The following is a 72,089-nucleotide window of genomic DNA, read 5'->3' on the forward strand; positions in this document are numbered from 1 at the left end:
CCTAAGTTCTCTTTCTAGTCGCACCCTCACGTTACAACAAAAAGATATATATTTTTTTGTTATTATAGGCGCAAGGGTACACAATGGCTTGTGTGTTATATGTTCACAACAGGAATGAAACCCGGTTTCAGGCGTTATAAGTCCGCAGAAATGCCGCTGTGCCTCTTGGGGGTCTAAAAGGTGTAAGATATAGCATTATTCAATTTTTTCGAAATTATAGACCAATATAAAATGTATGTAACTGATAGAGGGAGTTACTATCAGTGTTGACAGTAACATCACAGTGCCAACTTTATAAACACGTGTTTTTTTTTTTAATAACCGAAACAAGTTAAGGTACGATAGTTTGAAGACTTAATGGTAGAAACAGACACACTTTAACCGTTGTGTGTTTAGTCTTTCGAGGTTTTTCTAAGCATGTATACAAAAAATGGCATCCTTCTGACGTGACTACATCACGCATTATTTTGACTGATTTTGTTTGGATTCGTGACAGCTCGAATCAACACTCACCTCTGTGTAAATATGTACCCGTTGATGGCTTAACATAAACTAATTTAACCTCCCTCCCCCCATAAAAAAGCAAGAATGTTATATATACATAGCGACTTAAAAAAACAACAACAACACTCAACACTTTAACGGCCATGATTCATAAAATTCTCGGAAGATATAACTTTTTCCGCCTTTATCTTCTGTAGGTAAGCTTTCTTATCCAAGATGAGATGCCAATTCCATATGAAGTGTTAAGAGTGTGCGTGTTATCTTGTAGCAAAACCAAATCGGGCTATCTGCTGAGTCCACCGAGGAGAATCGAACTCCTGATCTTAGTTTAGTAAGTTCGTGGACCTACCGCTGTGATAACAAAGGACGTAGTGCTAAGAAAGAAATCTTTCTAGGCTACATATATTGATAAATACGGACTCTTACTTTCAATATATTGTTCCAGTGTCTCGCGCTTGTTAACACCAATCATGAAGGACTCAAATTAGGGCAGGGCGTGGCTAATTAATTAGCATGCCTAATATGTGTCAATAGTAATAGTGCATTTTTTTTTACTTTCTCACGATATATCTGGATAAAATGTCATGTGTGTTAATAGCAGTAGTGTGTGTCTTTACTAATTTAAGGTACATATGTGTACCGTTGTTACGTGTTAATAGTACTACTATGTGTTTTCACTTTCTTTAGGTACATCTGAGAACAGTTGTCACGTATGTTAATAGTAGTTGGGTCTGTTTTTACTTTCTTTAGAAAAATGTGTTACGTGTGTGAATAATAGTAACGTTTTTTACCCTCATCAGGTAGATCTGGGTACAAATGTCATCTGTGTCATTGGAGGGCGTATTTATTTTAAATTACACCTTTTCACTAAGATTCGTGCAATTATTCAGACATTTGTTTTATATTTTGTTTTAAAAGTTTTGAGTTTTATCTATGATAGTTTTATTTTTAGAAAGGCTGGTGTCATTTTTTTATATTTTGCAAGTTTTAAATAAGTCAAACTTGAAATCACTTTATTGTGTTTACGTTTGTTTTTTCTAATTAAATACATTTCTTTTTTTTATCTCTCAATATTATAGGTGGATTTTTCCGGTGAGGCTTAGGCTTATTTAATTGTAACATTAGGCTTAACTGTCATTTGTAAGATACGTGATACGGAATTTAGACGGTAACTTTGATTAGAAACAACAACAACAAGAAGAAGATATAATTTCTGTATTTCTTACAGGCTACAGGTGGCTTCCTGTAACTGTGGCGTTTTATCTGAGGTTTTTTGTTCTTGGTATTAAGGAATCAGGTTAGGTCTGTATATGTAATGCCATAAGCCTAAGATGACAGGAAAGTTGGACGTTAGGCACTAAGAACTTAAAGGTATCCGAAGAAAGCTCGATTACTGCTGTAGTTTGAAGTTTTTAGTTTTTAGTTTATTTAATGATTAAGTATATTTTATTAAAAAGAGTAGCCCAAGAGTTGGCGGTAGGTGGTGATGACTAGCTGCCTTCCCTCCAGTCTTACACTGCTAAATTAGGGACAGCTAGCGCAGATAGGCCTTGAGAAGCTTTGCGCGAAATTCAAAACAAACAAACAAACAATACGAGCATAAAATGAGACATTACTGATGGTTACCGAACCAAAATAATAATAAAAAATAAACTTAAATTTTTTTTCATACAGATTAAGTAAATCTAGAGTAATCACTCCCCAGCAATTGTTTTAATATGCTTGACACGGAAACTGTTTTAGACTGAAACATTCACTGCTTCACTGGGTTTTGCTTAAGCTGTAAACCGATAGTGAGGAATACGAGTGTCCGAAGAGGCTACTTTAAGAACATTAATCTAAGCACAGTACTTAACGCTAAGAAGTGTGACGTATGAGACAAGATGAAGCCTCTGAGATCGATGGTGTTCGGCAATTTTCCAGGTGCCAATAAGGGCGTATATGGAAATCGAACAAACTACTCAGTACTGTTACTTAAGTAGTTTTTTTATTAATTGCAACACTTTGTTTTCCAAGAGTGAGCTTAACGGAGAATGAGCATGCGCAGTTTACTAAAGATTGGTCTGTCGGGTTAATGAAGTTCATAGTAGTATTTTGTAACATCTCAACATATAGACTTCCTGAAGGAACACCCAAGAGGTTACTTGTCATCAAAATAAGGACCTGAAAGATATTTACTAAATTTAAATATTATTTTGTTCAACCTTCTTATTATTTGAAGTTTTTTTAGAATTTGTTTTTGTTTGTTTGTTTGTTTGTTTTTGAACTTCGTGCAAAGCTACTCGAGGGATATTTGCGCTAGCCGTCCCTAATTTAGCAGCGTACGCCTAGAGGGAAGGCAACTAGTCATCATCATCCACCACCAACTCTTGGGCTACTCTTTAACCAACGAATAGTGGGATTGACCGTCACATTATAACGCCCCCACACTTGGGAGGGCGAGCATGTTTGGTGTGACCGCGATTCGAACCCGCGACTCTCGGATTACGAGCCGAACGCCTTAACACACTTGGCCATGCCGGGCCGTTTTGTAAGAGCTGGTAAAATTTCAATTTTCGCATGGTGGTGGAAAGAATTTTGACATTATGGTGGATAAGGGATATAAATTAAATAACACATTTAAGCTCATTAGCCGCCATAAACTTTTATTCTTGTATCGTGGTGTTAAACGGACGCGGTTGGATATAGTTGGGGTTTTTACACAAAAGAAAAAGTTTATGAGCAAAACCGTAGGGTTAAGTGAATAAATTAACTTCTTAATACCAGATTTGAAAGCACGTTTAGTATTGGCTGGACGCTGACAAGTAGTTATTGTGCTCGGACTGTGAATCCAAAGGTTCATTGTTCGCAAATCGTTGCTACAAAAAGAAAAAGACCCACGCATTTTGGGTTATGGTTGCTGAGTTAAGAACAGTGACGAAATTCCACGATATAGTCACACACTGGTAACCCCATCATTGTTTATTGGTCATGTTCAGTAGCTGTCTACCCTCAAATACTTACGTTCAAAATTGAGGACCAGTTTAGCAGACATCTTTTCGTGCAGTTTTACAGGAATATTATAAAATCAATCAATGTACTATTCCATGTACGTTCACCTGACATAGAGGTCAGGCCAAGCATAGCCAGGTGGTTAAGGCGCTCGAATCGCAATCTGAGGCTCGCGGGGTCGAATCCCCGTCGCACCAAAGTTCTACAAACTCATTTGAAACGTACTATTTGCAATGAAATTCATTGTGGTTTTTCAAACAAGTTTTACTAAGTTGTTTGTATATCAGTTTATTTGTGGTTGGTTGGCTACAGATACACCTGGTAAATGGCAACTTGCGAAAAAGTAACTGTTTACAAACAGAAAATTCTATACAGTTGCACGCGGTGTAGAGACAGTAATTGGTTTTAAACAACAATACCTTACCAGTATGTGATTTAGTAATAGACAGTTGTAGTTACCTACAGTGTAGAGACAGTAATTGGTTTTAAACAACAATACCTTACCAGTATGTGATTTAGTAATAGACAGTTGTAGTTACCTACAGTGTAGAGACAGCGGTTCCTTTCTTTTTTTTATCTGTGGTATAGAAACTGAAGTTGTTTGTTAATAGAAGCATGGTAATAATATCTGTGGTATAGAAACTGAAGTTGTTTGTTAATAGAAGCATGGTAATAATATCTGTGGTATAGAAACTGAAGTTGTTTGTTAATAGAAGCATGGTAATAATATCTGTGGTATAGAAACTGAAGTTGTTTGTTAATAGAACATGGTAATAATATCTGTGGTATAGAAACTGAAGTTGTTTGTTAATAGAACATGGTAATAATATCTGTGGTATAGAAACTGAAGTTGTTTGTTAATAGAAGCATGGTAATAATATCTGTGACATAGAAACTGAAGCTATTTATGTACAGAAAAATTGTAACAAGGTTTGACTTCTAGTAACAGCAAATGGTAATAATATTTGTCGTTTAGACACAGCTACTGTTTACAAACAAAATTTTAGCAGTATTTGTATTTATGTATTTCAAGACTGCTGGTGTGAACATTAACACGTTTATTAAAATAAAGGACAGAACATCGTTTCGACCTTCTGAGGTCATCTTCAGGCTAACAGAGAGACTACTTTTATAATAGTACCCCGATAGTACAACAGTAAGTCTACAGATTCACAACGCTGAAATTAAGGGTTTGATTTCACTCAGTAGACTCAGTAGTTAGTCCGATGTGGCTTTGCTATAAGAAAACATACGCTTTTAGTTGTTTCTTCTGTAAATTATGGATAATGTTTGTTCACTGATTAAAATTCTTGACTAGTTTCATCTTCACATATTAGGGGTTAGTTTTTCCATTTGGTACTGTTGGATGAAATAAATGTTATTTCTTCTATTGACAAATTTTTTATTTAAGTTTCTTAGTTTCATTAGGATCACACGAGCGTGTACGGTTAACAATGGTGTATTGTAGGTAATTTCAGATATAATGGAGTTTAAACAGATAACACAGTACACAAAGAAACACTATAGACTTACACTTCTCGTCTCACCGCCGTGCTGAAGTAATTCGTGATGATGAGAAATCCACTTGAAGCAAAAATGTATCTCAAGACAGCTGGTATGGGTATTAACACTTTTATTAAAATAAAGTTAGAACATCGTTTCAACCTTCTTAGGTCATCTTCAGGTTAACAAAGTAGAATTTGTATTTACTAATATGATAATGTCTGTGGCATAGAAACAGAAATTGTTTAGTAATGGCAAATTGTAAGATTCATCGTATAAGGAAAGGTAAAAAGAAGACAAAGATAAAAATAGTAAGTATTTTCTAATGTAGAAACAATGGCAGGATTAAAATTGAGGTAAAATGACTTTCTGTTAAAAATAATAATAGCTTTTTAATAGAAAGATACAATATCTGTTGTAAGAGTGAACACTTTACAATAAAAAACAATGTGTGTTGTTTTAGTAAAAAAATGTTGTAATGAGTAAATAAAACACCCGTTGTAAAAACGGTATTCACTTTATAATAGAGGGCTGTAACCGTGAGTTGTAAAGATGATAAAAATGTAAATAGGGAAATATATCATCTGTTGTAGAAAAACTAATAACTTTGCTATAGTACAGTGTTACAGCAATAACTTTGTTATAGACTGTAACGGATTTACCGTGACACGTTTACTTTGGTTTGATGCAGTGATGTATATTCTTGACTATATATTATGCAAGTCCCGCCTGTTGTCTAAATTTGTTGAAGATTCTTGAGAGTAAAAATCGACAATATTTATTTTACGAAAACGCTAGTGTGTTTTAGAACATTGTTGAACATTCGAGAATCTTGTTTTAAACTATACAAACCAACGCGCAAACAGGTAATTATTATTATTTGTCAGCAACAAATATGGAGGTGAGACTACATATAGTAGTCTTTCACTACTTCATTTATTAATTTAATGTTATGGTGAACAAAAGCATGTGCACTCTGAATGAAACATTTATATGTTTCATAAACATATACTTTATTACATGTATACAATATTGTAGAAATAGTAACAATAATACCTTTATTATAGATATACAGTTTTGTAGAAATAGTAATACCTTTATTATATATGTACAATATTGTAGAATCAATAATAACTTTAAAACAGAGAATAGTAAGTAGAGGCGTCGATAAGTTCTTCAAAAATTCTGGGCTCTAGTCTGTTTTCTGCCTTTCAGTATGATATCGATCAGGTTTTCTATTCTGATTTCTCAAGACACCAACTGGGGATTCGGGGTACTGTGAACTGGAATCAGACACAGACACTCTGTGCTACTAGTAAAACAGACTATAAATTTCAACATTATATGGGCAGTCGTGCCTTGTAGAAAGAGAGTATACTAGAGAATAATCGAAAGTAAACATTTTCATTGTGGATAGTGGGTGGTGATTATTAACAGAAACGGAAGGAGAAATTATTAATTTTACTTGTCTACAAAATACACTTGTTATGTTGCTTTGTAGTCAACCTCCTAATTCTTATATACGTTTATCCCTTAATTCTAAGCCTAACATCTAAAACTGTAAGTTTTTGTCTTGTGTTTTGCCTGTGGTATTTGTATATGAATCCTGTGTTATAATGTTTACTATTTCAAAGCAGTGAGATTTTAAACTCGGGTGAAATACATTTAAACGAAAGATAGATATAAGCCATGCACTTCGAAGTTTAATATCATTATGAAGAAACCAAAATCTACATTGTACTATTTCTCTCAAACGGCGACGTTTTGAACAGTTAATGAAGTTTACTTTCACTGCTGACTGAAGTATGGAAAACAGTTTCAACGTTAGACGACAAACAGCTTCAGAAAAATATTTGTTCACTTTACCCGACGTTTCGGTTTACTCCTTTTCCAAGGGTATATGAACAGGTTATTGAATTGATATTAAATGATACTAAGAGAAAAGAACATAAAGCTACAACAAAATAATAAACATGAAAACTGTCAGTAATTATGGGAAACCATTGTTGAACGATTAATGAAAATTATGGACTTCAACAAAAACAAACGTGTCTGTATCTATAACAAAATACACCTAATCTTCATCTGTTTCATCAGTCTCAAAGTAATTATTTAATCATCACATTTTTAGTAAAATCTACGCAGAAAAATTTAATGTTATGGTGAACAAAAGCATGTGCACTCTGAATGATACTTAAATAGCACTCTTGATTGTTTTCACTTTATTATAGGCCAGAGAGTAGATAACGTAGTACGAGATGTCTCGACACGAATTTTTAACTCCTTCGACTGTACATAGGATAATAAAAATTTGGTGGAAATACACATTTATTTTTATTTATGTATTAAGGTCACATACGTAAGGTATGTGTACGTCTATCATTTTTTATTTGTGTTTCTAAAATATATATATAAAATGAGAGGAAAGAGATACCGCTTGTTTTTGAACAGTCTGCTCATACATCCAACTGTTTACAACTGATTATGATACTTATTACATACTTCAAACCTCTGTCTTGGGTTTACATTGAAACAGTTATAGCACTATGACTAGTGCTTTTAACTGAGAAACAAGTTGCCTCAGATTTTCGATTTTGCTGTCTGTACTGTTTTACTGTCATTCTAATTACCTATTAACATTGAAGTAAGCGGTAAATTTACAGATTTACACCATTAAAATGAAGGGTTCGATTTCATGTGGTGGACAGTGAACATATAGCCTATTGTTGTATAGCTCTGCATTAACCAAAGGAAAGTAAATAATCAGAAGTAATGATAATGTTACCACCTCGAATTCGTTAGCTTAAAATAAGATATAATACAAATATTGAGAGTAAAAATCGACAATATTTATTTTACGAAAACGCTAGTGTGTTTTAGAACATTGTTGAATATTCGAGAATCTTGTTTTAAACTATACAAACAAGTTTGTATTATAATCTACGCTGTTTATACGCTATGATTGTTATCAAAGATACTCTTCTTTTGTCTTCCTCTTAACTTCAGAGTAACATATGCATGGTATATCACTAATAATTAACAAGTTATAATAGAGACTCACTGCGCATGACAGTTAATTACTATGTTCTTGTTCCTCTGGTGGTTAAAATAAAAAGTATAAATTCATAAGGCACCTGAAACACTTTCTTGTTGTGTTTACTGAAATATACTGTTTTCTGTATTTTATATTTTCCACTGTTTCCTTACATCTGTGAATATCTGAAGAGAAATAAACAAACAGACAACAATTATTCTTCATGATGTGATTCTCGAGATAAGCGGTAATGTGTATTATGCTGTGTATTTCAGTATTATATTTTATACTTTCATCAGCTTGTGATGCTGATTATGAGTTAACCGAAGTAAACACGTGAACTCTGTTAAATACGTTTACTAAGTTGATAACAAACGATTGATGTACTTTTCTGGTGTTGTTAACGTAATACTCCATTTGTTTTTTCCTTTCGGATTAATTAAATCTCAACGGTTTAAAATATTAAGATTATTTTTGAATTACCATGTTAGCATATTATGTAGTTTTAGAACTATCCTACAACTGTTTGAACTTCGTACTTAGTTTTTGGGGTAACGAAAGAAACTATTAAAAACACTTTTCCAAAATTATTTAAGTTCTGATCTTTATATATAGTTGACTTACGTCCGATCACGAATACTCAATTATTCGTATTTTCAGATTTAATCTGAAATCTTTGCCCATATAATTAAATATGCCAGGCAAGGTATCCCAGACGATGTATATGCCCTATGTCCGTAGAAACCCCGCCAATCAGACTGGGTGCTATGATTCGCGCTCTGAAAATTGCAGCCTAGTTTCACTTAACTGTCGAATGTGTACAGCGCCACGTTGTTTGAAAATAGGAATACAGTTCCAGAATTGCAGTACGGAGGAGGTTGGACGATTGTTATTGTGTTTAGCGGCAGTAAGTTTTGACCTAGAAGTTGTCTGTTTCGTTATCGCGTTCATCAAAGCGTGTGCCCATTATGGAGACTGGAACATCAGCTTCTATAAATAGGTTTTTATCTACCATATCTAGGACCCTGACTTAGCTGTTGTGTTTTCGTTATTCTTTTCGTTTCTTTCATTAGGAACAACTATCAAACATATTTATCATAAGGATAAGCACCATTTTAATAAATAATATATTTTGTTTGTTAGTAATTATGCACAAAACTACGCAATGGGCTATCTGTGATCTGCCCACTACGGGCATCGAAACCCGGTTTTTAGCGTTGTAATTCCGCAGGCACATTGCTGTGTCGCTAGGGGCAAATGTTACACATTGAAGAATCAAATTCACTTACCACATTCTCTTAAAACAGACATAATGTGGCCCGGCATGGCCAGGTGACTAGGTTGCTTGACTCATATTCTGAGGGTTATAGGCTCGAATCCACGTCGCACCAAACATGCTCACCTTTCAGCTGTGAGGACGATATAATGTGCGATCAATTCTACTATTCGTTGGTAAAAGAGTAGTCCAAGTGGGTGGTAATGACTAGCTGCCTTCTCGCTCGTGTTGCGAATTAGAGAGGGCTAGCGCAGATAGCCTTCGTGTAGTTTTGCGCGAAATTAAAAAAACAAATAAACAAACAGACATAATAAGGCACTGACTCACCTAGAAGCGTATAAAAATGGGTACCAACCGTTAAAACTTCATAGATGTTGCTGTTTTGAATTAAACACAAAGCTACACAATGGGCTATCTGTGGTTTGCTCACCACGGTTATCGAAACCCAGATTTTAGCGTTGTAAGTCCACAGACATACCGCTGAGCCACCGGGGGGCTTAAAACATCATAGAATCAAGTTGGGCAAATAAATATTTTCCCCTGCATACTGTACGTTATAAACACCATTGATATTACACTGTTAACAACTAAAGTTACAGAACACTGTTGCTATGGTTTGGATATCAGTCTTCATAATTACTTATCTGTCTGTCTGTACAGTAATTTAATCGTATATTTACCTTCTTGTGTAGGAACATCTTACTTTTCTTCTATAATCCAGTAATTTCCCATGTTCGTAGGTGTCTGTGTATCTTGGTTTTACTGTATGATTGTCTAAAGATTTATAACGTCAAATCTAACGCCTTGTTGATCTGCATCTGGCGTGGTTTGGCATCTCAGCAAAATTGATAATGTTTTTAATCGCGTCATTCGTTACTGGTTCTTCAAGGATTTACAACAAGAAAAGCATATTAATAGTGTTTAGGGTGTTTGCTTTCAATTTAGACATTTGTATAGGCTTTGTGGCTGGGGGAGTTTTGACGTCACATGATAAGCGCACGACGTAACCTCTGGAGTTTTGTAGAACTTTTATGAAATGACATGAACAGTATGAAAGGCGAGTTGGAATATTACAGATTAGTGTGTTTGTTGGTGTGGAAGATTGAGTATTTAATTAGGGTGTTTGTTGGTGTGGAAGATTAAGTATTTAATTAGGGTGTTTGTTGGTGTGGAAGATTAAGTATTTAATTAGGGTGTTTGCTGGTGTGGAAGATTAAGTATTTAATTAGGGTGTTTGTTGGTGTGGAAGATTAAGTATTTAATTAGGGTGTTTGTTGGTGTGGAAGATTAAGTATTTAATTAGGGTGTTTGTTGGTGTGGAAGATTAAGTATTTAATTAGTGTGTTTGTTGGTGTGGAAGATTAAGTATTTAATTAGGGTGTTTGTTGGTGTGGAAGATTAAGTATTTAATTAGTGTGTTTGTTGGTGTGGAAGATTAAGTATTTAATTAGGGTGTTTGTTGGTGTGGAAGATTAAGTATTTAATTAGGGTGTTTGTTGGTGTGGAAGATTAAGTATTTAATTAGTGTGTTTGTTGGTGTGGAAGATTAAGTATTTAATTAGGGTGTTTGTTGGTGTGGAAGATTAAGTATTTAATTAGGGTGTTTGTTGGTGTGGAAGATTAAGTATTTAATTAGGGTGTTTGTTGGTGTGGAAGATTAAGTATTTAATTTGTGTGTTTGTTGATGTGGAAGATTAAGTATTTAATTAGGGTGTTTGTTGATGTGGAAGATTAAGTATTTAATTAGTGTGTTTGTTGGTGTGGAAGATTAAGTATTTAATTAGGGTGTTTGTTGGTGTGGAAGATTAAGTATTTAATTAGTGTGTTTGTTGGTGTGGAAGATTAAGTATTTAATTAGGGTGTTTGTTGGTGTGGAAGATTAAGTATTTAATTAGGGTGTTTGTTGGTGTGGAAGATTAAGTATTTAATTAGTGTGTTTGTTGGTGTGGAAGATTAAGTATTTAATTAGGGTGTTTGTTGGTGTGGAAGATTAAGTATTTAATTAGTGTGTTTGTTGGTGTGGAAGATTAAGTATTTAATTAGGGTGTTTGTTGGTGTGGAAGATTAAGTATTTAATTAGTGTGTTTGTTGGTGTGGAAGATTAAGTATTTAATTAGGGTGTTTGTTGGTGTGGAAGATTAAGTATTTAATTAGTGTGTTTGTTGGTGTGGAAGATTAAGTGTTTAATTAGGGTGTTTGTTGGTGTGGAAGATTAAGTATTTAATTAGGGTGTTTGTTGGTGTGGAAGATTAAGTATTTAATTAGGGTGTTTGTTGGTGTGGAAGATTAAGTATTTAATTTGTGTGTTTGTTGATGTGGAAGATTAAGTATTTAATTAGGGTGTTTGTTGATGTGGAAGATTAAGTATTTAATTAGTGTGTTTGTTGGTGTGGAAGATTAAGTATTTAATTAGGGTGTTTGTTGGTGTGGAAGATTAAGTATTTAATTAGTGTGTTTGTTGGTGTGGAAGATTAAGTATTTAATTAGGGTGTTTGTTGGTGTGGAAGATTAAGTATTTAATTAGGGTGTTTGTTGGTGTGGAAGATTAAGTATTTAATTAGTGTGTTTGTTGGTGTGGAAGATTAAGTATTTAATTAGGGTGTTTGTTGGTGTGGAAGATTAAGTATTTAATTAGGGTGTTTGTTGATGTGGAAGATTAAGTATTTAATTAGGGTGTTTGCTTGCTGTTGTTAGTCAGTCAGTTGAGTTTTGTAAATACAGAGTTTGTGCTTTGTTCCACTGCTGAAGATATGAGATAGCGTTCTTAATAAAGCAGTGACAGCGTAGGGTCTTGTACGGTTGGATAAATCAACTCTTCTCTTCTGACAAGTTACTTAAAACTATATGTAGTCAGTGTTTTGTGCTAACTTTGGTACATGGCTATGTTTTACTTGAATTGACTTAAAACTATAATTAGCTGTTTCTGAACTCTGAATTCATGAACAATTTCTTTTTTAGAAGTGACCTAAAAGTATGTTCAATGTTTTGTTTAAACCTGGGTGTATGAACACATTTCTTTCTAAAAATGACCTAAAAGTATGTTCAGTGTTTTGTTTAAACCTAGGTGTATGAACACATTTCTTTCTAAAAGTGGCCTAAAAGTATGTTCAGTGTTTTGTTTAAACCTGGGTGTATGAACACATTTCTTTCTAAAAGTGGCCTAAAAGTATGTTCAGTGTTTTGTTTAAACCTGGGTGTATGAACACATTTCTTTCTAAAAGTGGCCTAAAAGTATGTTCAGTGTTTTGTTTAAACCTGGGTGTATGAACACATTTCTTTCTAAAAGTGGCCTAAAAGTATGTTTAGTGTTTTGTTTAAACCTGGGTGTATGAACACATTTCTTTCTAAAAGTGGCCTAAAAGTATGTTCAATGTTTTGTTTAAACCTGGGTGTATGAACACTTTTCTCTCTAGAAGTGACCTAAAATTATAATCAGTATTTATTTTGTACATCAGTGTGCTTGAACACTTTTCGTTAAGTGTTCTGTGGTTGAACTTTTTTTTTTAGTAAAAATCGCTGTTATTTTTTAGTTTCTCGATAAGCAAGTGTGTTACTTTAATAATTGTGTTGGTTATAGCGAGTGTGTTACTTTATTAATTGTGTTGGTTGTGAAGGAAGTAGCAGGTTAAAAATTTGCTTTTTGAAAGAACACGACATCTGGTGGCATGTAATTCTAATTCTACTAAAAGCAAATGTGACGATTAGAGACATTCTTCAAATTCACTAACGCAATGTGCTCAACACTAACAATATAATGCAATGTGTTTAACACTAACAATACAATGTAATGAGGTTAACACTAATAGTACAATGTAATGTGTTTAGCACTGACAATTCACTGTAATGAGGTTAACACTAATAGTACAATGTAATGTGTTTAGCACTAACAATACAATGTAACGAGGTTAACACTAATAGTACAATGTAATGTGTTTAACACTAACAATACAATGTAATGAGGCTAACACTAATAGTACAATGTAATGTGTTTAATACTAATAGTACAATGTAATGAGGTTAACACTAATAGTACAATGTAATGTGTTTAGCACTAACAATACAATGTAATGAGGTTAACACTAATAGTACAATGTAATGTGTTTAGCACTGACAATTCACTGTAATGAGGTTAACACTAATAGTACAATGTAATGTGTTTAGCACTGATAATTCACTGTAATGAGGTTAACACTAATAGTACAATGTAATGTGTTTAGCACTAACAATACAATGTAACGAGGTTAACACTAATAGTACAATGTAATGTGTTTAGCACTAACAATACAATGTAACGAGGTTAACACTAATAGTACAATGTAATGTGTTTAGCACTAACAATACAATGCAACGAGGTTAACACTAATAGTACAATGTAATGTGTTTAACACTAACAATACAATGTAATGAGGTTAACACTAGTAGTACAATGTAATGTGTTTAGCACTAACAATACAATGTAATGAGGTTAACACTAATAGTACAATGTAATGTGTTTAGCACTGATAATTCACTGTAATGAGGTTAACACTAATAGTACAATGTAATGTGTTTAGCACTGACAATTCACTGTAATGAGGCTAACACTAATAGTACAATGTAATGTGTTTAGCACTGACAATTCACTGTAATGAGGTTAACACTAATAGTACAGTGTAATGTGTTTAGCACTGACAATTCACTGTAATGAGGTTAACACTAACGATACGAAGCTGAAGGTGCAATAAGTATCATATATTTAACAGTGCTCTAAAGGTAGCTGTACTTAACCAAATAACACAGTTCTGTCAGAAGAACTAGGCTGACAGATGACCAGTTGACATCTATGTACATATTCTCAATCAACCATTATCTACTTTGATTAAGGATAATATTGTTTTCCATCTCCTTCGGTTGTTATGTTTAAATGAATTTTTGTATTTGATAAATCACTTATCAGTTGATTATTTGTTTCGAATTTATTGAATACCAAAGTACTTCGATATATGAAACCAATTTCAAAAGCACGTTTCTCGTCTCTTACAGAGGAGTTGCTGTGATAAGCATCGACTTAAAATACGTTGACATTAATCAATGTGCTGAGGACGAGAGTATGTTTGCTGGGACTCACAAGTGTAACACAGAATCTACAGAGGTAAGATGAAAGAGAATAAGAACGTTTTAGTGTTAGTATCATTGAGATTTCCTCCATTTTGTAAACTATAAAATAACAGTTTTATATTATGGTATGGGGAACAACAGTAGGAAGCGATAGGTGTTTGAGTGAACAGTATGCATTCTCACCGTTAAGTCAAATCATTCAACTCCAAGGATGTAGGATGGAGTCACACTCAACATGTTTTTCTACCTTATAAACAGAAAGTAAAAATTTATTAAAACTTCAGAAGATTATAAAACAATGAATAATATTGGTAAACCTACTGGGAAACAAAACCTAATTAGAATGTATGTACCTTGATTTAAACAACAATTTACTTATTTTTACCAATTGTCGTGTTAACCGGTGCACAGAGCTCCTGAGAGCCTCCAAAACCCCTTAGTTCCAATATGGGAGCGACATTTTCAAAATGTGAAAGAAAGTCGATTCTTGTTTAAAACAAGCTTTTTCATGTCCAGTATTGAGACATAAATGAAATGTACTGATCAACCATTTGGATGCTTCAACACACACAAAATAGAGAATATAGACTTGTCTTTATATTTAGACTAAAACTGTTCATTTTTATATGAACCATTATATCCAGTCTTAAAAGCTTTTCAAACCCAAACCAAACACATGTTTAACGTTCGGGTTCTTGTTTACTCATCACAAGGAACCTATATGTTTAGTAGTTTTTATAAACATGTGGCATTAATGTTACTAATCATTCTTCTGACACATCCAGCAGACACGTTAAGTAATCGTTCTTCTGACACATCCAGCAGACACGTTAAGTAATCATTCTTCTGACACATCCAGCAGACACGTTAAGTAATCATTCTTCTTACACATCCAGCAGACACGTTAAGTAATCATTCTTCTGACACATCCAGCAGACACGTTAAGTAATCGTTCTTCTGACACATCCAGCAGACACGTTAAGTAATCATTCTTCTGACACCTCCAGCAGACACGTTAAGTAATCATTCTTCTGACACATCCAGCAGACACGTTAAGTAATCATTCTTCTGACACATCCAGCAGACACGTTAAGTAATCGTTCTTCTGACACATCCAGCAGACACGTTAAGTAATCATTCTTCTGACACCTCCAGCAGACACGTTAAGTAATCATTCTTCTGACACATCCAGCAGACACGTTAAGTAATCATTCTTCTGACACATCCAGCAGACACGTTAAGTAATCGTTCTTCTGACACATCCAGCAGACACGTTAAGTAATCATTCTTCTGACACATCCAGCAGACACGTTAAGTAATCATTCTTCTGACACATCCAGCAGACACGTTAAGTAATCATTCTTCTGACACCTCCAGCAGACACGTTAAGATACTAGGAAGAAGCATGAATCAATTCGATTCACAAATTTTAACTGAATTAGAATAGTCTTACGGAGTTAAAATCCTTATAAGTGACAATGATAAATTGGAAAAGAATACTGAGATTCTGATACTAATGCAAATAGAAACCTCAACATGGTAGACGTAATTTATATATCACCATCACAAAAGAACTAAGTCTTTGTTTATTTTTCTGTTTATCCAGAGATAACTGTTCAAGGGTGGAGTTTCTCCAAACGGTATAATTCAATGACAAGTAACAGACTGGATTTCACGTTTCTCTCTAGTAACAAATAACACAGAAATCAAGAACACGTTACTTCAAGGTATCTTATCTGGATTGAGGAAGGAGTTTTATTCACCTGTGGTACTTTGAATATTACTGTTCGAACTGATAGCTCGTTCTTCCTCCTGCTAGTAACAAACCTGTCCTTATACGTTACTGCTGAAACATTCAGCATGTTCTAGAAGCTGGTTTAATAATTATACATTCTTTTTTTTGATAGTGCATCCACATTTCTGGAAAGGGGTTCAGGAGAGGCGCCTACAAATGTCAGTGCAGGAGAGGATATTATTTTCCCAAATCGTATTTCGTGGGACGTTTCAACGGGGACGAACAAAACTCATTTTTGGGCTCAGAAGTGGAAAATGCTTTTGTGGCAAGTCGGGTTAGGAGTTCGTCGGTAGAGTAGCCTTATTTATCCTGACCACTTCCGTTGTCTTCCTTGCAAACCGGGATGTATAACGTGCGTGGACGACACTTCCTGTTTTGCTGAGTACAACATGTTGTTAAGAAGTGTTGCACTTGGACTACAGAGTTTCTGCACCACCATTACCGTTGTTGTTTCTGTTGTTGTTTTAGGCTCAGGAAATCCAAGGTAGTTTTACTTTAATATTATAATAATTAAAATTATTTTATTTGGAATTGTAAGAGGAATGCTTAACAGCAAAGACTGAAGATAAAAGTCAAGTGATAATCGTTAAAAGCATTAACAATCGTAACAAGAATATTTACCTTTTTAAAGGAAATTGAACAATTCAAATGTGTACATACATAAGGTTACAAATTAGTTGTGTAATTCAAAAATTAATACTAAGTTTGAGAAACCGTAAGTATACATAAAATAAGCTTTTACGTAATGTAACATTTTAAAAACATCAGTATTGACGAAATCTTAATTGAAGTACCATATATTGTTTAACTCTAGAACGATTCGTTTATTAAAGTGAAACTGACATCTGTAGGTCTTCATACAAAAGCGCATCACACCAAATGTTAAACCATAATGTCATGATCCATAAAGATAATAAGAAATACTGTGCCATTTCAGTCGCAAATATTTTATATTACTGGACAGGTTCCTGCCCACTTCTCCAAGAATTTTGTTGTCGTACAACAGTTAACAACATTGGTAGAAGGCTCTTCATGCAATGTTGCTCCACGGATCTCACGAGGTCTAGTTGCGCCACCATGTGTCATTGTATGTGAATAAGTGAAAAATACGGTTCTTTCAGTTAAACATTGAGAGAAAACGTTTACTGAGAAATGTCGAATGCTCCGGTACATATATTGTTAGGTTTATATTTCATTGTTTATGGTTCTAACACGTTCCGTAACATATATTGTTAGGTTTTCATATAATTCTTTATGGTTCTAATACGCTCCGTAACATGTATTGTTAGGTTTTATATCATTCTTTATGGTTCTAATACGCTCCGTAACATTTATTTTTAGGACACAAATTATTGTTCATGGCTCTAACACTAATACCACATTTTGTGCGTTTCTGACACGTTATTGTGTGTATAATGTTTATACTGTATTATGATACATGTAATACTAACACGTTCCGCTGTGTACAGAGTTTATATTTCATTATTTATATCGGTAACTCGCTCTGCTGTGTGTAATGTTTATATCGTGTTATTTATATCTCTAACTGGTTTCTCAGAGTGCAGTATTAAAATTCTTAATTTCATATATCTAACGCATTACGTTCTGTGTAACGTTTATATTGTATAATTCATATTTCTAACAGTACTGACAACTGATGGTTAAAGCAATAAATGTACTTATGAGATTAACATGGCTGCTAACATTAAATCAAATTTATATCAGCTAAAGTTGCCGAGACACACTGCTGACTGTCATGACAAGAACGTTCCCGAGATCTCTAGTGACGTAAAAACTGGGTTTTAATACCCGATACACTACATAAGACCCTTTTTACATGCAGAAGTTAAGGGAAATCTATCTAAAATTATACTGTTTATTTTGGGTTCAAAATTTCTATTTATTATTCAAATGTGTAATTAGTCACTTGAAAATTTTGTTTTCATTTGTTTTACTGTTTGAGCTAAGCCTGATTTCATGTTACAAAAGGAATTAACACAAACCTAATAACAGTGAAACATTGTATGTCAGAACAAGAAACCTGTAAAACTTAAAATATATTTTATAATTTCGAAGTAAATTTATTGAAAAATAAAATTTATCTGTTGCTATATAATTGTTGGTCTAATATTATACAATTTCTGGTTAGCGTCTTGGTCTGAGGTTCCAAAGGTCTTACGTTATGCACACATTTTAGGCAACTGGGTTGGCGCCTGCTTTGTTTTCTCTTTGGTCCACGGTTTCAAATTAGAGACGATTATGTTTGGACCACAGATCACTGAACTGTCTGTTTGGCCATCACCCATTGTGTATACATGAGGTATCTCTTGGCTATCATCCATTGTGTATACATGAGGTATCTCTTGGCTATCATCCATTGTGTATGCATGAGGTATCTCTTGGCTATCATCCATTGTGTATACATGAGGTATCTCTTGGCTATCATCCATTGTGTATACATGAGGTATCTCTTGGCTATCATCCATTGTGTATACATGAGGTATCTCTTGGCTATCATCTGTTGTGTATACATGAGGTATCTCTTGGCTATCATCCATTGTGTATACATGAGGTATCTCTTGGCTATCATCTGTTGTGTATACATGAGGTATCTCTTGGCTATCATCTGTTGTGTATACATGAGGTATCTCTTGGCTATCATCTGTTGCGTGTACATACGTTGTCGCTCTGGTGAACAAACAAAACAAACTTAGAGGTGTGTTAGGATTTAAAACTCTTTTTGTCTCTCCTGTGTTTTTTATTTTTACAATTGCAAAGCTATAAAAAATTTGGATAAAGGGGCTATAACCCCTATATTTGTACCTGCAAGCTATGTTAGCATTACAGTTATTTTATGGTATATTATGTCGCTACTTTTAAATTTTGCGCTATTAATTTTGGGAAGATTGAACCTTTTTTGTGTGCTACAGTTTGTATCTTTAAAGTTTAAATTATGACAAAATTTAGAAAACGTATTATGTCAACTTTAATTTATTTAATACCGTATAAAAGCTTTTGAAAAGTTTATGGTTTTTATGTGAAGGTTTTCTCGTTCTTCTTGCGCCTTAGTGATTCAGATCGAATGCTTATAACGCTAAATTTTGGGTTCCGGTACATGTAATGTTGTCAGCACTGACAGCCAGTTTCTTGGTACGGGACAGCTTCATTAAGGGCCTTTGACTTTGGCCTCCAGATTGTGCCAAAATTCGCTGTTCATTTTCTCATTTTTTGATAATTTCATCCTACACATTACTAAATGTGAGGGTACTTGTATTTCATTTTGATTTTCCTTTCATTTTTAGCATGGACCATTTACTGGTATAAACAAACACAGTATGTAATGTGGCAGGTAACTACTTGAGGTTTGTTAGTACAGAAATGCAGTTATATTAATGTTGGTCTTTAAGGAAATGACAAAGAGAAAGAATCCCTCAACTTCAAAATGTTCGTAGTTACCAAACACCATTAGGTTTCTCTGACTACTTCATCAAGTATCATTATAGTCTATTAACAATAGGAACCTGCTGGTAAGAACATCAGGCTTGATAAAATAGTGAAGGGTTGAAGAATGTTCAACGTACGTCGGACTCTGCTCCAAGTGATAAATTCCTTCAAATACGTTGAGGTATGGACCATCTTTAAACCACACGAACAACGTTATAAACTTTGTCATATGGAAACCAGTAGGCAGTCAGGAACAGTTTTTATTTCATATATCGGCACAAAAGCAAAGTTTTAGTCTCTGCCTAAATAATACTGAAACTACTGAATAGGTTTGGTTTGTTTTGAATTTCGCGCAAAGCTACTCGAGGGCTATCTGCGCTAGCCGTCTCTAATTTAGTAGTGTAGACTAGAGGAAGGCACCTAGTCATCACCACCCACCACCAACTCTTGGGCTACTTTTTTTTATCAACGAATAGTGGGATTGACCATCACATTATAACGCCCCCACGGCTGAAAGGGCGAACGTGTTTGGTGTGACAGGGATTCGAACCTGCGAACCTCGAATTACGAGTCTAGTGACTTAACCACCTGGCCATGCCGGCCTCCTACTGAATAGGATGACTCATTCCTCCAGAAAAATGAAATGAAATAAAAAATGTCTTTTCACAACCATAGACAAGGTCGCTTCAATCACAACCATAGACAAGGTCGCTTCAAACACAACCACAGACAAGGTCGCTTCAAACACTCATAACGTTGCATATATTGTTGAACTTCTGCAGAATCACTTATATTGACTAATTATTTGTTTTTTTAATTTCGCGCAAAAACCATCTGCGTATATATTGATTAAAATAAAATATGCCTGTTTTCTTATAACTAGGCCACATCAGGCTCTCTGCTGAGCTCACTCAGGGGAATCGAACCCCTGATTTTAGCATTGTAAATCAGCAGATTTACCGCTGTACCAGCGGGGGACATTTGGTATAAGTACGTGTTTCAGTATGTTGTTTTTCCTGTTTACTCAATATATTCTGTATTTCTTGTTCGTATTAAATTTCAAACATGTGGCAAATTGTAATTTTTTCCTCTCGTATATTTGTGTTGTAGTCTTTATTTTTGTGAAAATTTATAGATGACAGTATGTTACTTCTCTGTTTCTTTGTGTATATATGTATGCTGTATTTTTTATTTAAACGAAAATTTATATGTGACATTTTATATCCCTCCTCTGGTGGCCTAGTAGTAAGTCTGAGGGTTTATAACGCTCAAAAACGGGTTTTGACACTCATTGTGGGCAAAGCACAGACAGTCCGTTGTTTAGCTTTAAGATTAATAAAAGCAAACAAGTGTGTGTGTGTGTTTTCTTATAGCAAAGCCACATTAGGCTGTCTACTGAGCCCACCGAGGAGACTCGAACCGCTGATTTTAGCCTTGTACATCCGTAGACTTGCCACTGTACCAGCGGGGGACAAAAGCAAAGAAACAATATATTTTTTTATAATATAAGTTTTCTCTGTATAGTGAGTTTATGAAAATGTATATGTTCGTCGTATATCTTATTTATATGAAAATCGATATGTGGCTATTTGTAGTTTTCTCTCTTCGGCGAATTTACATTAGAATCTAAGTTAATATTCTACATGAATGTTTTTCACAGCGGTCGTTTAAAGAACTTGGTTACGTGTGAGCTCAGTTCGTGGCTGTATGTAACGCACATCGAACAGTGTTTCCAGCTATTCTGTTTTCTGTCTCAGAGACAACGTTGTCATGAAGACAGAGGAAGCTTCTCTCGTTATTCATTCTATTTCATTCTTTTTATTCCTGTTTTCAGTGAATGCATTGAGACACATGAGTGACTAGAGACCAAGTACCTTGTAGTATGATCGAACACAGCTGACGCAGAAATGGTAGAAGTTAGGGAGAAATCAATTACTCAGAGATGTAGATTACTCCACTTACGCGTTTATATCAATTGTTTCACACAAAAAACTAAAGACGAGAGGAAACGAGACCTGAGAACGAGTTCAACGAGAATGACGAATACGTGAAAGTTTCTAATAAATTCTTTCGCTTGTGGGATGACGTTAAGTGTCTTATGTCACTTGAATAAAGCGACAATACCCAAATATATGAAAAATTTTATTATTCACCATGATGTGCAGAATAATACTCATATATTATACAATAACCGGAATAACCCTTCACTCACCTGTGAGTTGAAAATTCATAGGATTGTATTATCTTATTTAATTTAATAAAGAACAATAACTTGAAATGCTATTGTTCACAGCAATATGAACAACACAGTTTTAATACAGGAATAACAATAAATATATTCCAAGACATACCTCGTAATACTCGTAAAATTATTTGATTGTATACAATAAATATATTCCAAGACATACCTCGTAATACTCGTAAAATCATTTGATTGTATACAATAAATATATTCCAAGACATACCTCGTAATACTCGTAAAATCATTTGATTGTATACAATAAATATATTCCAAGACATACCTCGTAATACTAGTAAAATCATTTGATTGTATACAATAAATATATTCCAAGACATACCTCGTAATACTCGTAAAATCATTTGATTGTATACAATAAATATATTCCAAGACATACCTCTTAATACTCGTAAAATTATTTGATTGTATACAATAAATATATTCCAAGACATACCTCGTAATACTCGTAAAATCATTTGATTGCATACAATAAATATATTCCAAGACATACCTCGTAATACTCGTAAAATTATTTGATTGCATACAATAAATACATGTAAAGACACACCTTTCAGTTTTCGTAAAATAATTTGATGATATACAATGAACACGTGTAAAGACATACCTTTCAGTTTTCGCAAAATCATTTTGTGATATACTATAAATTCAAGCCAAAGCTAATATCTCAGTTCCTGTAAAATTATTCAATGATATATAATAAACACATGTCAAAACATGACTGTCAATTTCCGTAAAGTTATTCGATGATATACAGTAAATACATGTCAAGACATATCTCTCAGTTTTCATAAAATCACTTGATTATATATATATATATATTAAGAATGATACTCCTATTGAATTATATGTTGATGTCTAAGTAACCGTGATGGTGTCGACCACATATAAGAGGAGATGTATTTCTTCTGCTTCTTCGTGCGAATGAAGTGGATTCTTAAGGCCATTACATCACCTTGGCAACACGATAAAACATTCGGTGTTAAGTAAGAAAAAGTGAACAAGAACGTGCTCTGAATGTCACGTGACCCAGACATCTGCAGCTGCTTGTTATCCAGTGAAGCTTTTGTGTTAAAACTTACGGTAAAAGTTATAAACAAACAAATTAACGCCACCAATTAGTCAATGTTAGTTCTGTGTGTTACTTACACTTTACGTGCGTTTGGTTTCGAATATCTTTAGAAATCTAAAGTCCTTTAATAAATTTCATATAACATCTGTAAACATATAAAAGGTTAAGGCAATATGTTTGTGAAAACCAGATGGGTAATTCCGTTTCTGATTAAGTATTGGTGTATCATGATGTTTATGTATAATGTGGGCCCCGCGTGGCCAAGCGTGTTCAGACGTGCGACTCGTAATCTGAGGGTCGCGGGTTCGCATCCCCGTCGCGCCAAACATGCTAGTCCTTTCAGCCGTGGGGGCGTTATAAGTGATGGTCAATCCCACTATTCGTTGGTAAAAGAGTAACCCAAGAGTTGGCGGTGGGTGGTGATGACTAGCTGCCTTCCCTCTAGTCTTACACTGCTAAATTAGGAACCGCTAGCACAGATAGCCTTCGAGTAGCTTTGTGCGAAACTCAAAAACAAACAAACGAACAATGTATAATGTTCCGAAGGTAATTTCATATAACTATTAACCCTCAGAAAGGAATGTGAGATCTATATGAAATGCTTGTTTTAAAAGTCTCGCAAGCTCGTTTTCTATGCCTTGAGGGTTGAGTGTGCTTTTTAAAATGTAGTATATGTAGTAGCTGTTTTTAAACGTTTATGGTGAACATTTAATTCTTTATTAAATATTAAATTTATATATCAATAAGGTCAACTCTTAAACCTGACAAGAAGTATATAATGGTATAATTCAGTATACAAGATCACTAAAATTCAAAATGTTCAGAATGCATCGAATGTACAGTCAGGTATCGTTACTGTCAACGATGTTTTCGGTCATAATCCCAATAACATCTTACGAAGATCGACCAGCTTGAAAGATTTAAGTTACTCTTAAACCCATAACAGTAGAACTTTCGACGTCGGATTCAGTGCTTTAAATTATATATGACTATCACATATACAACTGAATAACTTATTTCTACCAAATACATAGTAAAAACGTATAGTTCTCTATAAACTTGATTTTATTGTACTACAATAGCCAAAGCATTTATGAGTTATATACATTATCGCTGAAATGTTAAGTTCTATTTCCTGGGATGTAAACAGCGCAGATAGTCCATTGTGTCGTTTTGCGTGTCAACAAATAGATAAAATATATACAGTATAGTTTAATGTGTAAACGTTATCATAATCTGAGAAAACTATCTGACGATTATCAAAATCTATCTGATAAGCTAGTAATTTTCAAACTGTGTGTCACGGCATGTTTCTGAAATTTCACCAAACGGTGAATAATTAAGAATGATAAGATAACAATCTACAAAAAATATTGTAAATATAGTGCAGCACTAGTGTCGTGCAAGTTAATATTGTAAATATAGTGCAGCACTAGTGTCGTGCAAGTTAATATTGTAAATATAGTGCAGCACTGGTGTCGTGCAAGTTAATATTGTAAATATAGTGCAGCACTAGTGTCGTGCAAGTTAATATTGTAAATATAGTGCAGCACTAGTGTCGTGGAAAAGTTAATATTGTAAATATAGTGCAGCACTAGTGTCGTGCAAGTTAATATTGTAAATATAGTGCAGCACTAGTGTCGTGCAAGTTAATATTGTAAATATAGTGCAGCACTAGTGTCGTGCAAGTTAATATTGTAAATATAGTGCAGCACTAGTGTCGTGCAAGTTAATATTGTAAATATAGTGCAGCACTAGTGTCGTGCAAGTTAATATTGTAAATATAGTGCAGCACTGGTGTCGTGCAAGTTAATATTGTAAATATAGTGCAGCACTGGTGTCGTGCAAGTTAATATTGTAAATATAGTGCAGCACTAGTGTCGTGCAAGTTAATATTGTAAATATAGTGCAGCACTGGTGTCGTGCAAGTTAATATTGTAAATATAGTGCAGCACTAGTGTCGTGCAAGTTAATATTGTAAATATAGTGCGCACTAGTGTCGTGCAAGTTAATATTGTAAATATAGTGCAGCACTGGTGTCGTGCAAGTTAATATTGTAAATATAGTGCAGCACTAGTGTCGTCGTGGAAAGAGTTAATATTGTAAATATAGTGCAGCACTAGTGTCGTGCAAGTTAATATTGTAAATATAGTGCAGCACTAGTGTCGTGCAAGTTAATATTGTAAATATAGTGCAGCACTGGTGTCGTGCAAGTTAATATTGTAAATATAGTGCAGCACTAGTGTCGTGCAAGTTAATATTGTAAATATAGTGCAAAGCACTAGTGTCGTTGCAAGTTAATATTGTAAATATAGTGCTAGCACTGGTGTCGTGCAAGTTAATATTGTAAATATAGTGCAGCACTAGTGTCGTGCAAGTTAATATTGTAAATATAAAAGTAACTGGTGTCGTGCAAGTTAATATTGTAAATATAGTGCAGCACTAGTGTCGTGCAAGTTAATATTGTAAATATAGTGCAGCACTAGTGTCGTGCAAGTTAATATTGTAAATATAGTGCGCACTGGTGTCGTGCAAGTTAATATTGTTAAAATATATTGCAGCACTAGTGTCGTTAAAAGTTAATATTGTAAATATAGTGCAGCACTAGTGTCGTGCAAAGTTAATATTGTAAATATAGTGCAGCACTGGTGTCGTGCAAGTTAATATTGTAAATATAGTGCAGCACTGGTGTCGTGCAAGTTAATATTGTAAATATAGTGCAGCACTGGTGTCGTGCAAGTTAATATTGTAAATATAATTGCAGCACTAGTGTCGTGCAAAGTTAATATTGTAAATATAGTGCAGCACTGGTGTCGTGCAAGTTAATATTGTAAATATAGTGCAGCACTGGTGTCGTGCAAGTTAATATTGTAAATATAGTGCAGCACTAGTGTCGTGCAAGATAAGGTAAGTGGAGTAGGGTGTCGTCAGTGGAAAGAGATATATATTGTAAATATAGTGCAGCACTGGTGTCGTGCAAGTTAAGGTGAGTAGATTAGGGTGTCGTCAGTGGAAAGAGAGTTTTGAAACCATTGTCCAAATCACCATCTTTTTGTGATGGTTGATGAATTTGGGGTGCTATACAATATCTTAACTTTTACACTATAACTTATGAAGTGTCCCTTGCAGAATGTGGAAATTGGAAAGTAATTTCTGTGGACAGGTCGCTTATAAAAGCAAGAAGGTTCAGCTAAATTTTACTATGCATGAAACTGTAAATGTTTAGTTAAACTCTACTGTGCATAGTACTGTAAAGGTTTAGCTAAACTCTACTATGTATAGTACTGTAAAGGTTTAGCTAAACTCTACTGTGTATAGTACTGTAAAGGTTTAGTTAAACTCTACTGTGTATAGTACTGTAAAGGTTTAGCTAAACTCTACTGTGTATAGTACTGTAAAGGTTTAGCTAAATTCTACTGTGTATAGTACTGTAAAGGTTTAGCTAAACTCTACTGTGTATAGTACTGTAAATGTTTAGCTAAACTCTACTGTGTATAGTACTGTAAATGTTTAGCTAAACTCTACTGTGTATAGTACTGTGAAGGTTCAGTTAAACTCTACTGTGTATAGCACTGTAAAGGTTTAGTTAAACTCTACTGTATATAGTAGTGTAAAGGTTTAGCTAAATTATACTGTGTATAGTACTGTAAAGGTTTAGTTAAATTCTACTGTGTATAGTACTGTAAAGGTTTAATTAAACTCTACTGTGTATAGTACTGTAAAGGTTTAGCTAAACTCTACTGTGAAAACTACTGTAAAGGTTTAGCTAAACTCTACTGTGTATAGTACTGTAAATGTTTAGCTAAACTCTACTGTGTATAGTACTGTAAAGGTTTAGTTAAACTCTACTGTGTATAGTACTGTAAAGGTTTAGCTAAACTCTACTGTGTATAGTACTGTAAATGTTTAGCTACACTCTACTGTGTATAGTACTGTAAAGATTTAGCTAAATTCTACTGTGTATAGTAACGTAAAGGTTTAGTTGAACTCTGTTGTGTATTGTACTGTCTCTTACCACTCATTGTAATTCGAATTTCTATCATTTGTACTTGTTATTTTATTTCTTTTAACTCCTAGTGAAAGACTGGCCACTAGTCTAAACACTAAAGGTATAAAGGCCGATATGTGGATCATTATATTTTGTAAGTTGCGGGCATTAGTGGGGTTCCTCTCTCTTTTTTCAACTTGTGCTGGGCGGTGAAGCCAACATGTCTTCTTAGTTTGGAGAAGTAAATACTTTTACTCTGTGGTTCATTAGTACTGTGTGCTGGTGACGTTAACTCGCGTGATTAACCCTTTTTTCCCCATTCTATTCTTTCATGGCCATTAAACGGTAAAATGTAACGTGTTCATTTGTGGACAAGAACTGACATCGTGGGATTATTTCTGCTCCATATAAAGTTCTTACACTGAACAAAGTTTCCTATACTGAGTTAATCAGCCGATAGGATTATTATATAGTTCAAGGTTCATGCAGCCAAACACCCAGGGGTGTAGTAGGTGGGTGTAATTATTTAGTCGAAAATTCAATATTGCCCAACTTCTTTCACCGTAACACATTTTGCACACACAGTCTTTGACTAGCGGCTACACACGTGGTGTTGTTTAAATAGTTATTAGAGTTAACGAGATAAATCTGTAAAAAAAAACTGTGTGCTTAAAAAAAACTGTGTGCTTATCTCCCTGTATAACAAAAACTGTGTGCTTATCTCCCTGTATAACAAAAACGTTTGCTTATCTCCCTGTATAACAAAAACTGTGTGCTTATCTCCCTGTATAACAAAAACTGTGTGCTTATCTCCCTGTATAACAAAAACTGTGTGCTTATCTCCCTGTATAACAAAAACTGTGTGCTTATCTCCATGTATAACAAAAACTGTGTGCTTATCTCCATGTATAACAAAAACTGTGTGCTTATCTCCCTAGACTAAGATATAGACTTGATGAGTACACTAGAATGGAAGGCAATTACATGTTCTAAAAAACAAACAAACATTAGTCTAAAGGACAAACTTTCGTCTTCATGTTCTCAGTGTACTCATCCTGAAGTCTACACAATCCTTTAAGTAATAGGTCTAGTCTTGTTTTTTGGAAGATCACTAAACTTTGTTACAAGAATAAAGAAAAATATGCTCTGTGCTGTACGTGTGTAAGTCAAAACTAATATGTCGTTCTCTTCTAACTGTTACAGTAAATCAAACATAACCATTTTATATATATATATGAAACATATACGTAAATAATGTCATATACACGTTTTGAAAATGGATGATATGTCAAGACACACTGCGCGTAACTAACAGAAGTGGTACTTCAGCGAGATTCTACTTTCCGTATCTCGAACTGTGTTAATCCAAAGTAACATATTTTCAGTGGATATTCTCTACTGCAGCGTTACTTTACGTTCCAGATTTCAAGATACAGCTAGACCTTTTCAATTCATAACTGGGAGTTTCAGTTGGTGTAAGTGTAAGCTACATGTAGAGAGTTATTCGGCATAGCCAGGTGGTTAAGGCGATCGACTTCTAATCTGAAGTGCGCGGGTTCGAATCCCTGTCGTACTAAAGATGGTTGCCCTTTTAGCCGTCAGGACGTTATAATGTGACGGTCAGTCTCACTTCTGCGTTGATTAAAGAGTTGGCGATAGGTGGTGATGACTAGCTGCCTTCCCTCTACTCTTACACTGCTAAATTAGGGACGGGTAGCGCAGATAGCTCTCGTACAGCTTTGTGCGAAATTCAAAAACAAACAAACAAAGAAAGCTATTCAACAAAAATCGCTCACATTTAACGAAAATGTTTCGCACACCCACACAAAAAGTCACGTTAGTTAACGGCCCAGCATTTTCCCTACAGATTCGCCTTAGAGTAGAAATTTAGTTTTCTTTATTCGGATTAAAGATAGTTGCTAATAAGGTGAAAGGATGTGTAAATACATGAATATTTTCTAGGACAAACAAATTGGATTAGCAGTTTCTAACTCAAGTTTTCGAAAGAATCATGGAAGTGAACAGTTACAATTAATTATTCCATTACCTACTTTTCAGCACAAATTTGTTAGATTTTTTCCTAATTAAAGAATGTTTAGAGTAGTGTGATATTAGCTTAAGCAATTAGCATAAATACTGATGCTTGATACGGCTCTACCGCTTGCATGAAGGTGATGACAAGAAACTGTTAATCTAAATTCCATGGCGTTCGTATAAAGGAAGTTGATAACACTATTTTAAAGAGGGAAAACTTCCAACATGCATTTTGAAAAATTTGGTTGGTTCTGTAAAGTATAGGTCTGTTCCAAATAGTATGGTTGTTATTATATAGCGAATGTTGGTTACTATCGAGAGTCACTTTTTTAATTCTTGTAGTTTATTGGTGTGTATTGAGAAAAAGTCATAAAAGCTAATTAAAAACACCTCAGGTGTGAGAGAAAGGTGCGGCCAAAATATGGAATTAAACGTGCGACTTAAAGAAATGAAATCAAAATTGGCATATAAACTATTAGCTATACTTACAGCATTCATAATGATTTTACACCATACAGTCATACAGTCATTAATTAGTTAGATAGGCTGCGTATTTTATTTTATCCACCATTCTGTTACAGGTGAACAAAAAACACGGCCTGGCATTGTTATCACATCACTGGTTGGTTCAAACATTATCTGTGTTCATTATTCTGTATGACAGCAAGATTAGGCCTTGGTTATCACATCACTGGTCGGTTCAAACATTATCTGTGTTCATTATTCTGTATGACATCAAGATTAGGCCTGGCATTGTTATCAGATCACTGGTCGGCTCAAACACTATCTGTGTTCATTATTCTGTATGACAGCAAGATTAGGCCTGGCAAAAACACGGCCTGGCATTGTTATCACATCACTGGTTGGTTCAAACATTATCTGTGTTCATTATTCTGTATGACAGCAAGATTAGGCCTGGCATTGTTATCACATCACTGGTCGGTTCAAACATTATCTTTGTTTATTATTCTGTACAACAGCAAGATTAGGCCTGGCATTGTTATCACATCACTGGTCGGTTCAAACATTATCTGTGTTCATTATTCTGTACAACAGCAAGATTAGGCCTGGCATTGTTATCACATCACTGGTCGGTTCAAACATTATCTGTGTTCATTATTCTGTACAACAGCAAGATTAGGCCTGGCATTGTTATCACATCACTGGTCGGTTCAAACATTATCTGCGTTCATTATTCTGTATGACAGCAAGATTAGCCTAATATTTTAATATATTCTGTGTTTGTCAACAATAGCTGAGTTATCACATTATTTATCAATGATAGTAAACAACAAAATGGATATTGTTTGTGAAGAAGAGTTTTAACAAAATGATTTAAAATTCTTTCTTTTACACAGACACTTTACCATCTTTTTTAAAGCAGGTATGAACTATATGCCTAACTTTTCTTGTGGTTCCATATGATCCATAAAATAAACTATTGATAAAATCAATCCCCTCATATACTCGTTTAAAACTGCTTTAATTGTAATTCGAAAAAAGTAAACTGGTTGTTTTCTGTATTACAGGTCCTAAACGACCGGTTCCTGATATTATTAATTTATTATTCAGAAAATTAGTTGTCACAGTTTTAGGAGGCTCTAATAACCGAAATCTGGGCCTACTTATAACTTGATTGATAGTTAATATTATATCTTTTAATGATAAAAATGTTGAAAACATTTCCAAACGTTCACTAGATTTCTCTTTCAGTTCATCTCACTTCTTTTAATCCATATTCAAGATTTTCCCAAATACTTTTATTTCTAGTTTATTTTCTATGCACGTTTTATAAGGAACAGATCATAAACCATAAAGGTTTATCTTTATTAAACTTTTTATTGTGTTTTCAGTAACACTAAAACCATGATTCCTCTTCAGTGTAATACTTACATCATCAGCTCAAGAAGGTAAAAGAAATCTTTGAAGATTACTGAACTTTAATATTATTTTGTTAATAATTTGTTTCGTAAGTTATAAAGAAAAGGTTATTTAGCTAACGTAAATAAAAAACATTTATTGGAGCACCTTTCAAATAATAGTTAACTTAAAACCGTCCTATGAATAACGTAAATATAGCATTTTTATGTATTACGTCAACTGTCATATTTCAAAATTATTTTTTTAAAATACCACCGTCAAATTCCTATGATTTACGAGGTCGATTTTTTTTTGTCAAAATATACGTTTACTGTAGTCAAACAATCATTATTTTGGTTCGCAAGATGTATTATATTATGCACAACATCACATATGTACTGATATGGAAGTTTGATTATAATGAATCAGATGACGGATAGCAGGTTTCATTCTATTTGTTATGACTTTAGACAGAACTTTATAATCACTACATAAAAGGGATAATGGTCGTCTAATTATTAAATTTGTCATATCTCTCTTTTATACGTATTAACTTTATTACTATTTTTCCATACACTTACAAAATTCACCTGTTTCCATAGAATGATTAACACCTAAAGTTTTGGTCTGCCAGTTAGTAACCTCACTTTTGTTCACCTTTCAACCATTGGGCTATCGTTTCTAGGGGACTTATTTTTTTCTTATGATTGACGCACAGCAGTTATTTCTGTAAATGTTAAACCTTTACGTTTATTTAATAACGTTTCTCTGAGTATAATTTTTTAAAATAAAAATCTATAGTCGTAGGATTTACTTAATATGTATTAATTTTATCACCATTTTTATTTTTGAAAACTCTCAATATGGATTTTATATACTAGGCGTTTGCTTAATATAAGAAAAAACAACAACTAGATTATTTGGTGTCTATAATTCTAATTGTTTCAAAGTGTTTAGCACCAGTTCCTTCAGTATAAACAATACCTATCTACCTAACCTATATCTATCTAGCTATCTATATCCATCCAGCAATCCACTCATCAACACTCACTCTTTCCATCTATTTATTCCATACAATTTTTTTATCAATTCATTCATTCATGGTCCGGCATGGCCTGGTAGTTAAGGCACTCGATTCGTAATCACGGGTTCGAATCCCGTCACACCAAACATGCTCTCTTTTCATCCGTGGGTCATTATAATTTGACGGGCAATCCCACTATTCGTTGGTAAAGAGTAGCTGCTTTCCCTCTAGTCTTACACTACTAAATTAGGGACGGCTATAGCCCTCGTGTAGCATTGAGCGAAATTCAAAGTAAATAAGCCAAATCTTCCAGTCATAACCTCAATGCTGAATGTGTATTTGTAATAAACACATCATTAGAATCTATAAAGGTTAATTTTATTTGTTCAAAACCAAGTTGAAATGTGAGTTTGTAAAATCACAACAACAAATAACCGGAAACTCTATGATTGTACGTAATGTCAGACTTCTATAGAACACTGAGTTGTTATAAACTACATGATTGTACGTGATGTCAGACTTCTATAGAACACTGAGTTGTTATAAACTATATGATTGTACGTGATGTCAGACTTCTATAGAACACTGAGTTGTTATAAAGTTTGTTTTATAGTGAATCTACAAAATTTAAAAGTAAATGTCAGATTTCTTATATTGACGTGAAACAGAACACCATTCAGTAAGAACTGAACATTATTTGATCCCTGGGTTAGACATATTGTATTGTAGATGAAAGTGTTTGCAGTGCCTCTGTTCTTTGCATCATTGTATTGTAGATGGAAGTGTTCCCAGTGTCACTAACCTCTGGGTCACACACATTCTATTGTAGATGTAAGTATTCCCAGTGGTTATATGAAATATTATCATCACAATGGTCTATTTACGTTAAGCTGACCACACGGTTCAAATTCTGAATTTTATCATATGAGTCCTCTCTGAACTGGAGTTATGTATTTCCAGTACTTTTAAGAATTAAAACACTACTGTGTCATTGTCCTGTCTCGGTCAGTAGAAACATTGAACACAGCATGCTACCAGACAAACATATGCAACTTGCACACGCTCACGTGTTATTATTATTTTCTCTTTTGCAAATATACTTCGTAGATGTCCTATGTTAGCCATAATAAATATACACTACATGGCCAAAAGTATGTGAACACCCCTTCTAATTAGTGGGTTCGGCTATTTCAGCCACATCCATTGCTAACAGGTACATAAAATCAAGCCATGCAATTTCCGTAGACAAACATTGGTAGTATAGAATGGGTCGTACTCAGTGACTTTCAACGTGGCACTGTCATGGGATGCCACCTTTCCAAGAAGTTAGTTCTTCATATTTCTGCCTTGCTAGAGCTGCCCCGGTCAACTGTAAGTGCTGTTATTGTGAAGTAGAAGCGTTTAGGAGCAACAACAGCTCAGCCACGAAGCGGTAGGCCACGCAAGCTTACAGAACGGGACCGCCGAGTGCTGAAGCGCGTAGCGCGTAAAAATCGTCTATCCACAGTTGCAACCCTCACTACCGAGTTCCAAACAGCATTTGAAAGCAACGTCAGCACAAGAACTGTTTGTCGGGAGTTTAATGAAATGGGTTTCCATGGCCGAGCAGCCGTACACAAGCCTAAGAACACCATGCGTAATTCCAAGCAAAATACAGTGTAAACTGCACGCGCTCCGCTCGTGACTTTATACTACTATTCTTAATATATCATGTTTAGCGCCTGTAATCACTACAGTGCAGTGCTCAGACTATACACGGGTCTATTTAAATACACCTAAGTTTTTCTTTTCCTTATTTATCTAACTTCTAACATTTCAGTGTTTTAAATAGACAGATATTGAAATACACTTCGCTTCTCATAGCTTAGTCCTACAGTATTGATATAGGTCTGGAAATGTTTGTGTAGTCCTACAGTATTGATATAGGTCTGGAAATGTTTGTGTAGTCCTACAGTATTGATATAGGTCTGGAAATGTTTGTGGTAGTATTTTAACCGGAGGTACATGTTATCCTTAACTATAAGGAGGTAAGCATTTCCACGTTTCAACTTGCCTCTTTTACCATCTAACCATGGTTGCTCCGTTTGGCGTCTTGGCTGGCCATACAGACGGTTCAGCCATCGATCTCAAGTTCTCTGCCTTCATCGACCAACTTCGATCAATACAAAGGCAACCAGCAAAGCCACTTTACAGCTCTCTTTACTGTGAACCTCTTTGTGCAGAATTCTTACATTCTTTTTTTCGGTCGAAGTTTTATATCGAAACGAATATTCTGCGCCAACATAACTGTAATTGTTTTGTTTACATTAGTGTACATAAACTAATCTGCAACTAAAATTGAAGAAATTAAATAAACATTGTAGTTTGCAGAAACGCAAGAAAATTTGATCATAACCGGATTATTTACTAACCCTCAAACGATGAACTGACTAACATTTAAGTTATAACAAGTCGGTTCCTAAATGAGAAAGAAAGAACAGGTCGTGAATAATAAATAATTACTGAAGTTTTAAAACAATTATGGCTCGATGGTTCGAACATGCTCGCCCTGTCTGCCGTGGAGACGTTATATTATTACAATCAATCCCAAAATTCGTTGGTAAGAGAACATCTCGAGGGTTGACGGTAGGTGGGTTGAATATCTGCCTTCTCTCTGGCCAATCGCTTGCAGACAACCATTGAGTAATTTTACGTGAAATTCAACAAATAAACAAATTAACATTATTTTATGCAGAAGCAAGACAGCGATTAGAATTTAAAACATAAGAATTATTCTTTGATAGAGATTTGATATCTGGAAACAATAAACTGATTAGATATTAAGATATAAGGACTCTTTTTTTATAGAGATATTTACCTAGCAACAATAAACCGACTAGAATTTAAGCTTCATTAACAGAATTCACATTTTTAGATTATTTTTTCCGGAAAAAAGAGAGCAGTTAGCATATGAGATATTGGAATTCAATGTTTAAAGAAGTTTATATCCGGAAAGAAGAGAAAGATTATAACCCAAGATTTTATAACAAGGAACAAACCAGCATCAACTGGTCAAGAAGTCAGATGTTATGGAATTAACTTCCAACATGGATCAAGAAGCCAACAAAGATCTAAAGATTTAGAATTTAAGATTTTAGATAGTTTGTACCTTGGAATTAGATGACATCATAGATGTAAGAATTGTATTTGGAGTAGATATTACCGAAAGAAAAGTCCGTACACAAGTTGAACCTCTTTCACAAAACGAGGGCCATTAAAGAAAAGAGAATTCCCGTCTTTAAGTGGTTCTGTAAAGAACCCAATTTGTCTTTAAAATTAGGAGTGTTCGGTTTTCAAGAGGTAACTGATTACCGTTTAATTGATAAATGTTGGTTCTTAAAGAGCTCTTACTCAGAAACAAAGGACCAGTTAACATTTGAGACATAAGAAACCGTTGTTAGAAGAGATTTGTCTGGTAAAAGGCCCAAGTTAGTGTCTATATCCTAATCTTCAAGGTACTATAGATGCACTAGATGTATTTAACTCGGAAATAAGTGAGACTGAAAGAGTCTGATTGTTCTAGCACAAAGCTACACGATGGGGTATGTGTCCTTAGTCCACTGCAAGGAATCAAACCCAGAAGGTCAGCATTGTTAGTTCGCAAACTTACAATTGACCCACTAGAGTACTAGAAAAAAAGACCAGTTAACATTTAAGATATAGAAACTGTTTTTTAAGGGTTTTACTTGGGAAGAAGTCGTAAGTTAACGTCTACAGAATAAATATTCAGTAACTAAAAAGGTATTGTGGCCAGAAAATAAAGTGCTAGTTAGAATTTTATAATTAAAGATAGCGGTAAACTATTAGTCTTACTTTTCTGTCTCAAAGCTACAGAAAGGTCTATATGCACTCTGTCCATTGCGGGGAATCGAATCCCGAGCTCTAAGGTTGTAAGCCTTAAGGCGTATCTCTGACCTACTTGAAGAGAGGAGAGACGTGGCAAACCGAACCAGTGTCAACAAATGTACCCCGTTGTGAAAATTATTGTTTATAGTTATTTCTTTGCTACTGAGCTCAAAGATGCACAATGAGCCCATCGCATGGATCGAACTTCGACTTTTAGCGTTAAAAGTCTTCAAGCTGAACCACAGTGCGTTGTTTTGTTGAAATATGTTTTATTTTATTTGCAGAATAACGTGGAATAAATTCAGAGTTCTTGCTGTTTTTAAATATTTAGGGGCCTGGCATGGCCAAGTGACTAGGGCGATTGATTCGTAATAAGAGTGTCGCGGGTTAGAATCTCCGTCACACCAAACATGTTCGCCGTTTCAGCCGTGGGGTTGTTATACTTTGATTGGCGGTGGTGACTAGCTAGCTGCCTTCCCTCTAGTCTTACTCTGCTAAATTATGGACGGCTAGAGCAGATAGCGGTCGTGTAGGTTTGGGCGAAATTTAAAATCAAGCAAACAGTTTAGACTTTTTAACCATTTTTACAATCTTATTGTCCAAATATTATTCGAGAAATGAAAGCGTTTGTTTTGAATTAAACACAAAGTTACACAGTGGGGTATCTGTGCTCTGCCCATCACGGGTATCGAAACCCGGTTTTTAGCGGTGTGAGTTCGCAGACATATCGCTGTGCCACTGGGGGACAAATGAAAGTGAAAGATAAAAAAAAATTCAGCATATGTAAAGACACTTTAGTGTCTTGTCATATACTGTTTGGTAGTTCCATCATAAGTATTTCCAGTTTCTGTTGTCACATTTGTTATCATTACCACATTCGTTAAAAATCAGTTGAGAATATTTGATTAACTACACGTTTAACAACTGAGTAAAAGAAAGAGGTAATAGATCATGTTTGGTACTTCGACCGAAAATATCGCTAACTGTAAGAATACCAAATTTATACATCAAGGCACTATTATTATAATTTACTTGGCTAACTTGTTAGTTCAAATTACGTATATAGATGACCTACTTTGACCAAAAGTTATTAATAACGGGTTTGATACGACTTTTCTTTATTAACTGTCATTATTTAGTACATAATTAATATTAATTTTTGGACAAAGCAAACATAAATCAGAGGTAAAAAGCAACTCAGTCTTAATTATAGATAAACTAAAATATCTTCTTATTTATAATGAATGCATTGTTTCACCATTTGGATACTGTAGCTTCTAGCGATGATTTCGGCCATAATCTAATTTGTAAAACCTCGCAAAATTTTATGCATTTACAATATCCAACAAAAAGTGTTTTTAGCCGCAACCCTAAACAATAGGCTAACTGTGCTGTGTTGAACACGGGTATCGAAACCCAGTTTTTAGTGTTATAAACATACTGACTCATTGCTGAGCCTCTGGGTGGCTGGAAAATATTAGGCAACTAAACTAATACGATGGTTGTACTTATAAGGACTACATATCCTAATTGCTATTCAGAAAAATGAATTAAAATTCGAAGTCATGTTGTATATGTTGCATTTATTTCGTAAAAAGATGGAGATAAATGAAACGAGTATTATATTCGTACTTTACCAGCGTATTTTTTGTTCATGTCAGCTTTCTTGGTGACGATAATTTGCAGAAAGGAGGATAGAGTATATCAATAAAAGAGTAAACGGAACGACTTTAGATAAATACATTTAGCCAGTTATTTCCTCAGCGAATTGTATCCTCGTGACGATAACACCTTCTGTACCAGTTATTCACGCCCTTTTTCACGACTGTGGAAAAGAGGAACGCATAATTTCATCAGGATTCGATGAGCGTGGAAGTTCCAATTTCATCAATCAAGTTGAATTGATAGAAGAGACAAGGGATTTTAGCTGTGTTCTAGTCCTCACTGTGGCTGTGGGACTAATGGACCGTAATGAGTGTTTTACGTCATTACAATACCGTATGATTCTCCTTTACTTTATCTACAACTTGTAGTCATCATGTGAAGTAATCAAACCTGGCTGAAAAATAAATTTGTTATTCAAGATAAATTGCTTTTATGGAGTTTCAAAATCGGCACCAAGTTGGTTAGAAACGATAGTTTGTATCCTGTATCAGACAGATTTAATACTAGTTTTTTTGTTGTTTGCCAAATCTTCACTGTCGTAGGGATAGAACTTCAATTGTAGCGGTTTTAATCCTTAAACTTACCACTGAACCAGAGCCTTACACCTAATGGAGCTTGAACCAGTGAGGAGCTTAAATAACAGAACCTTAAGCCTAACGGAGCTTGAACCAGCGAGGAGCTTAAATAACAGAGCCTTAATCCTAACGTAGCAACCAGGTAATAATTTTTAAACATAGAAACAAGAACATAAACTTACACATCTCTTACATGAGGAAAACGTTCCCTCATCTCCGGGTGAATTATAACAATTGTATCTCCTGTTTGATCAGGTTTATCTGTTATTTACCAACTACTCAGTAGTAGAAAAGTTCCCTCATCTCTGGGTGAATTATAACAGTTGTATCTCCTGTTTGATCAGGTTTATCTGTTATTTACCAACTGCTCAGTAGTAGATTCGTAGTAATGGGGATTATATGGAAAGGGCCATTGTCGAATTGTCTATGAACAAACTGGGGAAGACTATTAAATTTGTTTTATGTCTTATAATGAGAACAAAGAACGTTGAATGAAACAAGTATATATCAAATATTCTGAAGCTACTACACCTTACAGTAGACTGCTGTGAATGGTAGTTGTATGATAGAAAAGGCATTTTGTAGCGAGATTTTAACTATGTATAAACGAGCAACGAGCATTTGTATTAGGTTTCCCTGGGTGGGACATTAGTTGATTACAGATGAGTTGTTGAAATCCAACCTGATAAAAGTCCAGGAAAACTATACAAGTAGTTTTCTATGAATAACTGGATGAAAATTTGCTCAAATAAAGAAGTTATTTTTTTTTCAAGAACATTTCTGGTATCTCTATATGATCTGGTGTTATATCTAATTTCTGACTTTCCTTCTTTAATCAAATAAAGTTATTTACAATTGTTAGTAAGTTTTGTTCCTCACAATTCTTCACATTCATCCAGTTATTTAGATAAGTTTTATTTTGTTTCCTAGTGTAATAACATTTGGAGAACATACTAAAGACTGTCTTGTTCTTCTGCAAGACATGATGATTTACGCAATGGTGATTATTCCTTTTACTACTTCCTTTCTCTACAAATTTAGACATGTCAATGAGCATTTGATTAATTTTATAGTCTATTTGCAACAGTAAACCTGATCTTCAGTAGGTGACACAATTCAAAAAGAAGATGGCTTTCGGGAATGTGTTTCCTGGTGGTTTTGTTATTTGGTCTTGAGTGAATTTGGTAAAAATTGTTCGGTTAAACCAGCAGTTATGATATACCAGTGTAATCTGATCTGTGAAAGCTTTTCAAAGGACACAACTATAGTTAGAACAGGTCACCAATTGGATCTAAAGATTGTCAGAAGTCCAATAATATGCATGGACATCTTTTTCTGCGTTTGTCCGTTCTTCTGGCACGTGGTGTGTGTTGTTGCATCTTTGTTCTTCTTAGAACACTTAGTATTCTCACCGTAATGATGTGATCTCTTTCTAATAATGTGATCAGCAGAACCAATATTTACGAGTTGTTAGAATTCCCATCAATTTCTGATCTCCATCTATCTTTGCCCTATGGAATACGGGGGTTACTGAATTTTTCTCTGTCCCCTCTTGCTTCCTTAGTTGATAGGAATCTAATCGACACACATATATATGTAAACAACACCAATTTATTACTGTGTTCGACGAACATGGAATTCAATGTGTATCAGTTCAGTCTACCTTACAGGGAACTGCGAATGTTTCACTTCCTTGTACTCAGTTTAATTAGGCGTCAGACCTAACTAGTCAACCACAAAGTATTGAGTCTTCAACTTATTTTAGCTATAGAAGTGTGCTCTTAATCTTGAAAAGGTGGTAATTCAACGAGTTTCTGATGTATTTTGTGAACGGATATATCTGTGCTGGGTTCCAGAAAAGTCCATATGAATTTTTATGTTTTGAACCAAGATATTACTTGAAATTCTCTCTTTCCCATGGGATTTGAAAGCTCACGAGCCACGTGAATGAAGGATAATAATATACATCGTACTTTTATTTATAGCTCAAAAATCAGAACGTCTTAATAATTTGAGGGCTCACGTAGCTTTGTGACTATCATGTTGGTTTGTGAATCGATAGGTCAGAGGTTTGACACGTAATGCCATTACGATCTACACTTTTAGTTATGAACGCGTTATAAAAGTGACAATGGCTCCCATAATTTTGTATAAAATGCCAATCAAGCCCCTCTAGCGGCGGTGCTTTCAGCTGATTGTCTTCATTCTTACCAGAAGTTTAGAATTAGGCGAACATCGTATAAATAACTGCTAAATTAGAACGACTAGTGGAGATAGTCCTCGTGCAGCTTTGCATAAACTTCTAATCAAACCTGATCGCTTATATATATATATTTTCTAAATCTTTATTTTACTAATTCACCAAATTAGCATTTAAAAATATTAATTATGTAGTTACAATTTTAAGTCCTAAATTCCCCTCAGTATTAAAGTTTTCAAAAGTTAAATACACATACTAATTCGGTTGTTTCCACTTGTCATTTTTGTTATTTAAAAAAATCTCATAAATTCCATCATAATACTTTTTTATTTTTCTGTAATGTTCCAAAACAATATTTTTTAATACAGTGCCAATTACTTTTCAGCCAAATAATTCATATTTATAATGCTACTTGTTACAAATAGCACTGTTCTATTTCTGTTATTAAACAGTATAAAACTGTCATCAGTATCTGTTTATGTTCGTTTCTCTTACAAGTTTCTGATGTGACTTTGCTATAAGAAAACACCTGCACTCACACCTTTTTTCCCTTCTACAATAACGACACATCTCAATATTCGATACTGTTCTTACAATATACAATAAAGATGACAGAAAATGTGTGTTTTTTCAATATTTAGTCCATAGGGATTTGTAATCCATTATTTTTGTACATCAACATTTAAAGAAAAGGTTTATATTTTAATGTCTCTTAACACTTTAAATCTTTCAGTTTTTCTTACAGGTTTGGGTGCTTAGTGTGTTGAACTTGATACACTGATGGATATGATATTGTCATCTTATTTAAGTTTGCAGTTAAATATATTATAAACACAGTAATATTCTGTTTTAATAATCGAGGCCTGTATTGTTTGTTTATAAAATACAGAGTGAAATTATACAATACTTTTTGTGTATTTTTATACAGACCCAAAACTGTTATGTTCTAATGACTGGCGTGATAGGCTGCAGAGCGAAATGTCCAAGGCTCGAACTACCACTTATTCACATGCCCCACACCTTCATTTGCATGGTTGTTATAACTAAAGTAGTCAATTCCACTATTTATTTAAGAATAGATGCATAGACAGATGATTTTAGTGTCAGGTTGTTATCCTTCCGGTCACTGTGCCTGTCCATATATACTATTCGAGTGGCATAGTGTCATTCAAGTTGAAAATACTAAATCTACCGATGTACTTTAGTCAGAGGTCTAACTGCAAAATCCACTGAGCTAAAAGCATTATTATCATATCATCATTCTACATTATGTGGCACTACCCATTTTTTTAGTGTAGTCTGAGAGCCACCAACTTCTAAAAATGAGTGTTATGGAATTAGGTACACATTTATTGATTTAAAGTGTCATTTTTAATTTTGAAATACCTTTGTTAGTTTACAACAACAAAAGAGAGTAAATATAACATTTTAACTAAATTGTTAAACATCCTTAACACTAGCCAAACCAAGTTAATATAAATTAGATATATAGTAAGAGATATGTTCTATAAATTTGTTAAACCACGATATAAGCGGTTAATATTACTTGTAAAACTATACTTAAGATATGTCTACAAATATCTAGTTAGTTTTATATATGTATTTTACGTATTTTAGTCTTTCTTTCGCAGACACAACTTACATAACAAATACTTGCTGATTTCCAACTCACGTCTAAAAATGAATTATCAACAGTTATACGTGCTTTACAATAAACTTTTTAAAATAAATGAGTTTGTTGCGCCATTTATTGAAATTATGAACTTTGTCGATATAATAATATATAATAATTAGGGTTAGGTAAAATTTTAAAATGGTATCAACAAACATCACCCCATCTTGAAATATCAACCTCAATTTTTCAAATATTACTATTTCTAAAGTTTATTTGTCGTTTGTTGTGCAAAACGAAACAACAGATAATCAAGACTATTTACACTGGTAAATCGCTGGGGAACCATTTTTATTCTAAACCTTAACCCTAAAATTCCTCTGCCTAGATTCGTTTAACTAAATAAATGAGAAAAGGCCAATTCCTACTGTTCAAAATAAATGATGGGTTTTGTAAACAAAATCCAACATTTATTAATAACTACACATTAAAACATGTCGTATTTAATGATTTTTGGACTGACTGACCACAACTGGATTTTCACGAAGAACTTGTCATTATTTTATATACTATAAAAAGTTTAAGAAATTAAGAACTACTTTTTTTGAAGCCTGACATGACCAGGTGGTTAGGTGATTCGAATTCACATCACACCAAACGTGCTCGCCCTTTCAGCCGTAGGGACGTTATAATGTGACGGTCTTTCCCATTATTCGTTGGTAAAAGAGTAGCCCAACAGTTGGAGGTGGGTGGCGATGACAAGTTGCCTTCCCTCTAGTATTACACTGCTAAATTAGGGACCGCTAGCGCGAAATTCAAACAAAACTTCTGTTTTGGCTTTAGAAATATATTTTATTTAAATTCAGTTTGATGTGAACGATAATTTTAAATATTTAGTTGCTTATTACATACAGTGTTAATGTTTTATTTTTTGCTTGAATTCAAACAAAACATTAAATATTATACACAATCTTCTTAACTCGACTGGATCAAATATGGAAAAGTTAAAACACATTAACAAACTAAAACAAACAAAACCCAAGCATTTTCTTTTAGTCATAAATTTGTTTTAAATCATGAGCAATATTTTAAGCCACGCTGTTAAATCGATATTTTAATGACATAAAGCAAGTTCTATTGTGCAAGTTTTATATGGCCTTGAAAATGTTAGCCATTTAGTTTCTGTTTTAGTCGATAAAATCTATCAGATACATTTAAATAGAAGTGATATGATAAGCCAGTTAATAAGCGCATGCGCGTTTGCGATGAATATCAAACAATTTCAAACAAATATTTTAACGACATCTCTTGACCATAAACACTTAACTCCTCTTACTTTTCTCACCATTTGACCGAAATAATAATTCTTATTAATAGTTTAGTACGTAGTATTCTTTCATTTTATAAAATACAATTTAATTTGTATTTTGTGTTGTAGTCAACTAAAAAAAAGAATTGTTATTTCTCTTTATAGAGCCAGAAACAGATCTAATGGTTTTGAACTGAAATACCCACGATCACCTCAAGTAGAATAAAGTCCAACATTCTGTCTGATATCCTAAACACAATAACACAGAACGTTTCGCCTTGAACACACCACCAACTAACGTTCTATTTCTTTTCTTGTATAACACCATTTGACATGGAACGTTTCGTCTCGTTCCTTGAACACACCAACAACTAACGTTCTATTTCTTTTCTTGTATAACACCATTTGACATGGAACGTTTCGTCTCGTTCCTTGAACACACCAACAACTAATGTTCTATTTCTATTCTTGTATAACACTATTTGACATGGAACGTTTCGCCTCGTTCCTTGAACACACCAACAACTAATGTTCTATTTCTTTTCTTGTATAACATTATTTGACATGGAACGTTTCGTCTCGTTCCTTGAACACACCAACAACTAACGTTCTATTTCTTTTCTTTTATAACACCATTTGACTTGGAACGTTTCGTCTCGTTTCTTGAACACACCAACAACTAACGTTCTATTTCTTTTCTTGTATAACACCATTTGACACGGAACGTTTCATCTCGTTCCTTCAACACACCAACAACTAACGTTCTATTTCTTTTCTTGTATAACACCATTTGACATGGAACGTTTCGTCTCGTTCCTTGAACACACCAACAACTAACGTTCTATTTCTTTTCTTGTATAACACCATTTGACATGGAACGTTTCGTCTCGTTCCTTGAACACACCAACAACTAATGTTCTATTTCTATTCTTGTATAACACTATTTGACATGGAACGTTTCGCCTCGTTCCTTGAACACACCAACAACTAATGTTCTATTTCTTTTCTTGTATAACATTATTTGACATGGAACGTTTCGTCTCGTTCCTTGAACACACCAACAACTAACGTTCTATTTCTTTTCTTTTATAACACCATTTGACTTGGAACGTTTCGTCTCGTTTCTTGAACACACCAACAACTAACGTTCTATTTCTTTTCTTGTATAACACCATTTGACACGGAACGTTTCATCTCGTTCCTTCAACACACCAACAACTAACGTTCTATTTCTTTTCTTGTATAACACCATTTGACATGGAACGTTTCATCTCGTTCCTTCAACACACCAACAACTAACGTTCTATTTCTTTTCTTGTATAACACCATTTGACATGGAACGTTTCGTCTCGTTCCTTGAACACACCAACAACTAATGTTCTATTTATTTTCCTGTATAACACCATTTGACATGGAACGTTTCGCCTCGTTCCTTGAACACACCAACAACTAATGTTCTATTTCTATTCTTGTATAACACTATTTGACATGGAACGTTTCGCCTCGTTCCTTGAACACACCAACAACTAATGTTCTATTTCTTTTCTTGTATAACATTATTTGACATGGAACGTTTCGTCTCGTTCCTTGAACACACCAACAACTAACGTTCTATTTCTTTTCTTTTATAACACCATTTGACATGGAACGTTTCGTCTCGTTTCTTGAACACACCAACAACTAACGTTCTATTTCTTTTCTTGTATAACACCATTTGACACGGAACGTTTCGCCTCGTTCCTTGAACACACCAACAACTAACGTTCTATTTCTTTTCTTGTATAACACCATTTGACATGGAACGTTTCGTCTCGTTCCTTGAACAAACCAACAACTAATGTTCTATTTCTTTTCTTCTATAACGCCATTCTGTCTTCACCCCTCTCAGGCCCGGCATGGCCAGGTGGGTTAAAGCGTTCAACTCGTAATCTGAGGGTTGCGAGTTCGAATCCCGGTCTCACCAAACATGCTCGCCCTTTCAGCTGTGGGAGCGTTATAATGTGACGGCCAATCCCACTACTCGTTGGTAAAAGAGTAGCTCAAGAGTTGGCGGTGGGTGGTGATGACTAGCTGCCTTCCCTCTAATCTTATGCTGCTAAATTAGGGACGGCTAGTGCAGATAGCCCTCGTCTAGCTTTGCGCGAAATGCAAACACACCTAGCATTTTTTTTTTATATAACAAGAACAAAATTATTTACAAGTGGGTCTTTTTTGTTAATCTTTCTCTATTCTCGGAGATTATTTTTAAACGTTTTTTCTATCTAACTATGTGAATACCTAAGAAATCTTTATTGTTATTGACACGATAATGATTCTTCCGATCCGTTTACTTACAGCAAATAGCGTGTTCAATGTGGATCATGTTGGAAGCGATGCTGTTTGGATCCCTGCTTCTCTATCAGACGGTGAGTTCCCCTTTATTCATTAAATCTTTAGTTTGTGTAAATGGTGTTTGTGTTTGGACAATATCTGTGTTTTAATATATATTTTGAGATACGGCTTTGATATGACCTGTTGTTCGCTTTGATTTTCAACTAAAGTATGTCTAATGGTTCGTTACAATATTTAAAACCTGGTTGTCCTTTCATAAAGCATTCTGTTTATTGGAATGTTTTCGAAGACATGACGTGTAAGAAATTATGGACACTGAAACTGCATTTCTTTTCGAAAATAGCAATTCGTTTTAACAAGATATATCCAGCTATTCTTTAAATATACAAGTAAAACAATCACTTTCCAAAAGTAAGTGTAAGAATTGGTAATATCAACCATTCAAAACAATGCAAACAATATAGTAAGGATGGCATTTCAAAAACAATGTAAACAATATAGTAAGGATGGCATTTCAAAAACAGTGTAAACAATATAGTAAGGATGGCATTTCAAAAACAGTGTAAACAATATAGTAAGGATAGCATTTACACTACCCTTACATAATGCCATCGTTACTATCTTGGAAGTGTTTTCTTTACTTGTTGTTGTTTTAATATAGTTTCAAAGACATTTTAAGGTTGTACTTATAACCAAGTTCTAAATACAATGAGGTTCCAATATGAACAACAACAACATGGAACGTTTCGCTTCACATCTTAAGAACAGTTTAAGTAAAATAAAATCCAACATTTTGTCTTAAATCTTAAATATTTTAGACACAAGATATAAGGTTAAAGAAGTTACTACAAAATGGAATTTTGTCGCTTTTGAGTTAAATATACCCCAGAAGTATATTATTTTGTACAAATATCACTTAAACAATGAAAATATTATTATATCTCCATGTTTAAACTATTAACATAATAATAATAAAATATTATTATATCTCCATGTTTAAACTGTTAACACAATAATAATAAAATATTATTATATCTCCATGTTTAAACTATTAACACAATAATAATAAAATATTATTATATCTCCATGTTTAAACTATTAACACAATAATAATGAAATATTATTATATCTCCATGTTTAAACTATTAACACAATAATAATAAAATATTATTATATCTCCATGTTTAAACTATTAACACAATAATAATAAAATATTATTATATCTCCATGTTTAAACTATTAACACAATAATAATAAAATATTATTATATCTCCATGTTTAAACTGTTAACACAATAATAATAAAATATTATTATATCTCCATGTTTAAACTATTAACACAATAATAATAAAATATTATTATATCTCCATGTTTAAACTATTAACACAATTCAAAAATAAAATATTATTATATCTCCATGTTTAAACTATTAACACAATAATAATAAAATATTATTATATCTCCATGTTTAAACTATTAACACAATAATAATAAAATATTATTATATCTCCATGTTTAAACTATTAACACAATAATAATAAAATATTATTATATCTCCATGTTTAAACTGTTAGCACAATAATAATAAAATATTATTATATCTCCATGTTTAAACTATTAACACAATAATAATAAAATATTATTATATCTCCATGTTTAAACTATTAACACAATTCAAAAATAAAGTCTAAGTTTCTATAGCGGGATCGTTAACCAGGACTACATGTTTTTCTCTTATGTCGTGTTGAAAACAAATTAAAAAGTTATTTTAACCATACATTCTTCACTAGATAGCTTAGTACACGTTTGTTTCTTTAACAAAACTATTGTTTATATTTTTTGTCCAACACTGTTAAAGATTCACACGTGATTATAGGAAAGTTTTATTTATTAAAAAGTTGTAAATACAATACAATGAGATTCCAACTGTAATATTTATTGTTAATCTATTATTGGCTGGTAATTCCTGTTTCAACTGTAATATTTATTGTTAACCTATTATTGGCTGGTAATTCCTGTTTCAACTGTAATATTTATTGTTAACCTATTATTGGCTGGTAATTCCTGTTCCAACTGTAATATTTATTGTTAATCTATTATTGGCTGGTAATTCCTGTTCCTGTTCCAACTGTAATATTTATTGTTAATGTATTATTGGCTGGTAATTCCTGTTCCTGTTCCAACTGTAATGTTTATTGTTAATCTATTATTTGCTGGTAATTCTTGTTCCAACTGTAATATTTATTGTTAATCTATTATTTGCTGGTTATTCCTGTTCCGTTCCAACTGTAATATTTATTGTTAATCTATTATTGGCTGGTAATTCCTGTTCCTGTTCCAACTGTAATATTTATTGTTAATCTATTATTTGCTGGTAATTCTTGTTCCAACTGTAATATTTATTGTTAACCTATTATTGGCTGGTAATTCCTGTTCCAACTGTAATATTTATTGTTAACCTATTATTGGCTGATAATTCCTGTTCCAACTGTAATATTTATTGTTAATCTATTATTGGCTGATAATTCCTGTTCCTGTTCCAACTGTAGTACTTATTGTTAATCTATTATTTGCTGGTAATTCCTATTCCTGTTCCAACTGTGATATTTATTGTTAATATATTATTGGCTGGTAATTCCTGTTCCTGTTCCAACTATAATATTTATTGTTAATCTATTATTGGCTGGTAATTCCTGTTCCAACTGTAATATTTATTGTTAATCTATTATTGGCTGGTAATTCCTGTTCCTGTTCCAACTATAATATTTATTGTTAATCTATTATTGGCTGGTAATTCCTGTTCCACCTTGTGCTTTATATTTTCAAAGAACACCATGTTTCTGTAAGAAAGCTAACTTCAAGGGGTAATGATAACATCGTTTGCACTTAAATTATGTTGTCGTTTTTAAATTGCCATTAATTAATTATAATCGTTATAAAAGTGGATACTCCGTTTCAAACTATGTCACCTCAGTGAAATTGGTTGACACCATTGTTTTGGTTTGTTGAGTTGTCGTGTAGTATAAAAGTAGCAGAAGGAAGAATACCATAACATTTATAGACACATATGGTCATTGCAAGAACTTATGACTCAGTGAGTACACAGATATAGTTATTAAAGGAAACACTATGTAGTATTGTAAAGTTCTGATGACCTATTCATGAAATGTTTAAAATATCATTTGAGGAACAACCTGAATCATCTGATTTATATAAAAGTTTAGGTAAAACTATGTCTATAGAAACGTCCTGTCATAAGATTGCTACATCCTGTTTTTAAGATTAGTTTTAGAAGTATTTCATCTATTTATTTTGTCCAACATTCTCAAAGGTTTACACGTGATTATAATGAATGAAGCTAAATTAATCAGCATTAATTATTGTCAGTTTACTTACAAATATTATCAAAATGTAATAAGCCCACAACACATAACATGAAACTTTTAAGAAATTAATGTAGTACACCTATTATATGTAACTTGAAACTTTTAACAAATCACAGGAATTTTAATCACTGGTTTTATTCTACGGAAGGAATCTTTACTATCATTTTCATTCTCTACCAGGAATGTTAACTAGGACTATTTCATTTTTCTCTTATTTCATACTGAAAACTTAAAAAAAGTCCACTGTTTGTTTTTAACCATACATTGTCATAAAGTTTATGGTACGACGTCTATCACATTGCTCCATAATGTGCTACGTGGTGCGCCACCTAGCGACATGTCATTATACTATAAGCTGTATTGCACCTCTAACATATCACTTTGCTTTTACTTTCGACGTTCCAGGTTTCAATAATGTAAAACTAAATAAAAACTCATATTACATTGAAAGTTTATTGTGTTCGAAATAGAAATGAAAGAAAAACCTGAATTTCTTGTGAAGTGAAGTCACTTCACTTCAATAAAAAACGAAAGATTTTGAAACACTGTCATCTCCAGTTTTGCTGGCAGAACTTGAAAGGTACAACAAATAATGTTTCTTACAAAGAAATCCAAAAACAGTTTGTTGTGGCTTTGAAGGTTTCCGTCTTTTTATTTTGAATTACTTACTGTTTTCATTTGGGATAGGCCCGGCATGGCCAAGCGTGTTAAGGCGTGCGACTCGTAATCCGAGGGTCGCGGGTTCGCGCCCGAGTCGCGCCAAAACATGCTCGCCCTCCCAGCCGTGGGGGCGTTATAATGTGACGGTCAATCCCACTATTCGTTCGTAAAAGAGTAGCCCAAGAGTTGGCGGTGGGTGGTGATGACTAGCTGCCTTCCCTCTAGTCTTACACTGATAAATTAGTGACGGCTAGCACCGATAGCCCTCGAGTAGCTTTGTGCGAAATTCCAAAACACACAAACAAACAAATCATTTGGGATCTGTGTAGCATCTTGATTTGTTTATATCCATACTTTTAAGATAACAATACTTATTTATAAGAAAAATGTTTTTTTTTATAAAATCGTATTTTATTTGACTGATTGCAACTCCTAATTTGCAACCATGTATTTAGGAGTATATTTTTATTTATATTGTAAGTAATAAAATAACATATATCAATATAAACTGTATTAATACATTTCTTGACTATTGTAGGTGGTGGTGCGGTACTTTGAACCTAGTCTCGTCACATGTCTTGCAGAGCCCTGGTTTAGAGAGTTGGGTTTTGCTATATTTTATGGGAGCATTGTTCTCAAAGTATATAGGTACGATACCAACTTACTGTAGTGTACAAAAACTAAACAATAATTTAATAAAGATAAATAACGTTCACTGAATATTTTGTAAGAAGCTGATTCATAGTTACAAGACTCATATAAACGAAGAATTACTTTGTTTTACTTATGAATATGATCAACTCTTTTCTGTTACTAAATATGAATTACTTTGAAACCATAAGCTCAAACGATAGCTGGATGATTTTTACTTTTACTAAAATATTGTTGTTGTTTTAACACGTGGTACAGCTTGGTTAAAAGTAGTGAATAATGAACTGAAACTGACAAAAAGGGAACAATTTTTATTTTCTTTATCAAAGGATCTTAGCCGAATTCCAGTCCAGAAAGGCTCATCGTGTCTGTGTCAGAGACAAAGACCTGCTAAAGTACCTGCTTGGAATTGTACTGGTCGTCATGTGTTACATGGCTGCTTGGACTGCAGTAGTTATGGATAACATCACTAGAGGGCACGATATTATTGACCAGCATGAGACCTTAGATGGACTTAAATATTTCACCTGTAGAGCGCTTTGGTGGGATTATGTTACAGAAGGGGGTGAGTAGTCGAAGTCTGTTAGAAAACAATATGAAATATAAAAAAAACAAGTGGTGTGAAGGGTCTAAGGGTTAAAAAGGGTCTGTAAAAATGGCCACGACTTGTTCAAGACTCAAAATTATTTTTATATCAAATATGTTTAACAAGCAATCTCTGATTCAGCAGTATAAAATATGACTTTATTGTTTGGTGGTGGCATATCCCATTAGGTCAGGAAGCCTAAAAGTAAGGTAATTGCAATGCAGGGCATGATGTAGTAATAATTTTGCCGTACTATTTTCTTTGGTCCAAGTAGTCGTTAGGGTGTTTTATATCGTATCAAAGTGGACCATCTGCATGTTACGGTCATGAAAGTTCTCTATTACTTCAGATCATTTATTATTCTTATAATATTCTTGCTCTTCACCCACATAAACCTTTAAAATCTTTGTTCTTTACCTGACTTTTACTTGTTTTCCTTCATTTCTCTCATCTCCATTTAAAAACACGTCATCGTAAGTTTACCATTTTTGTGTGCAGACGTGTTTCTCTCTCGAGGCTTAATAGCACTTCCTCTGTCAAATAGTACCTGAACTTGGGATCTTTTGTGAGTACATCCACAATTTGGATATATTACTACTTTACACTTACAGGTTAGCTACGAAACATCACCCTCGTTTCCATCTGTAAAAGAAGAAACACTCCCAGATGCTGGCTCATAGTCTTAGCAGTTCCTCACGGGTTTCACAAAAAGTTCGGAGTAGTGAATTTATAACAACCATTGTTTACTGAATTCTAGGAAAAAAATCATCAAACTCTACTGAAAAACAAAGCGAAGCAAACATACTAAATTATTTGCGTGTTATTCATTGATAGTTTAGCGTACATTTCTGGATTTCTCATAAAATTATGCATATTTCTGTAAAAGAAAAGATTAAATACAGGATACAGTGTATACAAAATACCCTACTATTTCGGTTACCGTTAGAGTTGCTTGTTAAATGTTGTTGGATATAAAGTGTTTAAAACGTGAGAAATAGATATTGCTAGAATAAGAATAAAGTAGATTAATTTTCATTTGATATGTTGTGTTATTGATGTGTTGATTAAGGTTTGTATGTGTGCTCAAAATGAAGTGATTAATATACAACACCTAGTCAGTGATTAATATACAACACCTAGTCAGTGATTAATATACAACATCTAGTCAGTGATTAATATACAACATCTAGTCAGTGATTAATATACAACATCTAGTCAGTGATTAATATACAACATCTAGTCAGTGATTAATATACAAAATCTAGTCAGTGATTAATATACAACATCTAGTCAGTGATTAATATACAACATCTAGTCAGTGATTAATATACAAAATCTAGTCAGTGATTAATATACAACATCTAGTCAGTGATTAATATACAACATCTAGTCAGTGATTAATATACAACGTCTAGTCAGTGATTAATATACAACGTCTAGTCAGTGATTAATATACAACGTCTAGTCAGTGATTAATATACAACGTCTAGTCAGTGATTAATATACAAAATCTAGTCAGTGATTAATATACAACGTCTAGTCAGTGATTAATATACAAAATCTAGTCAGTGATTAATATACAACGTCTAGTCAGTGATTAATATACAACGTCTAGTCAGTGATTAATATACAACGTCTAGTCAGTGATTAATATACAACATCTAGTCAGTGATTAATATACAACATCTAGTCAGTGATTAATATACAAAATATAGTCAGTGATTAATATACAACATCTAGTCAGTGATTAATATACAAAATCTAGTCAGTGATTAATATACAACATCTAGTCAGTGATTAATATACAACATCTAGTCAGTGATTAATATACAACGTCTAGTCAGTGATTAATATACAACATCTAGTCAGTGATTAATATACAACATCTAGTCAGTGATTAATATACAAAATATAGTCAGTGATTAATATACAACATCTAGTCAGTGATTAATATACAAAATCTAGTCAGTGATTAATATACAACATCTAGTCAGTGATTAATATACAACATCTAGTCAGTGATTAATATACAACATCTGGTCAGTGATTAATATACAACTTCTAGTCAGTGATTAATATACAACATCTAGTCAGTGATTAATATACAACATATAGTGAGTGAATATTATATAACATTTAGTAAGTGAACATAATATAACATCTAGTCACAACATATGGATGTAAATATGACATATGTGTCTCAGTATTATACAACATATGGGTGTGAAAGGCGCATCTTTTCATTATTAAAGTCATTTTATTTCAAACAATTCTTTTCTCAACACAGGTGAGTTTTTATTTCTTCTTTTGGGAATCTACCTGACTTACTGCATCCGTAACGCCAGAAAAGAGTTTTACCGAGAGAAATGGCCACTTTCTGCTGCTATTTGTATCGAAACTGTTGTCTCTGTTACTACACACACTGTCAGGTGAGTCTCTGCTTCATTATTATATAACATCTAATCAGTGAACATTACACAACATCTAGTCAGTGAACATTACACAACATCTAGTCAGTGAACATTACACAACATCTAATAAGTGAACATTACATAACATCTAATCAGTGAACATTACATAACATCTAGTCAGTGAACATTACATAACATCTAGTCAGTGAACATTGCATAACATGTTGTCAGTGAACACTGCACAACATCTAGTCAGTGAACATTACATAATATCTAGTCAGTGAACATTACATAATATCTAGTTAGTGAACATTCCATAACATCTAGTCAATGAACATTACATAACATCTAGTCAATGAACATTACATAACATCTAGTCAATGAACATTACATAACATGTAGTCAGTGAGCAATCCATAACATGTAGTCAGTGAGCAATCCATAACATGTAGTCAGTGAGCAATCCATAACATGTAGTTAGTGAACAATCCATAACATCTAGTTAGTGAACATTACATAACATCTAGTTAGTGAACATTGCATAACATGTAGTCAGTGAGCAATCCATAACATGTAGTCAGTGAGCAATCCATAACATGTAGTTAGTGAACAATCCATAACATCTAGTGAGTGAACAATCCATAACATCTAGTTAGTGAACACTACATAACATCTAGTCAGTGAAATTTACATAACATCTAGTCAGTGAACATTACATAACATCTAGTCAGTGAATATTACATCACATCTAGTGAGTTAACATTACATAACATTTGTAGTAATACTAATCTATCTCTCTCTTTTTCACTGTTACTATAACATGACACACTGGTCAAAAGTTAACTTTCTTTAACCACTTTTAGCAGAACGCTAAACAAAGGTTTCGATACCCGTGGTGAGGACACTGCAGATTGTCTATTGTGTAGCTTTGAACTTAACATGAAATAAACAAAGAAATAAAACGTGTGATACGAATCTCCAATGTACTAACATACCTGGGCCCGGCATGGCCATGTGAGTTAAGGCGTTCGACTCGTAATCTGAGGGTCGCGGGTCCGAATCCCCGTCGCACCAAACATGCTTGCTGTTTCAGCCGTGGGGGCGTTATAATGTGATGTTCAATCCCACTATTCTTTGGTAAAAGAGTAGCCCAAGAGTTTGCGGTAGGTGGTGTTGACTAGCTGCCTTCCCTCTAGTCTTACACTACAAAATTAGAGACGGCTAGCGCAGACAGTGCTCGTGTAGCTGTGCGCGAAATTTAAAAACAAACTACCATACCTATTAAACAGTGTGACGTCACAAGTGTCTACGGCTATTTCTTGGTCGAATATTAGTTTCTAATATCCATTTCTTTTGTATACATTTCTAGACGTGTGATGTGGTTGTCTCTTGGTCAGGACTACTTGTTCTTCCTCCACTTCCTTCGATGCCAGCTGACAGTCACCTGCATTCTTACACTTATCTTCGGACCAAAGGTAAAGAAGAATTTTGTGAACCTTTTTTGTTATTACTTCCTTTTTCAAAAACAAAGAATTAAACCATGCTAATTATCAGCCATTTTAGTAGTTACAATATGCCACGACACGATGTTTGTTAAAGGCTTAGCATTAAGGTTAAAAATGATGAATTTCTGATCCATCAGACCTGTAACCAGTTACGAGAAACGGATTTCACTTTTAGATACCTTTAGTTATCATGTTCACTAGAATTACTGTTACATTTTATCAGTGTCAAGTTTAGAACAAGGAGTTAACACTAAATATACTTGAAACTAGTTTGTGTTGAACTTATCAGTGTCAAGTTTAGAACAAGGAGTTAACACTAAATATACTTGAAACTAGTTTGTGTTGAACTTATCAGTGTCAAGTTTAGAACAAGGAGTTAACACTAAATATACTTGAAACTAGTTTGTGTTGAACTTATCAGTGTCAAGTTTAGAACAAGGAGTTAACACTAAATATACTTGAAACTAGTTTGTGTTGAACTTATCAGTGTCAAGTTTAGAACAAGGAGTTAACACTAAATATACTTGAAACTAGTTTGTGTTGAACTTATCAGTGTCAAGTTTAGAACAAGGAGTTAACACTAAATATACTTGAAACTAGTTTGTGTTGAACTTATCAGTGTCAAGTTTAGAACAAGGAGTTAACACTAAATATACTTGAAACTAGTTTGTGTTGAACTTATCAGTGTCAAGTTTAGAACAAGGAGTTAACACTAAATATACTTGAAACTAGTTTGTGTTGAACTTATCAGTGTCAAGTTTAGAACAAGGAGTTAACACTAAATATACTTGAAACTAGTTTGTGTTGAACTTATCAGTGTCAAGTTTAGAACAAGGAGTTAACACTAAATATACTTGAAACTAGTTTGTGTTGAACTTATCAGTGTCAAGTTTAGGATAAGGAGTTAACACTAAATATACTTGAAACTAGTTTGTGTTGAACTTATCAGTGTCAAGTTTAGAACAAGGAGTTAACACTAAATATACTTGAAACTAGTTTGTGTTGAACTTATCAGTGTCAAGTTTAGAACAAGGAGTTAACACTAAATATACTTGAAACTAGTTTGTGTTGAACTTATCAGTGTCAAGTTTAGAACAAGGAGTTAACACTAAATATACTTGAAACTAGTTTGTGTTGAACTTATCAGTGTCAAGTTTAGAACAAGGAGTTAACACTAAATATACTTGAAACTAGTTTGTGTTGAACTTATCAGTGTCAAGTTTAGAACAAGGAGTTAACACTAAATATACTTGAAACTAGTTTGTGTTGAACTTATCAGTGTCAAGTTTAGAACAAGGAGTTAACACTATATATACTTGAAACTAGTTTGTGTTGAACTTATCAGTGTCAAGTTTAGAACAAGGAGTTAACACTAAATATACTTGAAACTAGTTTGTGTTGAACTTATCAGTGTCAAGTTTAGAACAAGGAGTTAACACTAAATATACTTGAAACTAGTTTGTGTTGAACTTATCAGTGTCAAGTTTAGAACAAGGAGTTAACACTAAATATACTTGAAACTAGTTTGTGTTGAACTTATCAGTGTCAAGTTTAGAACAAGGAGTTAACACTAAATATACTTGAAACTAGTTTGTGTTGAACTTATCAGTGTCAAGTTTAGAACAAGGAGTTAACACTAAATATACTTGAAACTAGTTTGTGTTGAACTTATCAGTGTCAAGTTTAGAACAAGGAGTTAACACTAAATATACTTGAAACTAGTTTGTGTTGAACTTATCAGTGTCAAGTTTAGAACAAGGAGTTAACACTAAATATACTTGAAACTAGTTTGTGTTGAACTTATCAGTGTCAAGTTTAGAACAAGGAGTTAACACTAAATATACTTGAAACTAGTTTGTGTTGAACTTATCAGTGTCAAGTTTAGAACAAGGAGTTAACACTAAATATACTTGAAACTAGTTTGTGTTGAACTTATCAGTGTCAAGTTTAGAACAAGGAGTTAACACTAAATATACTTGAAACTAGTTTGTGTTGAACTTATCAGTGTCAAGTTTAGAACAAGGAGTTAACACTAAATATACTTGAAACTAGTTTGTGTTGAACTTATCAGTGTCAAGTTTAGGATAAGCAGTTAACACTAAATATACATGAAACTAGTTTGTGTTGAACTTATCAGTGTCAAGTTTAGAACAAGGAGTTAACACTAAATATACTTGAAACTAGTTTGTGTTGAACTTATCAGTGTCAAGTTTAGAACAAGGAGTTAACACTAAATATACTTGAAACTAGTTTGTGTTGAACTTATCAGTGTCAAGTTTAGAACAAGGAGTTAACACTAAATATACTTGAAACTAGTTTGTGTTGAACTTATCAGTGTCAAGTTTAGAACAAGGAGTTAACACTAAATATACTTGAAACTAGTTTGTGTTGAACTTATCAGTGTCAAGTTTAGAACAAGGAGTTAACACTAAATATACTTGAAACTAGTTTGTGTTGAACTTATCAGTGTCAAGTTTAGAACAAGGAGTTAACACTAAATATACTTGAAACTAGTTTGTGTTGAACTTATCAGTGTCAAGTTTAGAACAAGGAGTTAACACTAAATATACTTGAAACTAGTTTGTGTTGAACTTATCAGTGTCAAGTTTAGAACAAGGAGTTAACACTAAATATACTTGAAACTAGTTTGTGTTGAACTTATCAGTGTCAAGTTTAGAACAAGGAGTTAACACTAAATATACTTGAAACTAGTTTGTGTTGAACTTATCAGTGTCAAGTTTAGAACAAGGAGTTAACACTAAATATACTTGAAACTAGTTTGTGTTGAACTTATCAGTGTCAAGTTTAGAACAAGGAGTTAACACTAAATATACTTGAAACTAGTTTGTGTTGAACTTATCAGTGTCAAGTTTAGAACAAGGAGTTAACACTAAATATACTTGAAACTAGTTTGTGTTGAACTTATCAGTGTCAAGTTTAGAACAAGGAGTTAACACTAAATATACTTGAAACTAGTTTGTGTTGAACTTATCAGTGTCAAGGAGTTAACACTAAATATACTTTAGAACTTATCAGTGTCAAGTTTAGAACAAGGAGTTAACACTAAATATACTTGAAACTAGTTTGTGTTGAACTTATCAGTGTCAAGTTTAGAACAAGGAGTTAACACTAAATATACTTGAAACTAGTTTGTGTTGAACTTATCAGTGTCAAGTTTAGAACAAGGAGTTAACACTAAATATACTTGAAACTAGTTTGTGTTGAACTTATCAGTGTCAAGTTTAGAACAAGGAGTTAACACTAAATATACTTGAAACTAGTTTGTGTTGAACTTATCAGTGTCAAGTTTAGAACAAGGAGTTAACACTAAATATACTTGAAACTAGTTTGTGTTGAACTTATCAGTGTCAAGTTTAGAACAAGGAGTTAACACTAAATATACTTGAAACTAGTTTGTGTTGAACTTATCAGTGTCAAGTTTAGAACAAGGAGTTAACACTAAATATACTTGAAACTAGTTTGTGTTGAACTTATCAGTGTCAAGTTTAGAACAAGGAGTTAACACTAAATATACTTGAAACTAGTTTGTGTTGAACTTATCAGTGTCAAGTTTAGAACAAGGAGTTAACACTAAATATACTTGAAACTAGTTTGTGTTGAACTTATCAGTGTCACGTTTAGAACAAGGAGTTAACACTAAATATACTTGAAACTCATTTGTGTTCAACTTATCAGTATCAAGTTTAGGATAAGCAGTTAACACTAAATATACTTGAAACTAGTTTGTGTTGAACTTATCAGTGTCAAGTTTAGAACAAGGAGTTAACACTAAATATACTTGAAACTAGTTTGTGTTGAACTTATCAGTGTCAAGTTTAGAACAAGGAGTTAACACTAAATATACTTGAAACTAGTTTGTGTTGAACTTATCAGTGTCAAGTTTAGAACAAGGAGTTAACACTAAATATACTTGAAACTAGTTTGTGTTGAACTTATCAGTGTCAAGTTTAGAACAAGGAGTTAACACTAAATATACTTGAAACTAGTTTGTGTTGAACTTATCAGTGTCAAGTTTAGAACAAGGAGTTAACACTAAATATACTTGAAACTAGTTTGTGTTGAACTTATCAGTGTCAAGTTTAGAACAAGGAGTTAACACTAAATATACTTGAAACTAGTTTGTGTTGAACTTATCAGTGTCAAGTTTAGAACAAGGAGTTAACACTAAATATACTTGAAACTAGTTTGTGTTGAACTTATCAGTGTCAAGTTTAGTTTGTGTTGAACTTATCAGTGTCAAGTTTAACAGTTAACACTAAATATACTTGAAACTAGTTTGTGTTGAACTTATCAGTGTCAAGTTTAGAACAAGGAGTTAACACTAAATATACTTGAAACTAGTTTGTGTTGAACTTATCAGTGTCAAGTTTAGAACAAGGAGTTAACACTAAATATACTTGAAACTAGTTTGTGTTGAACTTATCAGTGTCAAGTTTAGAACAAGGAGTTAACACTAAATATACTTGAAACTAGTTTGTGTTGAACTTATCAGTGTCAAGTTTAGAACAAGGAGTTAACACTAAATATACTTGAAACTAGTTTGTGTTGAACTTATCAGTGTCAAGTTTAGAACAAGGAGTTAACACTAAATATACTTGAAACTAGTTTGTGTTGAACTTATCAGTGTCAAGTTTAGAACAAGGAGTTAACACTAAATATACTTGAAACTAGTTTGTGTTGAACTTATCAGTGTCAAGTTTAGAACAAGGAGTTAACACTAAATATACTTGAAACTAGTTTGTGTTGAACTTATCAGTGTCAAGTTTAGAACAAGGAGTTAACACTAAATATACTTGAAACTAGTTTGTGTTGAACTTATCAGTGTCAAGTTTAGGATAAGCAGTTAACACTAAATATACTTGAAACTAGTTTGTGTTGAACTTATCAGTGTCAAGTTTAGAACAAGGAGTTAACACTAAATATACTTGAAACTAGTTTGTGTTGAACTTATCAGTGTCAAGTTTAGAACAAGGAGTTAACACTAAATATACTTGAAACTAGTTTGTGTTGAACTTATCAGTGTCAAGTTTAGAACAAGGAGTTAACACTAAATATACTTGAAACTAGTTTGTGTTGAACTTATCAGTGTCAAGTTTAGAACAAGGAGTTAACACTAAATATACTTGAAACTAGTTTGTGTTGAACTTATCAGTGTCAAGTTTAGGATAAGCAGTTAACACTAAACATGCAGTTTGAAACTAGTTTGTGTTGAACTTATCAGTGTCAAGTTTAGAACAAGGAGTTAACACTAAATATACTTGAAACTAGTTTGTGTTGAACTTATCAGTGTCAAGTTTAGAACAAGGAGTTAACACTAAATATACTTGAAACTAGTTTGTGTTGAACTTATCAGTGTCAAGTTTAGAACAAGGAGTTAACACTAAATATACTTGAAACTAGTTTGTGTTGAACTTATCAGTGTCAAGTTTAGAACAAGGAGTTAACACTAAATATACTTGAAACTAGTTTGTGTTGAACTTATCAGTGTCAAGTTTAGAACAAGGAGTTAACACTAAATATACTTGAAACTAGTTTGTGTTGAACTTATCAGTGTCAAGTTTAGAACAAGGAGTTAACACTAAATATACTTGAAACTAGTTTGTGTTGAACTTATCAGTGTCAAGTTTAGAACAAGGAGTTAACACTAAATATACTTGAAACTAGTTTGTGTTGAACTTATCAGTGTCAAGTTTAGAGTTAACACTAAATATACTTGAAACTAGTTTGTGTTGAACTTATCAGTGTCAAGTTTAGAACAAGGAGTTAACACTAAATATACTTGAAACTAGTTTGTGTTGAACTTATCAGTGTCAAGTTTAGAACAAGGAGTTAACACTAAATATACTTGAAACTAGTTTGTGTTGAACTTATCAGTGTCAAGTTTAGAACAAGGAGTTAACACTAAATATACTTGAAACTAGTTTGTGTTGAACTTATCAGTGTCAAGTTTAGAACAAGGAGTTAACACTAAATATACTTGAAACTAGTTTGTGTTGAACTTATCAGTGTCAAGTTTAGAACAAGGAGTTAACACTAAATATACTTGAAACTAGTTTGTGTTGAACTTATCAGTGTCAAGTTTAGAACAAGGAGTTAACACTAAATATACTTGAAACTAGTTTGTGTTGAACTTATCAGTGTCAAGTTTAGAACAAGGAGTTAACACTAAATATACTTGAAACTAGTTTGTGTTGAACTTATCAGTGTCAAGTTTAGAACAAGGAGTTAACACTAAATATACTTGAAACTAGTTTGTGTTGAACTTATCAGTGTCAAGTTTAGAACAAGGAGTTAACACTAAATATACTTGAAACTAGTTTGTGTTGAACTTATCAGTGTCAAGTTTAGAACAAGGAGTTAACACTAAATATACTTGAAACTAGTTTGTGTTGAACTTATCAGTGTCAAGTTTAGAACAAGGAGTTAACACTAAATATACTAGTTTGTGTTGAACTTATCAGTGTCAAGTTTTTGTGTGTTGAACTTATCAGTGTCAAGTTTAGAACAAGGAGTTAACACTAAATATACTTGAAACTAGTTTGTGTTGAACTTATCAGTGTCAAGTTTAGAACAAGGAGTTAACACTAAATATACTTGAAACTAGTTTGTGTTGAACTTATCAGTGTCAAGTTTAGAACAAGGAGTTAACACTAAATATACTTGAAACTAGTTTGTGTTGAACTTATCAGTGTCAAGTTTAGAACAAGGAGTTAACACTAAATATACTTGAAACTAGTTTGTGTTGAACTTATCAGTGTCAAGTTTAGAACAAGGAGTTAACACTAAATATACTTGAAACTAGTTTGTGTTGAACTTATCAGTGTCAAGTTTAGAACAAGGAGTTAACACTAAATATACTTGAAACTAGTTTGTGTTGAACTTATCAGTGTCAAGTTTAGAACAAGGAGTTAACACTAAATATACTTGAAACTAGTTTGTGTTGAACTTATCAGTGTCAAGTTTAGAACAAGGAGTTAACACTAAATATACTTGAAACTAGTTTGTGTTGAACTTATCAGTGTCAAGTTTAGGACAAGGAGTTAACACTAAATATACTTGAAACTAGTTTGTGTTGAACTTATCAGTGTCAAGTTTAGAACAAGGAGTTAACACTAAATATACTTGAAACTAGTTTGTGTTGAACTTATCAGTGTCAAGTTTAGAACAAGGAGTTAACACTAAATATACTTGAAACTAGTTTGTGTTGAACTTATCAGTGTCAAGTTTAGAACAAGGAGTTAACACTAAATATACTTGAAACTAGTTTGTGTTGAACTTATCAGTGTCAAGTTTAGAACAAGGAGTTAACACTAAATATACTTGAAACTAGTTTGTGTTGAACTTATCAGTGTCAAGTTTAGAACAAGGAGTTAACACTAAATATACTTGAAACTAGTTTGTGTTGAACTTATCAGTGTCAAGTTTAGAACAAGGAGTTAACACTAAATATACTTGAAACTAGTTTGTGTTGAACTTATCAGTGTCAAGTTTAGAACAAGGAGTTAACACTAAATATACTTGAAACTAGTTTGTGTTGAACTTATCAGTGTCAAGTTTAGAACAAGGAGTTAACACTAAATATACTTGAAACTAGTTTGTGTTGAACTTATCAGTGTCAAGTTTAGAACAAGGAGTTAACACTAAATATACTTGAAACTAGTTTGTGTTGAACTTATCAGTGTCAAGTTTAGAACAAGGAGTTAACACTAAATATACTTGAAACTAGTTTGTGTTGAACTTATCAGTGTCAAGTTTAGAACAAGGAGTTAACACTAAATATACTTGAAACTAGTTTGTGTTGAACTTATCAGTGTCAAGTTTAGAACAAGGAGTTAACACTAAATATACTTGAAACTAGTTTGTGTTGAACTTATCAGTGTCAAGTTTAGAACAAGGAGTTAACACTAAATATACTTGAAACTAGTTTGTGTTGAACTTATCAGTGTCAAGTTTAGAACAAGGAGTTAACACTAAATATACTTGAAACTAGTTTGTGTTGAACTTATCAGTGTCAAGTTTAGAACAAGGAGTTAACACTAAATATACTTGAAACTAGTTTGTGTTGAACTTATCAGTGTCAAGTTTAGAACAAGGAGTTAACACTAAATATACTTGAAACTAGTTTGTGTTGAACTTATCAGTGTCAAGTTTAGAACAAGGAGTTAACACTAAATATACTTGAAACTAGTTTGTGTTGAACTTATCAGTGTCAAGTTTAGAACAAGGAGTTAACACTAAATATACTTGAAACTAGTTTGTGTTGAACTTATCAGTGTCAAGTTTAGAACAAGGAGTTAACACTAAATATACTTGAAACTAGTTTGTGTTGAACTTATCAGTGTCAAGTTTAGAACAAGGAGTTAACACTAAATATACTTGAAACTAGTTTGTGTTGAACTTATCAGTGTCAAGTTTAGAACAAGGAGTTAACACTAAATATACTTGAAACTAGTTTGTGTTGAACTTATCAGTGTCAAGTTTAGAACAAGGAGTTAACACTAAATATACTTGAAACTAGTTTGTGTTGAACTTATCAGTGTCAAGTTTAGAACAAGGAGTTAACACTAAATATACTTGAAACTAGTTTGTGTTGAACTTATCAGTGTCAAGTTTAGAACAAGGAGTTAACACTAAATATACTTGAAACTAGTTTGTGTTGAACTTATCAGTGTCAAGTTTAGAACAAGGAGTTAACACTAAATATACTTGAAACTAGTTTGTGTTGAACTTATCAGTGTCAAGTTTAGAACAAGGAGTTAACACTAAATATACTTGAAACTAGTTTGTGTTGAACTTATCAGTGTCAAGTTTAGAACAAGGAGTTAACACTAAATATACTTGAAACTAGTTTGTGTTGAACTTATCAGTGTCAAGTTTAGAACAAGGAGTTAACACTAAATATACTTGAAACTAGTTTGTGTTGAACTTATCAGTGTCAAGTTTAGAACAAGGAGTTAACACTAAATATACTTGAAACTAGTTTGTGTTGAACTTATCAGTGTCAAGTTTAGAACAAGGAGTTAACACTAAATATACTTGAAACTAGTTTGTGTTGAACTTATCAGTGTCAAGTTTAGAACAAGGAGTTAACACTAAATATACTTGAAACTAGTTTGTGTTGAACTTATCAGTGTCAAGTTTAGAACAAGGAGTTAACACTAAATATACTTGAAACTAGTTTGTGTTGAACTTATCAGTGTCAAGTTTAGAACAAGGAGTTAACACTAAATATACTTGAAACTAGTTTGTGTTGAACTTATCAGTGTCAAGTTTAGAACAAGGAGTTAACACTAAATATACTTGAAACTAGTTTGTGTTGAACTTATCAGTGTCAAGTTTAGAACAAGGAGTTAACACTAAATATACTTGAAACTAGTTTGTGTTGAACTTATCAGTGTCAAGTTTAGAACAAGGAGTTAACACTAAATATACTTGAAACTAGTTTGTGTTGAACTTATCAGTGTCAAGTTTAGAACAAGGAGTTAACACTAAATATACTTGAAACTAGTTTGTGTTGAACTTATCAGTGTCAAGTTTAGAACAAGGAGTTAACACTAAATATACTTGAAACTAGTTTGTGTTGAACTTATCAGTGTCAAGTTTAGAACAAGGAGTTAACACTAAATATACTTGAAACTAGTTTGTGTTGAACTTATCAGTGTCAAGTTTAGAACAAGGAGTTAACACTAAATATACTTGAAACTAGTTTGTGTTGAACTTATCAGTGTCAAGTTTAGAGTTAACACAACAGTTAACATATACTTGAAACTAGTTTGTGTTGAACTTATCAGTGTCAAGTTTAGAACAAGGAGTTAACACTAAATATACTTGAAACTAGTTTGTGTTGAACTTATCAGTGTCAAGTTTAGAACAAGGAGTTAACACTAAATATACTTGAAACTAGTTTGTGTTGAACTTATCAGTGTCAAGTTTAGAACAAGGAGTTAACACTAAATATACTTGAAACTAGTTTGTGTTGAACTTATCAGTGTCAAGTTTAGAACAAGGAGTTAACACTAAATATACTTGAAACTAGTTTGTGTTGAACTTATCAGTGTCAAGTTTAGAACAAGGAGTTAACACTAAATATACTTGAAACTAGTTTGTGTTGAACTTATCAGTGTCAAGTTTAGAACAAGGAGTTAACAATACTTGAAACTAGTTTGTGTTGAACTTATCAGTGTCAAGTTTAGAACAATAACACTAAATATACTTGAAACTAGTTTGTGTTGAACTTATCAGTGTCAAGTTTAGAACAAGGAGTTAACACTAAATATACTTGAAACTAGTTTGTGTTGAACTTATCAGTGTCAAGTTTAGAACAAGGAGTTAACACTAAATATACTTGAAACTAGTTTGTGTTGAACTTATCAGTGTCAAGTTTAGAACAAGGAGTTAACACTTGAAAAGTTTGTGTTGAACTTATCAGTGTCAAGTTTGTTAAACTAAATATACTTGAAACTAGTTTGTGTTGAACTTATCAGTGTCAAGTTTAGAACAAGGAGTTAACACTAAATATACTTGAAACTAGTTTGTGTTGAACTTATCAGTGTCAAGTTTAGAACAAGGAGTTAACACTAAATATACTTGAAACTAGTTTGTGTTGAACTTATCAGTGTCAAGTTTAGAACAAGGAGTTAACACTAAATATACTTGAAACTAGTTTGTGTTGAACTTATCAGTGTCAAGTTTAGAACAAGGAGTTAACACTAAATATACTTGAAACTAGTTTGTGTTGAACTTATCAGTGTCAAGTTTAGAACAAGGAGTTAACACTAAATATACTTGAAACTAGTTTGTGTTGAACTTATCAGTGTCAAGTTTAGAACAAGGAGTTAACACTAAATATACTTGAAACTAGTTTGTGTTGAACTTATCAGTGTCAAGTTTAGAACAAGGAGTTAACACTAAATATACTTGAAACTAGTTTGTGTTGAACTTATCAGTGTCAAGTTTAGAACAAGGAGTTAACACTAAATATACTTGAAACTAGTTTGTGTTGAACTTATCAGTGTCAAGTTTAGAACAAGGAGTTAACACTAAATATACTTGAAACTAGTTTGTGTTGAACTTATCAGTGTCAAGTTTAGAACAAGGAGTTAACACTAAATATACTTGAAACTAGTTTGTGTTGAACTTATCAGTGTCAAGTTTAGAACAAGGAGTTAACACTAAATATACTTGAAACTAGTTTGTGTTGAACTTATCAGTGTCAAGTTTAGAACAAGGAGTTAACACTAAATATACTTGAAACTAGTTTGTGTTGAACTTATCAGTGTCAAGTTTAGAACAAGAGAACAAGGAGTTAACACTAAATATACTTGAAACTAGTTTGTGTTGAACTTATCAGTGTCAAGTTTAGAACAAGGAGTTAACACTAAATATACTTGAAACTAGTTTGTGTTGAACTTATCAGTGTCAAGTTTAGAACAAGGAGTTAACACTAAATATACTTGAAACTAGTTTGTGTTGAACTTATCAGTGTCAAGTTTAGAACAAGGAGTTAACACTAAATCATACTTGAAACTAGTTTGTGTTGAACTTATCAGTGTCAAGTTTAGAACAAGGAGTTAACACTAAATATACTTGAAACTAGTTTGTGTTGAACTTATCAGTGTCAAGTTTAGAACAAGGAGTTAACACTAAATATACTTGAAACTAGTTTGTGTTGAACTTATCAGTGTCAAGTTTACAAGGAGTTAACACTAAATATACTTGAAACTAGTTTGTGTTGAACTTATCAGTGTCAAGTTTAGAACAAGGAGTTAACACTAAATATACTTGAAACTAGTTTGTTTGAACTTATGTCAAGTTTGTTAACACTATATGAAACAGTGTCAAGTTTAGAACAAGGAGTTAACACTAAATATACTTGAAACTAGTTTGTGTTGAACTTATCAGTGTCAAGTTTAGAACAAGGAGTTAACACTAAATATACTTGAAACTAGTTTGTGTTGAACTTATCAGTGTCAAGTTTAGAACAAGGAGTTAACACTAAATATACTTGAAACTAGTTTGTGTTGAACTTATCAGTGTCAAGTTTAGAACAAGGAGTTAACACTAAATCATACAAGTTTGAAACTAGTTTGTGTTGAACTTATCAGTGTCAAGTTTAGAACAAGGAGTTAACACTAAATATACTTGAAACTAGTTTGTGTTGAACTTATCAGTGTCAAGTTTAGAACAAGGAGTTAACACTAAATATACTTGAAACTAGTTTGTGTTGAACTTATCAGTGTCAAGTTTAGAACAAGGAGTTAACACTAAATATACTTGAAACTAGTTTGTGTTGAACTTATCAGTGTCAAGTTTAGAACAAGGAGTTAACACTAAATATACTTGAAACTAGTTTGTGTTGAACTTATCAGTGTCAAGTTTAGAACAAGGAGTTAACACTAAATATACTTGAAACTAGTTTGTGTTGAACTTATCAGTGTCAAGTTTAGAACAAGGAGTTAACACTAAATATACTTGAAACTAGTTTGTGTTGAACTTATCAGTGTCAAGTTTAGAACAAGGAGTTAACACTAAATATACTTGAAACTAGTTTGTGTTGAACTTATCAGTGTCAAGTTTAGAACAAGGAGTTAACACTAAATATACTTGAAACTAGTTTGTGTTGAACTTATCAGTGTCAAGTTTAGAACAAGGAGTTAACACTAAATATACTTGAAACTAGTTTGTGTTGAACTTATCAGTGTCAAGTTTAGAACAAGGAGTTAACACTAAATATACTTGAAACTAGTTTGTGTTGAACTTATCAGTGTCAAGTTTAGAACAAGGAGTTAACACTAAATATACTTGAAACTAGTTTGTGTTGAACTTATCAGTGTCAAGTTTAGAACAAGGAGTTAACACTAAATATACTTGAAACTAGTTTGTGTTGAACTTATCAGTGTCAAGTTTAGAACAAGGAGTTAACACTAAATATACTTGAAACTAGTTTGTGTTGAACTTATCAGTGTCAAGTTTAGAACAAGGAGTTAACACTAAATAACACTAGTTTGTGTTGAACTTATACAAGTTTGAAACTAGTTTGTGTTGAACTTATCAGTGTCAAGTTTAGAACAAGGAGTTAACACTAAATATACTTGAAACTAGTTTGTGTTGAACTTATCAGTGTCAAGTTTAGAACAAGGAGTTAACACTAAATATACTTGAAACTAGTTTGTGTTGAACTTATCAGTGTCAAGTTTAGGACAAGGAGTTAACACTAAATATGCTTGAAACTATTTGTGTTGAACTTATCAGTGTCAACAAGTTTAGGAGTTAACACTAAATATACTTGAAACTAGTTTGTGTTGAACTTATCAGTGTCAAGTTTAGAACAAGGAGTTAACACTAAATATACTTGAAACTAGTTTGTGTTGAACTTATCAGTGTCAAGTTTAGAACAAGGAGTTAACACTAAATATACTTGAAACTAGTTTGTGTTGAACTTATCAGTGTCAAGTTTAGAACAAGGAGTTAACACTAAATATACTTGAAACTAGTTTGTGTTGAACTTATCAGTGTCAAGTTTAGAACAAGGAGTTAACACTAAATATACTTGAAACTAGTTTGTGTTGAACTTATCAGTGTCAAGTTTAGGAAGTTAACACTAAATCATACTTGAAACTAGTTTGTGTTGAACTTATCAGTGTCAAGTTTAGAACAAGGAGTTAACACTAAATATACTTGAAACTAGTTTGTGTTGAACTTATCAGTGTCAAGTTTAGAACAAGGAGTTCTAAATACTAAAGTTTAGAACAAGGAGTTAACACTAAATATACTTGAAACTAGTTTGTGTTGAACTTATCAGTGTCAAGTTTAGAACAAGGAGTTAACACTAAATATACTTGAAACTAGTTTGTGTTGAACTTATCAGTGTCAAGTTTTGTGTTGAACTTATCAGTGTCAAGTTTAGAACAAGGAGTTAACACTAAATATACTTGAAACTAGTTTGTGTTGAACTTATCAGTGTCAAGTTTAGAACAAGGAGTTAACACTAAATATACTTGAAACTAGTTTGTGTTGAACTTATCAGTGTCAAGTTTAGAACAAGGAGTTAACACTAAATATACTTGAAACTAGTTTGTGTTGAACTTATCAGTCAAGTTTAGAACAAGGAGTTTAGAAACTAGTTTGTGTTGAACTTATCAGTGTCAAGTTTAGAACAAGGAGTTAACACTAAATATACTTGAAACTAGTTTGTGTTGAACTTATCAGTGTCAAGTTTAGAACAAGGAGTTAACACTAAATATACTTGAAACTAGTTTGTGTTGAACTTATCAGTGTCAAGTTTAGAACAAGGAGTTAACACTAAATATACTTGAAACTAGTTTGTGTTGAACTTATCAGTGTCAAGTTTAGAACAAGGAGTTAACACTAAATATACTTGAAACTAGTTTGTGTTGAACTTATCAGTGTCAAGTTTAGAACAAGGAGTTAACACTAAATATACTTGAAACTAGTTTGTGTTGAACTTATCAGTGTCAAGTTTAGAACAAGGAGTTAACACTAAATATACTTGAAACTAGTTTGTGTTGAACTTATCAGTGTCAAGTTTAGAACAAGGAGTTAACACTAAATATACTTGAAACTAGTTTGTGTTGAACTTATCAGTGTCAAGTTTAGAACAAGGAGTTAACACTAAATATACTTGAAACTAGTTTGTGTTGAACTTATCAGTGTCAAGTTTAGAACAAGGAGTTAACACTAAATATACTTGAAACTAGTTTGTGTTGAACTTATCAGTGTCAAGTTTAGAACAAGGAGTTAACACTAAATATACTTGAAACTAGTTTGTGTTGAACTTATCAGTGTCAAGTTTAGAACAAGGAGTTAACACTAAATATACTTGAAACTAGTTTGTGTTGAACTTATCAGTGTCAAGTTTAGAACAAGGAGTTAACACTAAATATACTTGAAACTAGTTTGTGTTGAACTTATCAGTGTCAAGTTTAGAACAAGGAGTTAACACTAAATATACTTGAAACTAGTTTGTGTTGAACTTATCAGTGTCAAGTTTAGAACAAGGAGTTAACACTAAATATACTTGAAACTAGTTTGTGTTGAACTTATCAGTGTCAAGTTTAGAACAAGGAGTTAACACTAAATATACTTGAAACTAGTTTGTGTTGAACTTATCAGTGTCAAGTTTAGAACAAGGAGTTAACACTAAATATACTTGAAACTAGTTTGTGTTGAACTTATCAGTGTCAAGTTTAGAACAAGGAGTTAACACTAAATATACTTGAAACTAGTTTGTGTTGAACTTATCAGTGTCAAGTTTAGAACAAGGAGTTAACACTAAATATACTTGAAACTAGTTTGTGTTGAACTTATCAGTGTCAAGTTTAGAACAAGGAGTTAACACTAAATATACTTGAAACTAGTTTGTGTTGAACTTATCAGTGTCAAGTTTAGAACAAGGAGTTAACACTAAATATACTTGAAACTAGTTTGTGTTGAACTTATCAGTGTCAAGTTTAGAACAAGGAGTTAACACTAAATATACTTGAAACTAGTTTGTGTTGAACTTATCAGTGTCAAGTTTAGAACAAGGAGTTAACACTAAATATACTTGAAACTAGTTTGTGTTGAACTTATCAGTGTCAAGTTTAGAACAAGGAGTTAACACTAAATATACTTGAAACTAGTTTGTGTTGAACTTATCAGTGTCAAGTTTAGAACAAGGAGTTAACACTAAATATACTTGAAACTAGTTTGTGTTGAACTTATCAGTGTCAAGTTTAGAACAAGGAGTTAACACTAAATATACTTGAAACTAGTTTGTGTTGAACTTATCAGTGTCAAGTTTAGAACAAGGAGTTAACACTAAATATACTTGAAACTAGTTTGTGTTGAACTTATCAGTGTCAAGTTTAGAACAAGGAGTTAACACTAAATATACTTGAAACTAGTTTGTGTTGAACTTATCAGTGTCAAGTTTAGAACAAGGAGTTAACACTAAATATACTTGAAACTAGTTTGTGTTGAACTTATCAGTGTCAAGTTTAGAACAAGGAGTTAACACTAAATATACTTGAAACTAGTTTGTGTTGAACTTATCAGTGTCAAGTTTAGAACAAGGAGTTAACACTAAATATACTTGAAACTAGTTTGTGTTGAACTTATCAGTGTCAAGTTTAGAACAAGGAGTTAACACTAAATATACTTGAAACTAGTTTGTGTTGAACTTATCAGTGTCAAGTTTAGAACAAGGAGTTAACACTAAATATACTTGAAACTAGTTTGTGTTGAACTTATCAGTGTCAAGTTTAGAACAAGGAGTTAACACTAAATATACTTGAAACTAGTTTGTGTTGAACTTATCAGTGTCAAGTTTAGAACAAGGAGTTAACACTAAATATACTTGAAACTAGTTTGTGTTGAACTTATCAGTGTCAAGTTTAGAACAAGGAGTTAACACTAAATATACTTGAAACTAGTTTGTGTTGAACTTATCAGTGTCAAGTTTAGAACAAGGAGTTAACACTAAATATACTTGAAACTAGTTTGTGTTGAACTTATCAGTGTCAAGTTTAGAACAAGGAGTTAACACTAAATATACTTGAAACTAGTTTGTGTTGAACTTATCAGTGTCAAGTTTAGAACAAGGAGTTAACACTAAATATACTTGAAACTAGTTTGTGTTGAACTTATCAGTGTCAAGTTTAGAACAAGGAGTTAACACTAAATATACTTGAAACTAGTTTGTGTTGAACTTATCAGTGTCAAGTTTAGAACAAGGAGTTAACACTAAATATACTTGAAACTAGTTTGTGTTGAACTTATCAGTGTCAAGTTTAGAACAAGGAGTTAACACTAAATATACTTGAAACTAGTTTGTGTTGAACTTATCAGTGTCAAGTTTAGAACAAGGAGTTAACACTAAATATACTTGAAACTAGTTTGTGTTGAACTTATCAGTGTCAAGTTTAGAACAAGGAGTTAACACTAAATATACTTGAAACTAGTTTGTGTTGAACTTATCAGTGTCAAGTTTAGAACAAGGAGTTAACACTAAATATACTTGAAACTAGTTTGTGTTGAACTTATCAGTGTCAAGTTTAGAACAAGGAGTTAACACTAAATATACTTGAAACTAGTTTGTGTTGAACTTATCAGTGTCAAGTTTAGAACAAGGAGTTAACACTAAATATACTTGAAACTAGTTTGTGTTGAACTTATCAGTGTCAAGTTTAGAACAAGGAGTTAACACTAAATATACTTGAAACTAGTTTGTGTTGAACTTATCAGTGTCAAGTTTAGAACAAGGAGTTAACACTAAATATACTTGAAACTAGTTTGTGTTGAACTTATCAGTGTCAAGTTTAGAACAAGGAGTTAACACTAAATATACTTGAAACTAGTTTGTGTTGAACTTATCAGTGTCAAGTTTAGAACAAGGAGTTAACACTAAATATAC

At 33.0% G+C, this 72,089-nt stretch overlaps 1 protein-coding gene across 1 annotated transcript; it reads left to right on the forward strand.

Annotated features, from left to right (window-relative positions):
• The first annotated feature begins 14,328 nt into the window (after positions 1–14,328).
• LOC143224492 (metabotropic glycine receptor-like) lies at positions 14,329–54,840 on the forward strand. The gene is made up of 8 exons (XM_076452759.1): positions 14,329–14,439; positions 16,313–16,684; positions 45,462–45,530; positions 50,041–50,150; positions 50,483–50,718; positions 53,027–53,168; positions 54,520–54,625; positions 54,793–54,840. Exons 3-8 carry the CDS (start codon positions 45,477–45,479, stop codon positions 54,838–54,840), a joined length of 696 nt encoding a protein of 231 aa, XP_076308874.1. The 5' UTR covers positions 14,329–14,439; positions 16,313–16,684; positions 45,462–45,476.
• The last annotated feature ends 17,249 nt before the right edge of the window (positions 54,841–72,089 follow it).

This window comes from Tachypleus tridentatus, chromosome 1 (genome assembly GCF_004210375.1).
Source record: "Tachypleus tridentatus isolate NWPU-2018 chromosome 1, ASM421037v1, whole genome shotgun sequence".
Taxonomy (NCBI): Eukaryota; Metazoa; Arthropoda; class Merostomata; order Xiphosura; family Limulidae; genus Tachypleus; species Tachypleus tridentatus.

Coding starts and splice junctions, on each gene's coding strand:
- LOC143224492 (XM_076452759.1), top strand. CDS start 45,477: ATGTGGATCATGTTGGAAGCGATGCTGTTTGGATCCCTGCTTCTCTAT. Junction 50,719..53,026: donor GGATTATGTTACAGAAGGGG/GTGAGTAGTCGA, acceptor TTCTCAACACAG/GTGAGTTTTTATTTCTTCTT. Junction 53,169..54,519: donor GTTACTACACACACTGTCAG/GTGAGTCTCTGC, acceptor ATACATTTCTAG/ACGTGTGATGTGGTTGTCTC.